We start from the raw sequence: 70,873 nt of genomic DNA, 5'->3' as shown, positions 1-70,873 counted from the left end.
AATTTTTCTTTTTTAAAGATGTACTTAATTTTATTCCATGTGCATGGGTATAATGTACATATATGCACCACATGTATGCCATGCCCACAAAATCTGAAAATGGGGTAGATGCTCTGGCACTGAAGTTACAGAGTGTCGCATGCTGCTGTGTGGTTGCTGGAGCAGACCAGATCCTCTGCAGGAGCAGCCAGTGCTCTTAACTGCTGAGCCATCTCTCTAGTCCCTAATTTCATTTTCTTTTTTCTTTCTTTTTGAGACAGGGTTTCTCTGTGTAGTTTTAATGAAATAAGATCTCATATAGCTCAGGCTAGCCCTGAATTCACTATGTAGCCTACTCAGGTGTAGAATTCAAAATCCTTCAGTCTTTCATTCCTGAGCACTGAGATTATAGATCCACAGCACCAAAACTGGCTAAAAGAGACAAAATTTGTAAGTTGCTATTGATAATCAAAGGTGCATTTTGAAGGTGTATCAAACATTTCTGTTTTTTGGTAAAAATTTCAAATGTTAAGCTTTTGAAATTGTTTAAAAGTTCCTATTTCTATCAACATACTTATATGAAACCAATTTCCTTTGAAAAATTAAATTATATTATATTGTATTATATTGTGTTTATTGTTGTGTGTGTGTGTGTGTGTGTGTGTGGTGCGTGTGCGTACCCCACAAGGTGTTTGTGGAGGTCGGAGGACAACTTGTGAGAGACAGCTCTCTCCTTCACCACACAGACCCCAGGGGTTAAACTTAGTTTGTCAGGCTTGGTGGCAAATGCCTTCAGCACTGAGCCATCCCACTTGTCCTGAGACCAGTTTTCTACTGTGAGCATTGCTTTAAAAAATCAATACATTTTCTTGGTATACTCTCTCCTAAGAGCTGTGATGTCATTAATAGTTCTTATATTAGGTAAATTGACATGTAAGACTAAGGCATTGAAATATGGATATATTATGCATTTGTGAATTCTTTTTTTTTTTTTTTGAGACAAGGTTTCATGTAGCCCAGGCTGGCCTTGAACCCTTATCCTCTGCCTCCACTTTTTGAGTGCTAGGATTACAGACATGTGTTATTACACCTGGTCTCTGCTATTTCTCCCCACTATGAGTGTGTGTGTGTGTGTGTGTGTGTGTGTGTGTGTGTGTGTGTAATGAACCACAATTTGAGGATGAGTAAGCACAGTTGTGAGCCACTAAAATTTAGCCAGTAGGCATTGAAATGTGAATTTCCTACCACAAAAAAATTATTTCACTCTAGGTGTGGTGGCACACACTTTTAATCCCAGTGTGTGAGAGGCAGAGGCAGGCAGATCAAGACCAGCATTGTCTACAAAGGGAGTTGCAGGACAACCAGGGCCACACTGTGGGAGACCCTGTCTCAAAACAATACAAAACAAAACAAAATCCACCCCCTCCCCCCAGGCCAACAAGATGTCTTAGCTGGTATATGCAGTGTTGCCAAGCCTGATGACCTGAGTTCAGTCCCCAAGTTCTGCATGGTGGAAGGGGAGAACTGACTTTTGCAAGCTGTTCTCTGACCTCTACACATGTGCCATGACATGTACTTCTAAACATGTGTGTGCACACACCAATAAATGTGATAAAATATTACTTTCCCTTTGATTTTTTTTCTGATCAGAAGACCCTCCTGACTTTGGGGCTCTAGCTTGCTGACCATCATCTGGACTAGGAGGAGTGGACAGACCCCACCCTCATACCAATAAGCCCATACTACCATGGAATGTTCTAGGTGAGAGTTTCTCAGCCACCTGTGAACACACATTTATGGAAGATCTGTGTGGGATGCACTGAAGAGGTCTGGGCTCCATGGGGCTCACTCAGACTGCTCAGCATAGTGAGCTGGTCTGTCTGAGCATCTGTGAAAAGCCACCGGCTGCAGGCTTATAAGTCATGGACAATTGAGGTGGCTGAGTGTGCACAACTATGTGAGTTCCCTGAGTCTTGTTCCCAGCAGCCTTCCCAGGAGGCCATGACTAGAAAGCATCCAAAAGGAAGCAAAGGGCCTTCCCTGGAGGGTAGGGAAAGAGGCCCACCTGGAGACACCACCAGGTCACATTTGGAGGTCAGGATTCTAGAGCTGCCAGAATCATGCTATGTGGGCACCAGTAGTGCATGGGGTCTTCTTTCACACCATCCATGGTTACAGTAAAGAAGCCAGCACAGAGGTCATCCCAGATTGAGAATCGGGGTGCCAGCATCTGGGGGCTGGAGCTGCTGATTAACTGGATGCATGTAAAAGCTGATCTCTCCTGGCACCAGCTTTTCCTCTTGGTCCTGCTCATGGGTGGGCACTTTAGTTCACAGGGAACATCTGCCCTGCTCATGGGTGGGTATCGGTAGTTCACAGAGAATGTCTGTCCTGTTCATGGGTGGGTATCGGTAGTTCACAGGGAACATTTGCCCTGCTCATGGGTGGGTATTGGTAGTTCACAGAGAATGTCTGCCCTGTTCATGGGTGGGTATTGGTAGTTCACAGGGAACATCTGCCCTGCTCATGGGTGGGTATTGGTAGTTCACAGAGAATGTCTGCCCTGCTCATGGGTGGGTATTGGTAGTTCACAGAGAATGTCTGCCCTGCTCATGGGTGGGTATTGGTAGTTCACAGGGAACATCTGCCCTGCTCATGGGTGGGTATTGGTAGTTCACAGGGAACATCTGCCCTGCTCATGGGTGGGTATTGGTAGTTCACAGGGAACATCTGCCCTGCTCATGGGTGGGTATTGGTAGTTCACAGAGAATGTCTGCCCTGTTCATGGGTGGGTATCGGTAGTTCACAGGGAACATTTGCCCTGCTCATGGGTGGGTATTGGTAGTTCACAGAGAATGTCTGCCCTGCTCATGGGTGGGTATTGGTAGTTCACAGAGAATGTCTGCCCTGCTCATGGGTGGGTATCAGTAGTTCACAGGGAACATCTGCCCTGCTCATGGGTGGGTATCAGTAGTTCACAGGGAACATCTGTCCTGCTCATGGGTGGGTATTGGTAGTTCACAGAGAATGTCTGCTTGCCACCACGTGAACTACCAGCACCTTTGAGCGTGTCCATGAACCTGGAGAACAAGGTCAAGGGTATGCATAGGATTTGCCCCACACCAGACCTCTGGCAGCAGTACCCGCCCCCCCCCCCCCCATACCAGTTCCCTTTCCCTCTCCTTCCCTTGGAACAGCAGCAGTAACAGCAGCAGAGGTGACAGTGGGGACCTCCTGGCCATAAGGCCCTTTCCTACAGCTTCTGAGAGGGACATGGGGGACAGAATTGAAGGAGAGAATTGAAGGCCAGGAGGCTTGCTTCTGGGTGCCTCTTCTGGCACCTCAGTAATAAGAATAAATGAGAAAGGTCCAGGCCTGGGGTGGGGAAGGGAGGGATTGTGGAGGGCAGATTCAATGGGCCAAAGGCCATGGGACCCTCCAACTGTGGGCATGGATCTGTCCAGAAGGACTCCTCCTGTACTGTACAGGTCCCAGGCCTCTGTAGAACAGGCTTGCTCTCTCTTGTGTGCAGCTACCCTCTGCACTGGATTCCCCTAGGGGAGGAGTGCCTAGTCAGAGGAAACTGTGGTCCAGCACCTGGCCTTTCTCATGTCCTCTCTCACTTCTGTATGCTGCCCCCCTTTTTTTGCAGGCCCCGGCCTGCCTGCCTCTTGAACCAAGGAAATAAGATTTGAAATTTGAACTGCATGTCCAGGTGCTTTGAGGTCTGATCGCAGACCCCAAGGCTCACTGGTTCTTGGGGTGATCAGAGGCTCCAAGGCCAGACTGTTTGGTGGGTCAGTGATCCCAAGGGTGGCCAGAGATGCCATGACCAGGCTGTCTGGTGGGTTAACATCATGCTTCCATCCTGGGAAGTTGGTGAGTGTTGGGGAGTGAGAGGAGAGGGGACATCGAGATTTAATCCCAGCAGAGATGTGTAGGCAGGGCTCCTGGAAAAGGTGAGGGCATATGGGGAGAGCCCTGGGGGTGGTTCTCAGATGAGACAGTGATAGGATGGGGCAGGGGGTAGGGGACCCAGGAACCCGGGTTGGGCTCATCCTCCCATGCTTGACTCTGCCACGTGCGCACACTAGAGACATAAACCTAAATGGAAGAAAGACTCCAGTCTTTTTTTTTTTTTTTTTTTTTTTAACAATTCCATTGTTAAAAAGGATGATTCACAGAAGTGGGGGAGGTGTGGTGGGTGAAGTGCCTGCCTAGCATGCATGAGGCTGTAGGTTTAATCTGGCAAGGCGGTCGGTGCAGGTTTATAATCTCAGCACTGGGGAAGTGGAGGCAGAAAGAGCAGCCTTGGATACTCAACTAGTTTGAGACTAGCATGGGCTACATGAGAATCTGTATCAGAGCAACATCAAAACACAACACAAAACAAAAACAACTAGGACAAAAACCAAAGCATTAAAATGGGTGGCGAGGCTGTGTGTAAGTCCTGGTTAAGCCACAAGGGGTGCTGCCAGTCTATCTGTTTGGGAGCCTGAGTTAGTAACTCGACGGGGTGAGAGGTACTTGCCTCTAAGTTCACTGCAGTGCTCCCTCCTTGCAGCAGGGGTGTTTGAGAAAGGCCAAAGGGATGGACAAAAGGAGATCATAACAAGGACATCATTGGTGGGGTGTTCAGGGAGCCCTGTGGGAAAGCAGGGCTAGGCTTTTAGAGCCGGGGCAACTGGAGCACTTGGATTTAGAATTAATGTCAATTATTTCTGGATTGGTTAGGGATATTTTTACTACTCATTTATATGTATGTATGTGTGTGGCTGAGTGTGGGTATGTGCATGTGACTGTAGGTGCCTGTAGAGGCCAGAAGAGGGCGTCAGATTGCCAGAGCTAGGGTTGCAGGTAGTATCGAGAGCTACCTGACCATATCCATCTGTCTAAACGAAACAACTTCTGAAATGTTTGTTTGAAGTATTGATGTGCATAAACCTAGGAATTACTTGTGTAATAAATATAGTATTTAGAATATATTAAACAATGCTTTAAATGGTCATGGAGATAGAAGGAGAAAAATAATTGGTCCAAAAGTGGACCTTTGAGGCCCGGAGGATGTGCGGGTGTGAGAACCACAGGGCAGGATGTAGAGCGTGCTCTTCCTGTGCTTTGAAGAGGTGAGAGACTTCTCTGAAAGATGATGAGGGAGAAAGCTGAGGAAGCGTTGAGAGCAACCGCCCGGGAGCGACGGCTACAGGGGAGATTTGAACACACTTGGCCAGGCCATGAGGTTGGGACTGGAGCTGTGGGTACCCTGTAGGGAATCTGGAAAAGGGACTGTTGAGGGGTCTGCAGACAGTCGGCAGGGAGCAGAAAGAGCCCAGCCAGGCTCAGCCAAGACACCGAGGGCTCCTGACATCAGCCTGAGCCGGCCTAGCAGGCTTCAGCAGTGTCTCACATTTTCAAATACCGACACCCCGTTAATGATGTTTCTAGGACCCTCCAGCCATCCATCTTGAGGACCCCAGGGCAAGCATGCATTGTGGTTTTTATGTGACACATTCCCTTTCCAGTATGCTTGCACACTTGGTCCCCAGCCGGCAGTGCTGTTTGGGTGTGGGTTCCTAAGCAGGATGAGGACGGTAGAGTGTTGCCCCTACCCAGGGCATCACCCAAAGAGCATGGTAGGAGTGGGGCCGCTCCCTACCTAAATCAGGCTTGGGCCTACCCAACTCCATAGAGACAAAGGATAAAGTCAGTCAAGGTCTGCTCTCCTCCATCCCCCACCAGGCTTTTCAGAAATCACATGACCGGCAGTCTGCTAATCTGACTGGTGCACTTGGAGACCTCCCTCCCTCCGCCTCCACTGCAGCCCTTCCTGCCGTGACCTCGCTCCTCGCTTCCCGGTGACTCCAGCTACATAAACTAGCCCTGGCATTTCAGACCTGTCCTCAGAAACAGTCTTCAGGGTCCTTCATACCCGCTGGACTCACACTGTAGCCTGAGACCCCGCTCCCCAGCTCCTCCGCATCCTGGGTGCACAGCGGCCAATGGTGCGGGGACCCACATTTGGGAACGTGGAACCTTTATGAGTTGGAGTTTCTTCAGAGAAATTGGGTTAGAGGTTTTATAGTTGGGTTGCACTTAGTGTTCCTTCTCTGCTTGCTGAGTGCAGATGCAATGTGACAGCCAGCCTCCTGCTCCTGCCAGCGCGTCTTCCCTGCTAAGATGATTGTACCCTTCTAGAACTATAAGCCAAAAGAAACTCTTTCTTCCTTAAAACACTGTCGTTAGCGTCTTTTACCATAGCCACAGGGAAGCAAACCAAGTCAAAACAGAACGCCAAACCCAAGTCGCCACGCTAGTTTGGCTCAAGTCGTTTCCAGCCAGTTCACACAGGCGGATATGGTGAGAGCCACGAGGAGCACACCTGTGAGCAATCAGGCTTGTTGAGGCTCACTCCATCATCTGCAAAACCGCATATAGAGACAGCACCTCCCTTGCAAAGTCACTATGAGGATTTGTGAGATACTGTGCGTAAAAGATCGGTGCTCAATAAATATGAGATATTAATATTAAATGTAAAATCATAATGGAGACATACACCTCGGCATATCTGGGAGTAGGAATCTCCAGTTGTCTCCACTAGAGTGGCCTGTGGACAAGTCTGTGGTGCATTTTCTTGATTAATAATTGATGTGGGATGGCCCATTGTGGGCGCTGTCACTCCTGGACAGGAGGCCAAGCTGGTGGTCTACTAGCTCGCTATAACCGTAGCTCTACAACTTTCTAATTATTAGGGCCGACAACCATGCATCTAGAAGGATCAGCTCAGGCTTTATACAGATTAAAAGTTGAATGCTACCCCAAATAGGATGCATCCATTTTCAAAGCATCACAGTTATGATTAAATGTTTCTCTCCTATTTGGAAGATTAAAGGTTATTAGGCTTCATGTAAAAACAAGGCTTTTAGGCAATACAATAAAATAAACATTTCAGTAGAAATAGGAGATATGACTAGGAAAAGGGAATTTCCCCCAGAAGAAATACAGCTTAGCAATGTTAATAAGATATATTCAAGATGGAAATTATTAAATGCGGAATCATTTTTTCTCAGTGAGATGAAAACAGAATAATGCTAATGGAGGCAGGAGAGGTTTAAAGATAATTTCATGTGCTTCTGAGTAAAAAGAGTTGATTCCATCCTTCCAGAGAGGTAGTGTGAAAAGATGAGTCAGAGTCCACTTTGAGGACGTGGGGAAGGCTGTTTTGGAATATTACTTTAACTATGTAAAGCTGTGTTGCAATTGTTTATGCTGGATTTGTTTAACTATGTAAAAATGTGTTACATTTGCTTTACCTTGCCTACCTAAGGCACCTGATTGGTCTAATAAAAAGTTGACTGGCCAATAGCTGGGCAGTAGAGATAGGAGGGGCTGGTAAGAGAGAATAAGTAGGAGAAGGAATCTAGGCTGGCGGGGAAGAGAAGAGAGGAGAGGATGAGGGAGAAAAAGAGGGAGATGCCTGGGGCCAGAATGAAAGAAAGGTAAAAAGCCCTGAGGCAAAACATAATGAAGAGAAACAGGTTAAATTAAGTTATAAGAAACAAGCATAAGATAAGGCCAAGCATTCATAACTAGTAAGACATCTCTGTGTCATGATTTGGGAGCTGGCTGGTAGCCCAAGAGAAAGCCTGCTATGGAAGGTGGCCTGCCTAGCATGCATACAGTCCTCGGTTTGACCTACCACACTCTTTAACCTGGCTGTGGTGGTCCACCCTCATGATCCCAGCACTCAGGAGGTGGAATCAGGTGGTCAGAAGTTCAAGGTTAGGTTAACAATGTGAATCAACAGGTAAAGCTACTTGCCATCAGGGATGATGACCTTAGTTCAATCCCAGGACCCAACATGGTGGAGAGAACTGACTCCGGAAAGTTGTCCTCTAATCTCCATGCACATGCTAAGGCATGCTCAAGAGCTCTCACACATATACACACTGAAGAGATAAATAAATAAATACACATAAAAAAGTTCAAGGCCACCCCTAGCTGTACAAGAAGTTTATGGCCAGGCCTGGATACAGAAGACTGTCTAAAAACAAAGCCGAAAACGGAACCAGTGAGATGGCTCTTTGGGTAAAGGCCCTTCTTACCAAGAGTGTGAGGACCTGAGTTCAATCCCAGAGACGCACATAGAGTAAGGAGAGAAATGGCTCCCATTCATGCTAGCATGTTGACCGGCTTGGTCTGGTTCAGGTTTTGTACAGGCACCCACAGCTGCTGAGTTCCTGAACGCAAAGGTCCTGTCCTACCCAGAAGACACTGCTTTGCTTCTGACTTAGGGTTCTTGTAAGCTTTTCGCTCGCTCTTCCATGATGTTCCCTGAGCCTTGGGGAAGGGAGTGTAACATAGACGCGCCATTTATGAATGACGTTTGTTCTCTGCAAAGTTTCTCTGATGAGGATGGAGAACTACTCTGGCCTATGGGTACAGAATGCATATTCAAAGGCAGTTTGATACTACATCCCTTTGACAAAGCAATAGTAGCAGATTCATCCTTATGGGCTCCCCAGCCCGATTTACAGTACCAGGCATGAATTTCCTTAGGTGGAGTGGGCCTTAAATCCAGTGAGAACGGCATTCATGCCGTTAATGAACCAACGGGCCTACCTCACCAGGCCAGTTGTTATTGTAGCTTGCAGGGTTCACAGATGAGTAAGACTGTTGGTGAATGCCCCTTCCCCTCCCCCAGCACCTGATGGCACTTTCCAGGACTATGGCAGCTAGCCAGCAGGGAGGAAGCTTCCAGCTAAGTACTAGCTTGATTTCTCCCAGTCCTGTGACCAAGTGTGATATCTTTAGCAGCATTGCCGTCAAGTTCTGGTGGGCACTCCAGAGCAATGGCAATAGTTTGTATTGTTTTTGAGGTCTTCTCATTGTTCTGGGACCCCGCTAACCCACAACTTAAGGGGGTATTCCACACCTGCCACTGAGACTTTTCTTTTGCATCCTATGGCATTGACCCACATGTAGGGTAACTCCATTTAAACTCTTTCATGTGTGTGTGTGTGTGTGTGTGTGTGTGTGTGTGTGTGTGCGTGCATGTGTATGTGTGTGCGTGTGTGTGTGTATGTGTGTGTGTGCGTGCGCCCGTGTGTGTGTGTGTGTGTGTGTGTGTGTGTGTGCGTGTGTGTGTATGTGTGTGTGCGCGTGTGTGCATGTGTGCGCGTGTGTGTGTGCGCGTGTGCGTGTGTATAGCTTTATAAAATAGTAGGTTTCAATACGGCTTTTTCAAACATCCTTAGTGTTAGTTAGGCTTACCCCGCCTTCCCTCACTTAACCTCCCCCATCACCCCCCTTTTCCCTTCATAACCTGTGTCCTACCATCCCCTCCCCCATAACATCTTCCCTCCCTTTCAGGCTGCTTTCTAACTTCCTGGCTTCTACAGATATTCCAAGTTAAACGTTCAGTTTGAAAGATTGACAGTGGTATCCACATATGAGAGAGACCATGCAGTGTTTGTCTCTCTGGGCCTGGCTTACCTCACCTGGTATTATTTTTTCCAGTTCCACCAGCCTAGCGGAAAATTTAATAGTTTAATTTTTCTCTAGAACTGTATAAAATTTCATTGTGTATATGCATCATATTTTATTATGCATCCATTAGTTGATGGACATCTAGGCTGTTTCTGTGTGGCAGCGATTGCTCCCATTCTGCAGGCTCTCTTCACTTGATTAAGTTTCCTTTTCAGTCAAGGAACTCTTGCAGTTCATAAGGTCCCACATGCTGTTATTGGTCCTGTTTCCTGTAGTGGGTCTTTCTTTGGACACCCAGCTCCCAAATAACAACACAGAGACCTTTTATTAGTTATGAAACCTTGGCCTTAGTTTAGACCTGTCCCACTAGCTCTTAAAACTTAAATCAACTCATTGATATTAATCTACATTCTGCCACGTGGCTCTACCTCTCCTCAGTACCTTATGTCTGGTTTCCTCTGTGTCTTACTGGCAAATCCCACACACCCCAGATTCTTCCCAGAGTTCCTATCTCTGCCTGGAAGTCCCGCCTATCCTCTCTTGCCTAGCTCTTGGCTGTTCAGCTCGCTATTGAACCAATCAGAAAATGCCTTAGGCAGGTGAGGCAAAAGAGAGACATCTTCACAGTGTACAAAAAGATTATCCCAACAGTTTCCTGCATGACTAGGGTCCTATCCAGAAAGTTCTTACCTGAGCCTATGTGCTGTAGTGTTCACCCTATGCTTTCCTACAGAAGCTTTGGAGTTTTGGGTTTAATATCAAGATCTTTGGTCTGTTTGGAACTGATTTGCATATATGCAGAGAGAGAAGAATCAAGATTTATTCTTCTACACCTAGATAAGCAGTTTCCCCAACATCATTTGTTAGAGATACTGTCTTTTCTTGAATGTATGTTTTTGGCATTTTTAAAAAAAAGATTTATTTGTTTACTATGTATACAGTGTTCTGTCTACATGTGTCCCTGCAGGCCAGAAGAGGGCACCAGATCTCATTACAGATGGTTGTGAGCCACCATGTGGTTGCTGGGAATTGAACTCAGGACCTCTGGAAGAGCAAACAGTGCTCTTAACCTCTGAGCCATCTCTCCAGCCCTGTTTTTGGCATCTTTGTGATGGGTGTATAGACTTACATGTAGGTCCTTGAGTCCATTCTATTGGTTGGTGAATCTGTTTTTGTGCCCGCACCATGCTGTTTTTACTGTTATGGCTCTGTAGTATAACTTGCTAACAGCAATGGTGATACCTCTGGCAGCATTTTATTGTTCAGGATTGTTTTGGTTTCACAGGGTCATTTGTGCTTCTATATAAATTTTCAGATTGTTTATCAAATATATGTGAAGAATTGCATTGGACTTTTGACAGAGACTGCATTCAATACATGCACTGCTTTTGGTAAATGGCTACGTACACCAAATAAATTTTACCAAACCACATGCACAGGAGATGTCTCCAGTGTCTTCTTCAATTTCTCTCATTGTTTTAAAGAACACCCTGTGCCTCATCAGTACCCCCCCAGGGCGGGATTACACAGAGAGCCCTGTTCACAGGAAACGGCCTTCTGTGGGGGAAGCATGCCTTAAGACTTGAGATCTCTTCACGGGAGTGGGGCAAGTCTCCCTGACAGGAATGTGCTTTCCTGACCTAAGATGAGTGGAGCAGCCACTTCTCAGCCTTCTGCCTGAGATCAAGTGAGTTGGATGCTATGTGGTGAGATGTGTTTACTCTTGGGAACCTTAGGATGAAGTTGGCCCCTGGCATTGCTAACACAGAATGAGCTAATGTACCATCTTTTCCTGACACACAGGGTCCCTTTGACTTTAGAGCCCAAAGAGATGGGAAACAAGAAAATGCCTGTGTCTCAGAAACAGCCTTGGGAACACAGGGCACCTGGGAGGAGACCGAGAAGTGGAAGAAGGTGAGGGGGGAGGTAGAGGCACACTGGGGACAGCCTCCCCAGTCTGGGATGGGCTCCTGTCCCCACCCCCACCCCCTCAGTCCAGGAAGAGGCCATTCAGCTGGCAGCAGAGCCCTGCTCTCCATCTCTCAGCCTTTGGAGTCCTTCAGCAAGGGAACTCTCTAGACTTCATTCCTGCCAGGAGGTGGGGGCCCACTGCTCCTGTAGCCTCATGCTGATCACACACACCTTGGCCTTCATGGGTTGCACTGAGGAGTCAATGATAAACATACACAGCGTGTTGATGCATGATGCTGGTCCAATCCTATGGATGCCATCTCCTCCTCCAAGAGTTTCCCAGACAACAGCATCCAGGTGAGCTTGATTTCTCTCTTCTGGCCACATAATTCTCAAGTTGGGATCTTGTCTTCTTGGTCCATGGTCAGGAGTATTCAGAGGACCACAGATGAAGACAAATCTGAGTGCCTGAGTCCCAGAGAGGAAGGCCCCAGAGGCTGGGAGAGCAGGCTGTTTCCCCAGCAAAGGCCCTGCCCAGGTGGCTAGAAGTGCACCAACCAAGGGAAGGATGGGGGAGGGGCAGGAATAACCTCACAACTCCCATAGAGGTGACAGGGAGAAGCACTGGGCTCTGGCTTTATTTCAGGCCAACTCATCTACTCAGGTGGAATGGCTGGAGGGTGCTGGGCACTGTTTCCCCTCTTCTGAGGGTGCAGAACACATCCCCAAGATGATGGAGGGAATGAGGAGAGTGGGCAGGGCCAGCAGGGGACATCCTGAGCCTTAGATGTCACCCATGATTACAGGCTCAATTCATGTGGTTTCATGGTCTGTCATCCAAATGACCTCCGTGTGACAGCAAACAAGACAGTGAAGACCAGGGTCTTAATGAAGAGTCCACAGACCACGGGAACAACGATGCTGGGTATGGAGACCCTGCAGAGAGAGGAGATTGAGGGTTGATTCAATGACCAACCACACTGCAGAGTCTGGGAAATTCTTCCCCTCCAATCTTTTCAACTCAGGTCCTCCCTGCAGCTTTCCCACAGCCTTTGGGGACAGTTTAGATGATCATTTCCTAAAATAAGCAGTCAGAAATATGTTTGGTGGAGAGTCTAGAGTTCAGGTCCAGGAGATGCATAAAGGAGGAAGTGTTAACCCAGGCATCTTGGACTCCTCTGTGGAATGGAGTGAGGCCCACATCTAGGGAACCTGATCCCCGTTGTCAGCATTCTGACCTGCTTCTGGGGACAGTTGCAGTATTTTTAACCCCATTTTCCCTCTCCAGAAACCAAGAAGAATCCAACCTTACTGAAAACTCCACTGTAGAGTTGTCTTGATTTTAGCAAGATGATTCTTCAAGTTCCAGGTAGACAGCAATAGACAGAAAAAAGACCCATACAGGAGAGAGAGAGAGAGAGAGAGAGAGAGAGAGAGAGAGAGAGAAAGAGAGAGAACAAGAACACTGGGCAGACAGGGAAGCAGGTGAGGACACGATGCTCTACATGATAGGACACAGGGACAAAAGGACTAGGTGACAAGGAATCACACAGAGGCCACATAGAGTACTAGGAAATAAAGGCTGTCCAAACCAGGAGCCCAGAAAACACACCTGGTAACAGTTGTCACATTTGGGAAGGTGACTCCAGGGTCAGGAGAAGAGACAACAGCTGTGGACTTGGGGAAGGGTTGGGTCACAGTCCTGTCTCTCAGCAGGTGTTTTGTGGTAATAAGGATGGGAGCTTTAGTTGAGCTTGTAGTAGCAGTGACGTTTAGACTGGGCAGACCTGGAGAATCTGCAGAATACACAAGTGTTAGATAAATGAATGAATGGACATAGAATGGACAGGTGGATGTATATATGTATGTATATATGGATGGATGAGCAGGTGAAGAGAAATGGAGCTGAGGAGAATGAACATGACCTTTCAAAAAGCAAGGTTTGCCGGGCAGTGGTGGCGCACACCTGCAATCCCAGCACTCGAGAGGCAGAGGCAGGTGGATCTCTGTGAGTTCAAGACCAGCCTGGTCTACAGAGCTAGTCCAGGACAGGCTCCAAAGCTACAGAGAAACCCTGCCTCAAAAAACAAAAACAACAAACAAACAAGCAAGGTTTTCTTTTACTAAATTTAAAAGAAATGGGGTAAAGTCAGCCTGAATCAGAGAGAGAAAAATGAACAGATGGAGAAAGGAGGGAGGCTGGAAAGAGGCGTGAAGAAGACTTCTCGCGCTGTCTGAGTTATGGAAATGTCTCGTCGGCTGTTGTTCACCTCTCCATCGGCTCCATTCCCCGCCTCTCACACCGTTCTCTCTGCCTCCGTAAGTCACGGCCTCTAAAAGTTGTCTGTCCTGGTGATTTCATCTGAGCTTCCTCTTGGACTTGGCTCGGACTCCCCCCCCCCCCCTCCCGTTCTAGGAAGGGAAGTCCGTTTCTCTTTCCTCTGCCATCCTTGATCATCCGCCACTCACTAGGGACGGAGAGCCCAGCAAGGCACCCGCTCTTCCTCAGCGAGTTCAGAGACTCATAGGAGACTTGTGAGTACACTGGTCCCCACTGACGTGAGCCTAGACACTTGTTCCTCCTAAGCAGGTGTCACTGAGCCAGGGTCTGATTTGAAATAAGGACTTCAGGTGGTTCCTGCCCACAGCAAGTGTGAGATACACAGTTTAGAAGGCCATGGCGGCCACCAATGGCATCTGGGGAGGAGGAGAGTAGATTACAAGAGCTTCCTAAGGACAGGACTTCTAAGTAGAGATTTGGGAACGGAACCCATTTGTATTCCAAGCCTACTGCTCCTCTTTCACAGAACCCTGCTACCCAAGGGGTCTCACGTATAGGTGTGACTACTTGCCACTGGCCTTCAATGGACCTCAGATGAAGATTCTGTGAGAAAGTCAGGCTACTAGAACCCCTGGGCTCCAATGCATCCTCACCTGATCCAGCTCTCTCTACCCTCTCAGAGCTCGAGCTCTGTAAGCCTGAGAGCATGGCTGAGCTCTGTAAGAAATGCTTTCCCTGAAACTTAGATGAGCTGTGTCTTTGTTTGTTTTTAACTGCAAGATCCACATGACATGTGGTCCATGGAAGTCAAACTTTGTAAATGATCCTGTGTTTGTGTGTAGACATTGCCATGTGAATATGGATACACACGTGTGTAAGGGTTACATACATGTGGAGACTAGAGGTCAGCCTCACATGTCATTCTTCAGGATACCTTACTTTTTTAAGGCAGAGCTTCTCGCTTTTTACTTGAAATGCACTGCTTTGCCTTGGCTGGTTGGCCAGTGAACCCCAGGGATCCACCAGTCTCCACTTCCATTATTAGTGTAGCCCACCATGATAGGCTTTTTTTCTGTGGGTACTCAGAACAGAACTCAGGATAGAACTCATACATGCATAGTGAGCACTATACCGCTGAGCCATCTGCCCAGCCCTACATGTTCTGCATTTGAACGTGTCACACACTTTTGACATCTGTCTTAGGATTTTCATTGCTGTGAAGAGACACCATGACCCCGACAACTCTTATAAAGGAAAAACATTTAATTGGGGCTGGCTTATAGTTCAGAGGTTTAGTCTATTATTGTTATTGGGGAAGCATGGTAGTGTGCAGGCAGACATGGTACTGGAGAGGTAGCTGAGAGTTCTACATCTGGATCCATAGGCAGTAGGAAGAGAGAATGAGATGGGGTGGAGGAAGGGAGCCATATAAGCCTTGCTTAAGCATTTAAAACCTCAATTCCCACCTTCAGTGACAAACTTCCTCCAACAAGGCCAGACCTACTCCAACAAGGCCACACTTCCTAATAGTACCGCTCCCTATGATCCTACAGGGGCCATTTTCTTTCAAACCACTGTGTTCCACTTCCTGGCCCCCAGTGGCTTGTAGCCATATCATGATGCAGAAATGCATTCAGTCCAGTTTCAAAAGTCCCATAGCCTATCAGTCTCAACTGATCTTTTATCTGTTTACAAGTCCAAAGCCCAAAATTTCTTTAATGATTTATGATAGTCTCTTAACTGTAACTCTTGTAAAATAAAAATAAAAACATATCATATACTTTCAACATACAATGATATAGAACATACATTACTGTTCCAAAAAGGAGAAAAGTGAGCATAGTGAGAAAATACTGGACCAAAGATACACCAAAAACTATCTGGGCAAACTCCAAATTCTTCATCACTATGTCAAAGCTCCCTTCAGATCTGCAACTCCTTTCAGCTTTGTTGACTGCAACACACTTCTTTCTTCTGGGCTGGTTCCACTCCCTGTTAATAAGCTTTCCTTGGCAGGTGTCCCATGACTCTGGTATCTCAAACATCTTGGAGTATTCAACAAAATCTAGGCTTTACTTTCACAACTTTATGTAATGGCCTCTCTAGTCATCCATGCAGGGACACCCCTGACACACATCTGGCCTCAGTGGCTTTCCTTAATTGCAGTGGGAGATTCCATAACCACTTTCTTGTATCTGTTTACATTTCCTGGTGTCTCCTTTTCTCCTCAAACTGTATATTTTGTATTTTTCCCTGTTCTTTTTCATTATTGATCTGCATAAGCATTCATTGGCCACTGATAACGGTGCAACACAGTCAATATGAGGGTGTCTGGAAATCCCCTCTGTCAAAGCCATTAATCCATAACTCTTCATTTTAGCCTCAGGCAGATTTTCAGACAAGGAAAGAAAATAGCCACATTCTTCCCAAAATACCAAAAAAAAAAAAAAAGATCTCTAGGCCACATATTAATATTCTCCTCTTAAAACTCCTGAGCCAGGCCCACACACAGTTCAAATCACCCTCAGCACCATTGTCTTCAACATTCCTAGTAGTATGGCTCATTAAGTCTGGCTTAAAGCATTCAGCTACTTTCCTAATCCAAAGAGTCTGTTGTAGCATATAGTTCAGAGTACAGTCCATCACAGGAGGAACTCAAGACAACAGGAGCAGTTCAGAGTACAGTCCATCACAGCAGGAACTCAAGACAACAGGAACAGTTCACAGCACAGTCCATCACAGCAGGAAGTCAAGACAATAGGAACCAGAAGCAGCTGGTTGCAGTGTATCCAGTCAAGGAGTAGAGAGCAATGAATGTTCTCAGGCCACTTTCCCTTTTATATGCCTAGCTTAGGGAATGGAGCCACCCACTTTTAGAATGGGTCTTCCCACCTCAAACTAAGATAATCCCTCACAGGTGTGGCCAGAGGTGATTCTACGTTCTGCCACATTGACAACTAAAACCATCACACTTGCTAAGCACTTTATTGGCTGAGTGTTTCCCCATCCTGGGTCCACTATGTTTGAACATATGAAGGTCACAACTAATGACTCCCCAACATGGAGTGTGCCTGGGGCAAAGCTTTCATAAAAATAACCTCTAGGCACCCATTGAACCGAAGGGCTGGACACACTCTGCAGCAGGGAAAGCTCTGGGAGGAGCCGTTGAACCTGTGAACTTATGAACATGGAAGACTAACTCAGAAAGCCCTCCACCACTGCAGTCTTCAACATGAGACACACAGGAGACCCAAGTCATTAGGAGCAGCTGTTGGGCTCTTGTGGGCCTCAAGACTATGTTACAGAGATTCAGCTGTATATTAAAGCTATACCTAGAAATTTCAAGGCATTTTTCTAGAGGAAGCCATTTATCAAGGAATATTTAGTGTTAGTCAGTTTTTAATAGTTCAGCTGTCTTCTGCTATGAAATTCTTGTGTGTCCATATACTATTAGGCCATTCTGACAAACCTACTGCTGATCCACTAGATAACTAACATCCCTTCTGGGCCTAGGAGACTGGCAGGCTCTAGATGCATAGCTTTGCTTCCTGTGCAAATGAAGCTCAGACCATCCCTTCCCCAGACAGGAAAATGGCACTCCAGAGCAACTGACTCAGAACAAAGGAGGTTTTTGTATATCTAGGTAGAGTGAAGAGTGAGACAGAATTCCTGGTGGCAGAGAGTCAAATGGTGAGGAGAGGAAGAACAAGGTGTTTTTCTGTAGATGGTGGACAGAGCTGCATACCAAAGAGAAGAGAGAAAGGCAGAGATTCTGTAGATGGTAAGGCAGATCTCTTGTAGAGTTTTCTCAGAGGCAGGAGTAAGAAGCAAGGAAAGAAAGATGAAGGATGAAGGAACAGAGGACAAGGAGAGGTCAAAAGTGTAAGGGCTCAGTTATTACTACGGCTATGAGGGGACAGGAAAAGTCAGTACAGAGAGGAACTGCGAGTCAGGACAGAACTTGTATAGATAGAATTTTGTCCTAGAGAAATAAAGGAAACAGATATAGGCAATAGTTTACATAGATTCTTTTCCCTGACATAACCCCACACTGGATGTAGCATCTTCTTCAAGACTTTGGGAGGAACTTTCTCGGGGCAGGCCCTTAGGAAATTCTGTTAGTGGGCCACCTTCCCAGAGCTCTAAGGTTCTCAGTTGTCAAGGGCAGATGCCAGCCTTACCCACTAAGCCTCTTGTATGTCTCTCTGTCTAGCTGTTTCCTCTCTGTCCATATCTCTCAGTGACCTGTCCATTTGCTCTGAGGTCTCTCTCATATGATGGAGCCCACCACCCCTAGAGAGAAGGTTTCTGATGGGATTACAGTCATGGGATGTTCAGGAAAAAATAGCTGTGACAGCTCGGGGGAGCCATAAGATCCTTTAGTAAACTGATTTCTATTATTATGATTATGATTATGATTATTATTATGATTATTATTATTATTATTATTATTAGCAGCAGCAGCAGCAGCAGCAGCAGCAGCAGTGTTAAGAGTAACCAGTGAGAACTGCCCAGAGGCCAGCAAGCCTGGTTCTAGAGTTGGCTCTGCCCTGAACCAGAAGGTGGCCTTGGGGGAGGGGCCTTTCTTCCCTGTGCTCCAGTTTCCAGGCACTTGGGGAAACAGTTTCTAGAGCCCTGTCCAGCTCTGGAGCCTTGTGATTCAGGAAGGCTGAGAGAGCCATATAGAAGGGGGAGCTCACCTTTTGACACCTTCAGGTGGATGTTTCTGAGAATAGAGACCGTTGTGAGATTTTCAGCGATCCCACAGAAATAAGGACCTGAGTCTCTCACTGTGAGTGCAGTCATGGTGACAGTGAAGAACTGAGAATCAGGATAGTCCCGGAGGGAGAATTTCGGCCTCTGAGTATCTGTGTTGAGGCTGGACACTAAGATTTCACAAGTTTTTCTTGGTTTTTCCTGACACCACACCTTCTTCTTGAAGCGTTGGCTGGGATTATACCGGCAACTCAGAAAAACGGTCTTGCCCTCCACTGTTTGATGTAACACTGTGTCCTGTGACCAGGAGCCTGAGAAAACACCCTTCAGTCAGAGAGCCCCCCAGCCTCCACAGCAGGGCTAGGAGATGGGTTCATTTCTCAGGGAGTGACGCTCTTTGTGTCTTTGCTCGGGACAGAGTTTAGAGCCAGCCGCTGGCTACAACACTCCATGTATCCTGCATTCCCAACCACAGAGCCCATCTGTGCACACCTCCCAATCCCTGCCCTTTCCTCTCCCTGGTTCCTTCCCTCTGTCTTTGTCCCCTATCCTCACCTGAGGCCAGGAGCATCAGCAGGATGGGGGATAGCAGGCATGTGGCTTCCCAGGCCATAGGTCCTCTTCTCAAGGTGGGGTTGGGCAGGAAGGGAAGGACTAGGGATGCTCTGAGGAGAAGAGACCAGGGCAGGGCAGGATCCAGGCAGCCACCATAGCCAGTGTGGGATGAATTGCCGAAGAAGCAGAGACCTCCGTGGACAAGAGGGAAGCTGAGCAAGGCCTGTGTGGCCCTGTGGATCCTCCAGCCACAGGCTTTGTAGCTAGGCTCCTGAACTGCACTAGATAAAGGCTAACAGAGAAATTGTAGTCTCCTGACTCATAAGACGGGGTGGAGAAAGCCCAGGAGGCAACCACAGTGAAGTAAGAGTGTGCTTGTTTCTCCCCAGCAGCACCCACAATTCCCCACTTCCTCTTTAGCCTCAAGTTTCTGTTTTCCACCCAAGTCTGGCTTCACTAAATGCAGGTGTCAGAACCAGAGGCCCTTTGAGATCTGGCTAGAACTCTCAGGCCAGCTTGCCCTCAGGGATCAGAACCTTGCTGACTGGCCCACCTGGGAACTGGAAGGTTCCAAGTAGACTAAAGGAGGTGAGAAGAAGGGGTGGGCATTCATTCTGAGGAATGGAAGAGCAAGGCGGCTCTGATAAGTGTGGGAGACCGCAAGGCTGGGTATGAAGGAAGAGAGCTCAGACGGAGGGAAGTTCTGAGTCTTGTGGGGAGCCACAGGTCTGTCTCCGCAGGAAAGACAGAGAAAGACTTCCAAGCCCTCTTGCAGGCATAGAAAAGACACATTCCTGAGGCCAGTGGTCACAGCGCAGGGAGGCCTGAGCCACTGTTCTCAGCAACAAACTCTGAAAATCAATGTAGGTGAGGGAAAAGATTCAGGAAGAGGCCATCTGATGGCTTAGACCCCCCTTAAGGACACCTCAATAACAGGGGGTACCCTAATGGAGCAAGACCTGGGCATGCCACGAGAGACTCTCAAAGCATTGGCAGGAAAGGCCTCAGGCAGTTGCGTGGCTCCCACACCAGCCGGCTGAGTCACGCCCGTCTCTCGTGCCTTCCCTCATTCCTACTCAGCACATCAGTGCGTGTGTGAGGGAGCATCAATCAACGGACCAAGAGGAAACCATCCCATCTCCAAAGATGAAGCAGCCGGGCAGGAGAGAAGCTGCTTTCCTGCCTCAGTTGCCCTGGGCTACAAGGCCTGGTTGCTGGGGCGGTGTACATACTACTATTAGAGTTAGAATTGGGCTGAGGCTTAAATACTTTTTAAAAAACCTTTTATTTATTTGGGGTGAGCACCTGATATGAGAATGGAGATCAGCAGACAACTTGCAGGAGTCAGCTCTCTACTTCTACTGCCTGGGTCCCAGGAATCGAGCTCAGATCATCAGGTTTGGCATCACGGGTCTTTTCCCACCAAGCCACATGGTCATTGGCAGGGGATTTTTTCTCTCAACAGAAAACATGAGCAAAGTTGAAGCCTCCCATGATTACCCCTCCGAAGCAGAAAATGAAGATCTGGAGGGGCAGCTCAGTCAGTATGCATACCTGCAAACATGAGTTCAGCCCCCAGAACCCAAACATGGTGCACGTGCTTACAATCCAGTGCAGATGAAGCAGAGGCAGGGGAATACTGGCCAGATAGTCTAACCTACTGGGCAAGTTCCAGGTTAGTGGCAGACCCTGTCTCAAAGAAAATAAGAGTGATGGATGGGAATCATACCTGAGATTGTTCACTGGCTTACACACACACACACACACACACACACACACACACACACACACACACACACTATGATTAGAGAGATGAGGACAGAAAAGTAAGTCCATTTCGTGATGGCATTGCTCCAAATGAAGACCCCAGAGTCAGTTTTCCCTGCTTCTCAGTTGACATGGACCAGAGCAAAGAAATGAGACCCGGCCCACAGCTGAGAGGAAAACTTTTCCTGGTTCACACCAGGGAGGATGGAGATGTGCTCAGGTCAGGGGAGAAGGACCTGGCAGGTAGGTGGTGAATTTATCATAACTGGTGGCTTTCCCCTGACACTTGCTGGATTCTCACCCTTTCCTGTCCTATAAATGTGGGGATCCCACATCTCTGCTCAGACTCTTCTGTCTTCTTTCTGTACTTGAGAGGCCAATTTTTGTATCCAGCATGTTCTACAGAGTGAGTTCCAGGACAGTCAGAGATGTTAAAAACAGAAACGCTATCTCAGAAACAAAACACACACACACACACACACACACACACACACACACACACACACATCCCAAAAAAGATGGAAAGGGAAGTGGCTGCCCAAGTGGGCAGCAAATACAAAGGTCAGCCTCATTTCCCCCGCCCTGGTAATAATTGTTTAAGGTAAAAAAGAAAGAAGTTCCCGAATACCACTAGCCTGTCCATGGGAGCATCAGAGGGAAGGGAAGAAAAGCTTCAGTGAAGTGTAAATACCAGCCACTCTACTCAAATGAGGGAAATGGAAGTTACTGTGGTTTGGTGGGGCCCTTTCCTCTTTGTTCTGTTTATTCATGAAGGACAGCCCCACCCAAGAGTCTAAACAGTTCTGCTTTCTCCCTTGATCTCTGTCTCCTTAGCTTGTGACCCTGGTGCATTTCTTGCTGTGGGCTCAGAAGCTCACCACCATACTTCCATGCCTATATGGAACTTTGTAGCAGGCTACCAAACTCTGATGTGAGGTACTTCAGTCTGCCACAGCTCACAACAATACAGGTCACTCTGCATTATGGGTCAAGTTCCTGAGGTCACTCTGCATTATGGGTCAAGTTCCTGAGGTCACTCTGCATTATGGGTCAAGTTCCTGAGGTCATTCTGCATTATGGGTCAAGTTCCTGAAGAGAGAACTTTGAATTCAACAGCCCAGGGAAAATTGGTCCCTTATCTTGAGTTTCACCAAAGCTGTCAGCTCAACATTATCCAAAGGAGAGTTAGTACCCATATTTAATTTAAATAAGAATAACAGCAAACAGTACTTTTTGAAAACAGATCTAAGGACAATTATTTTTATTTCTTATTAAAACAATTTTAAAATTTAAATATATTTTGATCATGTTCTTCCCCTCCTCCAAATCCTTCCAGATACTGTCCCCTTCCATATCCACCTAACTTTTATGTTCTTTCTTAAAAAGCAAACAGAAGCCAAATACAACAACAAAATCCTCCAAAACCAAGAAAACAAAATAAAACTCCAGCAAAAAATAAACAAATAACAACAAAAACAAAACAAAAAGACAACCAACCAATCTACCAACCAACCCACCAAACAAAAAACTGTGGCATCCATTATCTGTTGGCCAACCACTCCTGAACATGGGGCCTGCCTGTGTGGTTTATGCACCCAGGATCACTCCACTGGGGAAAACTCACTCACCCTCTCCCAGCAGGTGTAAATGACAGTCTAGTTGCTAACTTTTGTTACCCTAATGGCTAGGTTTTCATTGATTAATTAATTAGTTAATTAATTAAATCATTTGTTTTTAAAATAATATAAAAAATAAAATGATAAGATAAAGCAAAAACTATCACATGGAAGTTGGACAAGACAACCCAATAGAAGGAAAATTGCCCAAGAGAAGGCACAAGGCACAAGAATTAGAGACCCACTTGTCCACACACTCAGGAGTCCCATATAAATGCTAAGCTGGAAGCTATAATATATATGCAGAGGATCTGTACAGACCTGTGCAGACCTGTGCCTGCTGCTTTAGTCTCTGTGAGTTCATGTGACTTTGCTCACGGTGGTTTAGACCACTTTGTTTTCTTGGTGTCCTCCATCCCCTCTGGCTCCTACACTCTTCCTTCCACCTCTTCTGTGGGGTACCATGAGCTCTGAGATGAGGGATTTGATGGGCATCCCACTTAGAGCTATGTGTTCCAAGGTCTCACTCTTTGTATAATGTCTGCCTGTGGGTCTCTATATTTGTTCCCATTTGCAGCAGGAGGAAGCCTCTCTGATGAGGGCTGAATAAGGCACTGATTTATGACTACAGCAGAATATCCTTAGGAGTCATTTTATCACTACATTTTCCCCCTCTTTTTTAGACCAGCATTATTTGGTTTTGCCCTAGGTCCCTGGCCTACCTAGTTTCAGGTTCTGGGTCATCTGAGCAGTGTCTGGTATGGGTTTCAACTCCTGGAGTGGGCCTTAAGTCAAATCAGTTATTGATTGGTTACTCCCACAACCTTTTTGCCACCATTGCCCTATCTTCTAAATAAAGGCTTTATGGCTGGTTTGATGTTTCCATGTTTTTTGATAGCATGCAGAGTACCTTCCTGTACCAAAGATGCTGAAACACAGGGGTAAAGGCTCTGTGTAAGTACCAGCTCAACAGCTTCATGTTTAATGAGTTGTGTAGATGTTGTCTTCAGCAATGGGGCTCTGCTGGAAGTTTGTCAAGAGCAGCCTATAGTCTTGGTTACAGCCTGGGTTGTTTGTGTATTCCAATGGGACCTCTTTGGCCAACAAAGCAATTAGATGTAACCCAGTACTGGTACTGGAATCTTTGCTGGGTGACAATAGATGGCCAGTGAGGACTCGGTCTCTCCCATTATTTGGCAATTTCATTTAGCTTGTCTTCACATATGTGCATATTTTAGGAAATTTCTACTGTATTAGGTTTCCATGTGACCCCTCAAATGCCCCTTAATTTTAGCTCTCTCCCTGTTTTCCTTCCACAGCCCCCTCTCCCCCCACTTCCTACTTGGTCTCGTTATAGCATCTCCTTCCACCTCTACCTGTCTATTCCATTCCCTTTCTTAAAGATATCTATGGACTTCCTCTAGTCCTTTACTCTGTACCTACCCTCTGTGGTCCTATGCACTGTAGCTTGGTTATCATCGACTAATGGCCACATATAAATAAACACATATATTTGTCTTTATGGGTTTGGGATACCTCACATAGGATGAGTTTTTCTACTCCCATCCATTTTCCTGTAATGGTATCATATTTTTAAACAGCTCAATAATACTCCAATTTGAAAATACATCACATTTTTTAATTCATTCTTTTTTTTGAGGGTCATCTATATTGTTTCCAGTTTATGTCTATTATGAATAGAATAACAATGTACATGGTTGAGCAAGTGTCTCTGTGGTAGGATGGAGCATCCTTTGGGTATATGCCCAAGAGTGGTATAGCTGGATCTTGAGGTAGATTGAGTCCCATTTTCCTTATGAACTGCCACACTGATATCTACAGTGGCTGTGTGAATTTTCACTGCCACCAACAATGGATGAGTGTTCCTCTTACTCCATATCCTTGCCAGAATGAGCTGTCATTTGTCTTGTTAATCTTAGCCATTCTGACAGACGTGAGATGAAATTTCAAAGTAGTTTTGATTTTCATTTCCCTGATGGCTAAGGATGTTGAACATTTCTTTAAATGCATCTCAGCCATTTGGAATTTTCTCTATTAAGAATTCTCAATTTAGATCTGTACCCCATTTTTAAATGGACTTTTTTTGAGATCTACTTTCTTGAGTTCTTTATATATTTTGGATATTGGATGTGTAGCTGGTAAAAAAGATGTTTTCTCATTCTGTAGGCTGCCCAATTGTCATATTGCGGGTGTGCTTTGCCTTACAGAAGTGTTTCAGTTTCCTGAGGTCCCATTTATTGATTGTTGATCTTAGTGCCTGCACTATTGGTATTCTGTTCAGGAAGCTGTCTCCTCTGCCAATGAGTTCAAGGCTATTCCCTATTTCCTCCTCTATCAGGTTCAGTGTATCTGGTCTTATGTTGGGGTCTTTGATCCACTTGGACTTGAGTTTTGTTCAGGGTGACAGATATGGATCTATTTGCTTTCTTCTATATGCAGCCATCCAGTTTGACCAGAAACATTTGTTGAAGACAAGCACCGTCTTTTCTCCAGTGTGTATTTCTGGCTTATCAAAACTCAGGTGTTCATAGGTGTGTGGATTTATGTTGAGGTCTTCAATTCAATTTCATTAATCAATGTGTCTGTTTTTATGCCAGCACCATGCAGTTTTTATTATTATAACTCTATAGAACAACTTGAAATTTGGAATGGTGAGACCTCCAGCAGTTTTTATTCAGAATTGTTTTAGCTATGGGTTTTTTTTTTCTTTCCATATGAAGTTGAGAATTGTCCTTTCAAGGTCTGCAAAGAATTGTGTTGCAATTTTGATGGAGATTGCACTGAATTTGTAGATTGCTTTTGGTAGGTAGATTACTATGTTAATCCTACTGATCCATGAATAAGGGAGATCTTTCCATCTTCTGAGAGAAAGATGGCTTTAATTTCTTTCTTCAAAGACTTGAAGTTTTTATCATACAAATTTTTCACTTGCTTGGTTAGCATTACCCCCAAGACATTTTATAGTGTTTGAGGCTATTGTGAAAGGTGTTGTTTCCCTGATTTCTTTCTTAGTCTGTTTGTCACTTGTGTATAGGAGGGCTACTGTTTTTTTTTTTTAAGTTAATCTTGTATCCAGCTATTTTGCTGAAAGTGTTTATCAGCTGTAAGAATTCCTCAGTGGAATTTTTAGGGTCACTTATATGTATTATCATATCATGTGCAAATAATGATACTTTGACTTCTTCCTTTCCAATTCATATTCCCTAATCTACAGTTGTCTTATTGCTCTAGCTAGAACTTCAAGTACTGTATTGAATAGATACGAGGAGAGTGGATAGGCCTGTCTTGTTCCTGATTTTAGTGGGATTGCTTTGAGTTTCTCTCCATTTAATTTGATATTGGCTATATAGGCTTGCTGTAAACTGCCTTTATTATGTTTAGGTATGTCCCTTGTATCCCTAATCTCTCCAGGACTTTTATACTTTTATCACAAAGGGTGTTTGATTTTGCTGAAGGCTTTTTTTTTTTTTTTTGCATCTAATGAGATGATCTTTTTTTTTTTTTTTTCTATCAGTTTGTTTATATGGTGGATTTCATTTACTGATTTTCATATATTGAACCATCTTTGCAGCTCTGGGATGAAGCCTACTTGATCACAGTGGATCAAGTCTTGATGTGTTTTTGATGATGTGTTCTCAGATTCAGTTTGAAAATATTTTATTCTTTTTTGCACCTAAGTTCATAAAGGAGATTTGTCTGTAATTCTCTTTGTTGCATCTTTATGTGGTTTGGGTATCACACTAATTGTTTCCTCATAAAATGAATTGGGAAAAGTTCCTTCTGTTTCTCTTTTATGGAATGATCTGAGGAGTATTGGTGTTAACTTTTCTTTGAAAGGCTGGTAGAATTTTTCACTAAAACCATCTGGCCTGGGCTTTTCTTTTGGTTGGGACACTTAATGACTGCTTCTATCTCATGAGGGATTACAGGTCTATTTAAATTGGCTGTCTGGTTTTGATTTAACTTTGGTAAATGGTACATATTGAGAAAATTATCCATTTCTTTTAGATTTTCCATTCTGTTGGAGTACACATTTTAAAAGTATGTCTTTATGAGTCTCTGGATTTTCTTGGTGTCTGTTGTTATGTGCCCCTTTTTGTTTTTGACTTTGTTAATTTACATTTTCTCTCTTCACTTTTTAGTTAGTTTTGAAAGGGTTTGTCTATCTTGTCGATTTTTTGTATTTAAATATATTTATTTATTAAAATGTTTTCATTTTACATATCAACCCCAGTTCCCCCTCCCGCCCCTTCTCCTGCCTCCTCACCTCCCTCCCACTCTACCCCCATCCACTCCTCAGAGTGGGTAAGGCCTCCCATGGTAGTCAACAAAGTCTGGCAAACCAAGTTGAAGGAGAGCTTAGCCCCTCCCCATTGTATCAAGGCTGAGCAAGGTATCCCACCACAGGGAATGGGTTCCAAAAAGTCAGTTTATGCACCTGGGATAAGTCCTGGTCCTGCTGCCAGGGACCCCACTAACAGATCAAGCCACACACCTGTCACCCACATTCAGTGGGCCTAGTTCATCCCATGCAGGTTCCCAAGCTGTCAGTCCAGAGTCAGTGAGCTCCAACTAGCACCAGTCAGCTGTCTTTGTGGATTTCCCCATCATGATCTTGATCTCTCCTTCTCCTCCTCCCCCTTCCCCTCCCCCTCTGCCTTCCCCTTCTTCTTTGAATGCCGTTTATTGAAGGAGAGAGGAGGTCTTAAATACAGGCTTACAGCACAATGGGAGAACCCTGGAGGGCAGAAGTTTGCTTATGATATATTTTTTGGAGCTGAGGATCGAACTCCGGGCCTTGCGCTAGCTAGGCAAGCGCTCTACCATTGAGCTAAATCCCCCCCCCCCCCCTGCTCCTGATGTTTTACAATCTTGCATCTAAGCTGTTAATGCCCAATATGCTGGATACACAGACAAGGAGCTTCCCTTAAGCATTCAGGAAGATGGAATCTTGCAGGGAATTAGCATAGGGAGGATATCAAGGTCAAGGTCAGCAAGCAAGGCAACAGTTACCCAAAATGGGGGCCAGGGACCTACAGGTCCCCCCCTTTTACTAAAAATATGAGCTTCTGACTTAGGTTGTATGGGACGTCAGCAGGTCACCTTACCTGTCATGGTGACACCTGTCCAGGCCACACAGTCGTTCTGTCTTAGCTTGGTGATTGCCCCACAGGCATTACCCATCTCTCAATACTCATTAGCATACAGGCTCAGTCTTGTGAGAGCTGCGGAGTTAACTGTTGCCAAAGATCTCTAAGTGGCACTGGGCTTGCATTCTGTGTGTTCAACACAGAAAAGATCAACAGAAGTCTTAACCCACCATAGCCAGTAGGCTAAAGGCAGCTGAGCCATTCCCTTCCTTAACGAGCCTTACTTCCTTAACGAGTCCTTGTAAGATGGTATCCCGGCAGAGGCAGGTGGATCTCTGTGAGTTTGAGGCCAGCCTGGGGTACAGAGTGAGTTTCAGGAAAGGCACAAAGCTACACAGAGAAACCCTGTCTCGAAAAACAAAAACAAAAAACAAAAAACAAAAACAAAAACAAAAACAAACCAAACAAGATGGTATCCCCAGAGCAAATGGAACTTGAGTTTGTAAATTTATAGCTTTAAAAGTCAATCGAAATGTATATAACTATTGATTTAAATTTGTCATGCCCAATAGAATGAAAAATTAGTTAACTGTGATAGCTACTTTTGCTGCCAGGGTCTCCACTGTGCTAGCTGTAGTAACCAATTATGAAATGGCAATCCCAGAAACAGTAGTAGTGGTGGTTGTCACTGTTATAACAGCAACAACAGTAGCAGTGATGTCAAATTCTCTTCTGGAGCGTGTGTGACATGGACACAACTCCAGGAACACGAACTGCTGAGGCCCATTATTCTTTTTTTTTAATTAATTAATTAATTAATTAATTATTTTATTTTATTTTTTTCTTTATTATTATGTGTTTTAAATTTTATACATCAGCCATGGGTTCCCCTGTCCTCCCCCCTTCCGCCCCCACTCCCACCTTCCCCCAGCCCCTCCCCTCCATTCCCATGTCCTCCAGGATCAAGGCACCCCTGGGGATTCATTTAAACCTGGTGGATTCAGTACAGGTAGGTCCTGTCACCTCCTTCTATACTGAGCAAAGTGTCCCTGTGTAAGCCCAAGGTTTCAAACAGCCAGCTCATGCACTAAGGAAAGATCCTGGTCCCACAGACTGGGTGCCTCCCAAATAGATCAAGCTATTCAATTGTCTCACTTATTCAGAGGGCCTGATCCAGCTGGGGGCTCCACAGCCTTTGGTTCATAATTCATGTGCTTCCATTCGTTTGGCTATTTGTCCCTGAGCTTTTTGCAATCTTGGATTCAACAATTCACACTCTTACAGTCCCTCCTCTTTCTCGACAGTTGGACACCTGGAGCTCCATCTGGGGCCTGGCTGAGGATCTCTGCATCCACTTCCATCAGTTATTGGATGAGAGTTCCAAGACGACTGTTAGGGTGTTTAGCCATCTGATCACCGGACTAGGTCAGTTCAGGCTTTCTCTCGACCATTGCCAGCAGACTACAGAGGATATATCATTGTGGATTTCTGGGGACCTCTCGAGCACTCCGCCTATTCCTGTTCACATGTGGTCTTCATTTATCATGGTCTGTTATTCCTCATTCTCCCTTTCTGTTCTTGATCCAGCTGGGATCTCCTGCTCCCCTAAGCTTTATTTCCCTCAAATCTTGCCCTTCATTACTCCCACTGTTGTCCAGGTTGTTCATGTAGATCTCATCCATTTCTCTGTTATTGGGTGATTCTTGGGTCTTTCCTAGGGTCCCATTTTCTAGGTAGCCTCCCTGGAGTTGTGTAGCAGTCTAGTCATCTTTGTTTTACATCTAGTATCCTCCTATGAGTGAGTACATACCATGTTTGTCCTTCTGAGTCTGGGTTACCTCACTCAGGATGATTTTTTCTAGATCCATCCATTTGCCTGCAAACCTCATGATGTCATTGTTTTTCTCTGCTGAGTAGTACTCCATTGTGTATATGCACCATATTTTCTTTATCCATTCTTCAGTTGAAGGGCATCTAGGTTGTTTCCAGGTTCTGGCTATTACAAACAAGCTGATACGAACATAGCGGAGCAAATGCCCTTGTGGTATGATTGAGCATTCCTTGGGTATATACCCAAGAGTGCTACAGCTGGGTCTTGGGGGAGATGGATTCCCAATTTTCTAAGGAAGCGCCATATTGATTTCCAAAGTGGCTGTACAAGTTTGCATTCCCACCAGCAGTGGAGGAGAGTTCCCCTTGTTCCACATCCTCTCCAGCATAAGCTGTCTTCTGTGCTTTTGATCTTAGCCATTCTGACAGGTGTAAGGTGGTATCTCAGAGTTGTTTTGATTTGCATTTCCCGGATAATTAGGGATGTTGAGCAATTCCTTAAATGTCTTTCAGCCATTTGAACTTCCTCTGTGGAGAATTCTCTGTTTAGTTCTATAGCCCATTTCTTAATTGGACTGTTGGGCATTTTGATGTCTAATTTCTTGAGTTCTTTATATATTCTGGATATCAGCCCTCTGTCAGATGTGGGGTTGGTGAAGACCTTTTCCCATTCTGTAGGATGTCGCTTTGTCTTGTTGACTGTATCCTTTGCTCTACAAAAGCTTCTCAGTTTCAAGAGGTCCCATTGATTGTTTCTCTCAGTGTCTGTGCTACTGGTGTTATATTTAGAAAGTGATCTCTGGTGCCAATGCATTCAAGACTACTTCCTACTTTCTCTACTATCAGGTTCAGAGTAGCTGGATTTATGTTGAGATCTTTGATCCACTTGGATTTAAGTTTTGTGCACGGTGACAAATATGGATCTATTTGCAGCCTTCTACCCATTGACATCCAGTTATGCCAGTACCATTTGTTGAAGATGCTTTCTTTTTTCCATTGTACATTTTTGGCTTCTTTGTCAAAAATTATATGTTCATAGGTGTGTGGGTTAATGTCAGGGTCTTCAATTCGATTCCGTTGGTCCACATGTCAGTTTTTATGCCAGTACTAAGCTGTTTTTATTACAGTAGCTCTATAGTAGAGCTTGAGGTCGGGGATTGTGATGCCTCCAGAGGTTGTTTTATTGTACAGGATTCTTTTGGCTATCCTGGGTTTTTTGTTTTTCCATATGAAGTTGAGTATTATTCTTTCCAGATCTGTGAAGAACTGTGTTGGTAATTTGATGGGAATTGTGTTGAATCTGTAGATTGCTTTTGGTAAGATCGCCATTTTTACTATGTTAATCCTGCCTATCCATGAGCATGGGAGATCTTTCCATTTTCTGACATCTTCTTCAATTTCTTTTTTCAGGGACTTAAAGTTCTTGTCATATAGGTCCTTCACATGCTTAGTTAGCATAACCCCAAGGTATTTTATATCATTTGTGGCTATTGTAAAGGGTGATGTATCTCTGATTTCCTTCTCAGCCTATCTGTCTACTGTATATAGAAGGGCTACTGATTTTTTTGAATTAATCTTGTATCCTGCAATGTTGCTGAAGGTTTTTATTAGCTGTATCAGTTCCTTGGTTGAATTTTTGGGGTCACTCATGTATACTATCATGTCATCTGCAAATAGGGAGAGCTTGACTTCTTCCTTTCCAATTTGTATCCCCTTAATCTCTTTATGTTGTCTTATAGCTCTGGCTAGAACTTCAAGTACTATATTGAATAAGCATGGGGAGAGGGGACAGCCTTGCCTTGTTCCTGATTTTAGTGGTATTGCTTTGAGTTTCTCTCCATTTAATTTGATGTTGGCTGTTGGCTTGCTGTAGATTGCCTTTATTATGTTTAGATATGTTCCCTGTATTCCTGATCGCTCCAAGACCTTTATCATGAAGGGGTGTTGGATTTTGTCAAATGCCTTTTCTGCATCTAGTGAGATGATCATGTGGTTTTTTTCTTTGAGTTTGTTTATATGGTGTATTACATTGATGGACTTTCGTATGTTGAACCACCCTTGCATCCCTGGGATGAAGCCTACTTGATCATGGTGGATAATTGTTTTGATGTGTTCTTGGAGTCTGTTTGCCAGAATTTTATTGAGTATTTTTGCATCAATGTTCATGAGGGATTTCGGTCTGTAGTTCTCTTTCTTTGTTGCATCTTTGTTTGGTTTAGGTATCAGGGTAATTGTAGCCTCATAGAAGGAGTTTGGTAATATACCTTCTGCTTCTATTGTGTGGAACAATTTAAAGAGTATTGGTATTAACTTTTCTTTGAAGATCTGGTAGAATTCTGCAGTGAAACCATCAGGCCCAGGGCTTTTTTTGGTTGGGAGACTTTTAATGACTGATTCTATTTCCTTAGGGGTTATTGGACTATTTAAATGGTTTATCTGGTCTTGATTTAACTTAGGTATGTGGTACCTATCCAGAAAATTATCCATTTCTTTTAGATTTTCCAGTTTTGTGGAGTAGAGGTTTTTGAAGTATGACCTGATGATTCTCTGGATTTCCTCATTGTCTGTTGTTATGTCCCCCTTTTCATTTCTGATTTTGTTCATTTGGATGCTCTCTCTCTGTCTTTTGGTTAGTTTGGATAAGGGCTTGTCTATCTTGTTGATCTTCTCAAAGAACCAACTCTTTGTTTCATTAATCCTTTGTATTGTTCTCTTTATTTCTATTTTATTGATTTCAGCTCTCAATTTGATAATTTTCTGGTGTCTGTTTCTCCTGGGAGACTTTGCTTCTTCCTGTTCAAGGGCTTTCAGGTGTGCTGTCAAGTCACTAGCGTGAGATTTCTCCAGCTTCTTTATGTGGGCATTCAGTGCTATGAATTTCCCTCTTAGCACTGCTTTCATAGTATCCCATAAGTTTGGGTATGTGGTGTATTCATTTGCATGGATCTCTAGGAAGTCTTTAATTTCTTTCTTTATTTCTTCCTTAACCCATTGGTGATTCAGTTGAGCATTATTCAGTTTCCATGAGATTGTAGAATTTCTGTAGTTTTTTCTGTTGTTGAAATCTAACTTTAAACCATGGTGGTCTGATAGAACACAGGAGGTTATTCCAATTGTTTTGTATCTGTTGAGATTTGCTTTGTGGCCAAGTATGTGGTTGAGAAGGTTCCATGGGGTGCTGAGAAGAAGGTATATTCTTTTTTGTTTGGGTGGAGTGTTCTGTAGGTATCGATTAAGTCCATTTGAGCCATAACATCAGTAAGTCCATTATGTCTCTGTTAAGTTTCAATTTGGCAGATCTGTCCAGAGGTGAAAGTGGGGTGTTGAAGTCTCCCACTATTAATGTGTGGGGTTTTATATGTGATTTAAGATTTAGTAATGTTTCTTTTACATATGTGGGTGCCCTTGTGTTTGGAGTATAAATGTTCAGAATTGAAACTTCATCTTGGTGGATCTTTCTTTTGATTGATTTTTGTTTGAAGTCTATTTTGCTGGATATTAGGATGGCTACACCAGCTTGCTTCTTAAGACCATTTGATTGGAAAGTCTTTTCCCAGCCTTTTATTCTTAGGAGATGTCTGTCTTTGAATTTTAGGTGTGTTTCTTGTATGCAGCAGAAAGATGGGTCCTGTTTTCCTATCCATTGTGTTAGTCTGTGTCTTTTTATAGGTGAATTAAGTCCATTCATATTAAGGGATATTAATGACCAGTGATTATTCGTTCCTGTTGTTATTTTTAATTTTTGGTGGTAGTGTGTGTGTACTTCTCTTCTTTGGGGTTTACTGCTGTGGTGTTATCTATTGCCTGTGTTTTCATGGGTGTATCTGCCTTCCTTAGGTTGGAATTTTCCTTCTAGTGCTTTCTGTAGGGCTGGGTTTGTGGATAAGTATTGTTTGAATCTGGTTTTGTCTTGGAAGGTCTTGTTCACTCTTGAAAGTTTTGCTGGGTATATTAGTCTAGGCTGGCATCCATGGTCTCTTAGTGTCTGCATTATATCTGTCCAAGTCCTTCTGGCTTTCAAAGTCTCCATCGAGAAATCGGGTGTTATTCTGCTGGGTTTGCCTTTATAAGTCACTTGGCTTTTTTCCTTTGCTGCCCTTAATATTCTTTCTTTATTCTGTACGTTTAGTTGTTTAATTATTATGTGGCGAGGGAACTTTTTTGGGGGGGTCTAATCTGTTTGGTGTTCTATAGGCTTCTTGTATCTTCATAGGCATTTCGTTCTTTAAGTTGGGAACGTTTTCTTCTATGATCTTGTTAAATATATTTTCTGTGCCTTTGAGTTGGTATTCTTCTCCTTCCTCTATCCCTATTATTCATAGGTTTGGTCTTTTCATGGTGTCCCAAATTTCTTGGACATTTTGGGTCATGACTTTGTTGGTTTTAGTGTTTTCTTTGACTGATGAATCTATTTCTTCTACCGTATCTTCAACACCAGAGATCCTCTCTTCCATCTCTTGCATTCTCTTGGTTATACTTGCCTCTGAAGTTCCTGTTTGTTTATTCAGATTTTCTATTTCCAACATTCCTTCTGTTAGTGTCTTCTTCATGTTTTCTATTTCCCTCTTCAGGTCTTGGATTGTCTCCCTTGCTTTTTCATGATTTTCATTCAAGGATTTATTGTTTTCTTCTGCTTTAATTGTCCTTTCCTCTAGTTTTTTTATAGCATTCTTCCCATTTTTTGTTTGTCTGTTCCTCTACTTTATTTTTGATTTCTTCTATATAAGGCTCTAGCCTCTTCATGATGGTACTTATAAGGTTGTTTTCTTCTTCTTCTTCTTCCATTCCGTGATGTTCAGGTCTAGCTGTTGGAGGAGGGCTAGGTTCTGGTGATGCTGTATTGCTCTTTATTTTGTTGTATGTACTTCTGCCTTGACGTCTGCCCATCTCCTCTTGTGTTCGTTCTTGGTCTTACCAGTGTACTTGGTCCAGAGAGAATTGACATATTTAGGGAGCCTCTCTCTGGTCCAGATGGAAGCTCTGGGCCAGATGAGAGTGCTGGTCCAGATGAGAGTGCTGGCCGGATAGGAGCTAGGGGGCTGGACTCTGAGTCTCCGGTAGTCCCTGGGGTCTCCTTATTTTGTCCAGATGGGAGCTCCTCTTGTCCAGATGGGAGTTCCGGGGTGGATGGAAGCTGGGGACTAGTCTCTGAGTCTCAGGAAGTGGCTGGGGTCTCCAGCAGATAGGTGTGGGGGCAGGGTGTGGAGACTGCAGTGTCTGCTTGCAGTCTTGGAAAAGGGGAGCCTTCCTGCAGGGCAACTGGGGCCAAGTTAGTCAGGTCCTCCCAGAGTGAGGCCCATTATTCTTGATCCCAGCACGACTTAAGCTGGCAGCTCTGCAAAAGAACAACTAAGAACCATAAAGGAAAAACAGGCAGCTCACAAGCAGCAGAACTAATGGTCTCATAATGGCTACATTCAGACTCACAAATTTTAAGGTATCTTCAAAGGTATCTTGTCGATTTTTTCAAGGAACCAACTTACTGATTTTTTTTGTATTGTTCTCTTTGTTTCTATTTTATTGATTTCAGCCCTAAGTCTGATTATTTCTTGCTGTCTACCCCTCTTGTGTGTGATTTTTTTTTGTTCTAAAACTTTCAGGTGTGCTGTTAAGTTGCTAGTATGAGATCTCTCCAGTTATTTTTTTAAATGAAGGCACTTAGTGCTATGGAATTTCCTCTTATAATGTCCAATTTCATTGTGTTCCATAGGTTTGGGTATGTTGTGTATTCATTTTCATTGAATTCTAGAAAGTTTTTTATTTCTTTTGAATTTTGCCTTGGTCCATTTGTCTTTCAGTAGAGAGCTGTTCAGTTTCCACGAGTTTGGAAGCTTTCTGGTGTTTCTGCTGTTGAAATCCAGCTTTAATCTATGGTGGTCAGATAGGATTCAGGGAGTTACTTTAATTTTCTTGTACTTGCTTGTCCCGACCAGCGGGATCTTCAGCAGAGACCCTAGAAGGGGAAATGGCAAATGAAAGGGACAAGAGACACAAAGAATTGACAGCAAGACAGTATTCTGATCAAGCTGCAGAAGTTTATTTTTCTCAGGTGGGTTTTATAGTAAGCAGACCAGGAAACTTTGGGAAAAGATCAGGGGACTGTTGAGTTGCCAAGCGACCCAACCAAGCAACCTAACCACAAAACATTGTTACTAATGGTCACTGTAGCAGAAAGATAAGGAAATGTTAAGTTATTTTCTAATAACTCAAGACTTGTCCAGGCATGTCAAAAGTTTCTGGTTAGTGGCTCAATACTGGACAACAGAAACTTAACTCAGGCAGGCAATATGGCATGGCTCTTAAAATTGTCCTTGGCACTTGCTGAGACTTGCTTTGTGTCCAATATGCTGTCATTTTGGAGAAAATTCCATGAGGTGTAGAGAAGATATATTCTTTTGTGTTTGGGTGGAATATTCTGTGAATACCTGTTATTCCATTTGGCTTATAACATGTTAATTCCATAATTTCTCTGTTTAGATTTTGTCTGCATGACCTGTCCATTGGTGAGAGTTGGGTGTTGAAGTCTCCCACTATCAGTGTGTGAGGGTCAATATGTGATTTAAGCAGTGGTAGTGTTTCTTTTTTTCTTTTTCTTTCTTTCTTTTTTTTTTTTTTTCTCTTTTTTTGAGACAAGGTTTCTCTGCATAGTTTTGGTGCCTGTCCTGAAGATCAGGCTGGCCTTGAACTCACAAAGATCTGCCTGGCTCTGCCTCCCAAGCCCTAGGATTGGTGTGCACCACTGCCACCCGGCTTGTTTGTTAGGGTTTTTTTTTTTTTTTTTTTTTTTTTTTTTTAATTTGTCTCAGCTCTCCAATTTCCCCTCCTACAGAAGTACACATGGAAGTCTTGTTTTACTTTATTTTATTTTTAAGATTTATTATGTATACAGTGTTCTGCCTGTATGTGTCTTTGCAGGCCAGACAAGGGCACCAGATCTCATTGCAGGTGGTTATGAGCCACCATGTGGTTGCTGGGAATTGAACTCAGGACCTCTGGAAGAGCAGCCAGTGCTCTTAAACCACTGAGCCATCTCTCCAGCCTGTGGTAGTGTTTCTTTTACAAACTTGGGTGCTATTGTGTTTGGGGCATAGATGTTAAGAACTAAAATGTCATCTTGGTGGGTTTTTCCTTTGATGAGGATGTAGTGTCCTTCCCTATCTCTTCTGATTGGTTTGGTTTGAAATCTATTTTGTCAGATATTAAAATGGCTAAATGAGCTGCTTTCTTCTTCTTCTTCTTCTTCTTCTTCTTCTTCTTCTTCTTCTTCTTCTTCTTCTTCTTCAAGATTTATTTATTTATTATGCATACAGTGTTCTGTCTGCACGTATCCCTGTAGGCCAGAAGAGGGCACCAGATCTCATTACAGACGGTGGTGAGATATCATATGGTTGCTGGAAATTGAACTCAGGACCTTTGGAAGAGCAATCAGTGGTCTTAACCTCTGAGCCATCTCTCCAGCCCATGAGCTTGCTTCTTAGGTTCACTTGCTTGAAATATCTTTTTCCAAACCTTTACCCTAAGGTAAATGTCTGTCCTTGAAGTTGAGGTGTGTTTGTTGGATGAAGCAGAAGGATGAATCTGTTTTTACATCCATTCTGTTAGTGTCATTTTATTGGGGAATTGAGACCACTGATATCAATATCAATGACCAGTAATTGCTGACTGCTGTTATTTTGTTCTCCCCCCCCCCCCTCTCATTTCTTTATTTTGATTGTACTGGACTGAGATTGTTTATTCCCTGTGTTTTCATGGGGGTAGTTAAGTTCCTTAGATTGGAGTTTTTCTTTTAGCTCTTTCTGTAAGTTTGGGGTTGTAGATAGAGATTGTTTAAATTTGGCTTTGTCACAGAATGTCTTATTTTCTCCATCTATGGTGATTGAAGGTTTTGCTGAGTATAGTAGTCTGGGCTGGCATCTGTAGTCTCTCAGAGTCTACAGCTAATCTACCCAGATCCTTCTGGATTTTAGAGTCTTCATTGAGAAGTCAGGTGTAATTCTGATAGGTTTGTCTTTATATGTTACTTGGTCTTTTCCCCTTGCAACTTTTAATATCTTTCTTTGTTCTATATGTTTAATGTTTTGATTATTATGTGACAAGAGCACTTTGTTTTCTGGTCCTCCTTATTTGGTGTTCTGTTTGCTTCTTGTACCTTCTTTAGGTTAGGAAAAATGTTTTTGGAAAGTATTTTCTGAGCTGGGAATCTTCTTCTTCTCCTATTCCCATTATTCTTAGGTTTGATCTTTTCATGGTGTCCCAGATTTCCTAGTTGTTCTGTGATATGAGTTTTTTAGATTTAACATTTACTTTGACTGATGTATCCAATTCTTCTATTGTATCTTCAATACCTGAGATTCTCTCTTCCATCTCTTGTATTCTGTTGGTGAAGCATACCTCTGTAGTTCCTGTCCAGATTCCCAAATTTTTATTCCCAGAATCCCCTCAGTTTGGATTTTCTTTATTCTATTCCCATTTTCAGGTCTTGAACAGTTTTATTAATTTCTTTCTACTGTTTTTTTTTTTTCTGGAGTTTTAAAGAGATTTATTTATTTCCTCTTTAAGGACCTTTATCATCTTCATAAGGAGGGTTTTAGAGTATTTTTCTTGTCCTCAGCTATGTTGGAATATTTTGGGCCTGCTGTGGTAGGACAGCTGGGTTCTAGTGGAGACATAGTTGTTGTTGATTGTGTTTTTATGCTGGCATCTGGGCATCTGAGATTCGGATGAATATAGGTCTAGTGCTGGTTTCTGGGTTTGTCTTCATTGGGTGGATGTTTAGTTCTCAGTTTCTGTTTCCTCTCTGGATTTTGGAGAATGTGATGGCTGTGTGTTGTCTGATAGGGGCACTGGGGGTTCTAGGTGAAATGTGTTACTGGCTATTTAGGGAACTGACACTTATGAATGTGGCTAGGCTAGGGGTCTGAAGGGGTACACAGGAGGGAGGAGAGCAGAGTACTCAGCCAGGATTGCTTATTTGGTCTCATTGGAATTGGGGGAGACAGTGAAGAGAGGTCACCCCTGAGGTTCTGCTATAGTGCTGGGGATGAGACAGGGGATGGGGTTGGATCTAGAACAGTGACTTTTAGGGGGTTGCATATCAGATATTTACATTATGATTCATAATAGTAGCATAACTACAGTTATGAAGTTGCAATGACATAATTTTATGCTTGTGGGTCACCACAACATGAGGAACTGTATTAAAAGGCCACGGCATTAGGAAGGTTGAGAACCACTGATCTGGAGGAGCAGAAGGAGAGGGGAAGATCTACAGACAGCCTACCTGCTTCCCTTGCAGGGGTGCCCTTGGGCCAGCAGCAGTGCCTGCAGGGGTGGGGCTGGGATACAGCAACAAATTGGCAGAGGGAGGTTAGGAGGGGATGTTCTGTGGGATCCACAGGAGATGGGAGCATGGTGGGCAGTGAAAGCTGCCACAGGTGTTCTGCTGTAGTGTTGGGGATGAGACTGGAGGATTGCATTTGGAGAGGAGGAAGGAGTAGTGAAGGTCTTCATTTAGCTTACCTGTTTCCTTGTCCTGCTAAGCTGGTGTGTTCCCAGGGAATGCCCGCTGGTGTCAGAGACTGGGATGCTGGGATGAGTTGGGGGAAGACAGGTTGGAGGAGATGGTCTTTGTGATCCACTGGGGATGGGGTCAGAGAGGAAAGGGAGACAGCAGCAGGTGTTCTCCTACAGAGCTGAGGATGAGACTGGGGGATTGGAACTGGAGGAGCAGAGGGAGAGGTGTGAGTCTGCATTCAGCCTATTTGTTGCTCTTGGAGGAGGGGCTCCTGAGTTAGCAGTGGGTGCCTGCTGGGGCTGGGCTGGGATAAAGCAAGGAGTTGTGGGGAGAGGCTAGAAGAGGAAGAACTGTGAGATCCACAGCGGATGGGAGCAGGGGGCAGGAAAGGCTGTCACGGGTGTTCTGCTGTAGAACTGGAGATGAGACTGAGGGATTGGATCTGGGGGAATGGAGGGAAAAGAGAAGGTCTACAGTCAGCCTACCTCTTAAATACAAAACTATTGAAGACTAGTCTTTAGGAATAGCTGTGGATGTAGACAAACCAGGCTGTAAAGCTTTCATTGGTCACATGGTGGCGTCAACACGTCATAAATCTATCAACAATCTTCATTTGTTGGATTTCTTTTTAATTATAAAAATTGGAGAATTCCAGGGAGAGAAAGAGTTTGTTGATGAAACTGGAGCAAGGCTTTAAGCTGCTAGCTTACAGGGGCTTTGTGGAATAACTTGGCTCCAGACTGCCAGGATACCTTTCCACTGAGCTGCAACACTTTACATTCACTGTCGTGACGTAGACAGGCTCTCTTGGTGCCTGTGCTCTCCCTCATGGTCTGAGCCACACTGGGACCTTGTCCCTCATTTCTGGTCCACCCAAAACAGACTCACCTTCTGACTCACCAATTGCTCAGAACCCCATCTACCTTATTGGCATAAAATAGTGCCAATAAAGATTAATCAAGATTAATCAGGTCTCAGAGAGAGACAGGAAATGTCATGAACTTTCTAAAATTATTTAGAAATGTGGGGAACTACAAACATTGAGCTAAATTAGCTGCTTTAGAAACCTATGCTGTTCAAAGACAGATAGCAAAGTGTTTCAGTTGCAGCCGACCTGACCGCTTAAAGAAATAGTGTAAAGTGCCCTTACAACAAATGAACGCTCAGAATCAGAGGGTTTAAATTCGAAAACAGTAACATTTGTGCCAGCTTCAGATTATAATCAACCTATTCTTTCTTTACAAGCTGCTGCTCAAGGACGTGTTCCTATTGCTAATCCTTGCCCTAAAGATATTACCATTTCTGCTCTCCAATGTCCTTTTAAGTTACACAGTTAGACTTTTATTGGGTGGAAGCAGATTATCCATGAAAGGAATCATAGCTCATACAGGAGTCACTGATGAAGATCATACAGGGGGACTGCAGTCATGATCAGTGTACACTGATTGGAAACTTAAGGCAAGAGAAAAGATGCACCGTTATTATTAGTGCCATAGGCAGTATCTTCACAGAAAAATGTGCTTCAGGAGGGAGGATTTTTCGTACAGATAAAACTGTAGCTTTAAGTACCTTATTGAAGGAGAATGATAAGCCATTATTGGATTTAAAAATAGGAGAAAAAATGTACAGGATTGATTGATTCTGGAGTCACTGTCTCTGCTATGGAAGAATGGCCCCTGAGTGGCCTGTCATGGAGGCAAATTCAGCCAAAATAAGATTGGGAACTCCTAGCTCTAACAAAGCGTAAACGAAGTGCTGCAACATTACAGTGCACGGGTCCAAAAGGCATAGGCAGTCCCGCAGCTGCGCGTTACCTGTGTTCTGATTTATCTTTGAGGAAGAGACTTCCCCAATGCAAGTGTAACAAGGTTTCCCCAGAGAAGCAGTTAGCACTTTGCTCAGGTTCCGCGTGGGTTACAGCTCTGCTCCTCTAGAGAAAGTGTTACAGTTTTGCTTTTCTCTGGTAAAGTTGTTACAGCTGGGCTCCGCTCTGGTGAAAGTGTCACACAAACCTCACTCAGGAGACTTAGGGGAAAGGAAGAATCCAGCAGGGTGTCTGCCTCTGCCAGCGTGAGAAACAGCAGCAAACTGAACAGAGTCCAGAGCTTATATGGGGTCTCTTGGGGAGGGGTATTTTCCAGAGTGGCTTGGGATTGGTGGGTTTTTGTAGCCTGACCCTCGGGCAAGTTCAGGGATTGGTGGGATTTGAAGCCCTGGTCCCAGGGTTGTCAGGCTGCTTTTCCTTGGTTCTGGTCTAGTCAGGGGCAGGATAATTTTTTTTTTCCCTTAGCCCTTTTCACCCTATACTCCCTGTTTCCAGCAAGGATATTTAGGGCTGTGACGTTTCACAGTAAAGGTGGGTGAAGTTGGACGTGGAACTTGTGTTGAGTAAGTCTCTCTGCTCACTGTACCAGCTGACCTCTTAGGTATGTCAATGTATACTACAAGAGTTATAGCACTGGAGGGAAAGGTATCCTGACTTGTTGGGAAGTCAGGCTATACCTGCAAGTGTTAACAGCTCTGGAGGAAAAGGTATTCTGCCAAGAAGTGAGGCTATACCTACAGCTGTAAAGGGAGGTGTCCTGGATACCTACAGCTATGAGGAGAAAGGTATCATGAAGCTGTGATGCAGTGTGTGTGTGTGTGTGTGTGTGTGTGTGTGTGTGTGTGTGGTCTCTTTGCAGGATGTTGATAAGTTTTAGGCCTCTTGAAGGCTTCTCTGCTGTAACAACAAACCGAACCAGACCAAATTGGAAAGGGCAGTGCTCCCAGTGATTCCTTGGGCCCTGCAGAGAGGAGACCAGAAGAACCACAAGTTGTTTTTTTTTTTTTTTTTTTTTTTGTTTTTTTTTTTCTGGGATGCTGCTTATATATTCCCTGTGGGAGTGGTCTTCAGCCTCTCTGGGGGAGGAGCTGTGTTTGGTGGGCTTTGAAGTGGCGGGTTTAGGAAAAGAGATAGGCGAGAGAGGAGTTGAGGTGAATCTTCCATCAGACTCTTTCCAAACCGATGTAGCTAATCCTGTTCCTCTCTGAGAGAGAGAGAGAGAGGAGTCTTTACAGCTGAGCTCTGCTCTGTCCGCTTCAGGGAGCTTCCCAGCAGAGGTATCCATTTCTTCTTTGGCTCTGTTCCCCAGGAGAATGTCCCAGCAGAGGTGTCAATTTCTTATTAGCTCCAGCCCAGATGTTACTTCTGCTTCATTCTGCTAAAGGGGAACCCCCTGCAGGAATGTAGCATTTCCTCCGGCTCTGGCAACCAGTTGTTACTTCTTCTCCTCAGCAACCCCCCCCCCCCCCAAGGGAATGTCCCAGCAAAGATTCTGCTCCATGCTTACAAAAGAAGATCTTCACCCAAAACCGTTTTAAGAAAGAGATTTATTTGGGAAGGAGAAATCCAAGAGAGTGGTTGCCTCTGAGAAGGCGGAAAAGGACAGCTGATAACTGAATGGGTAGAGCAGCTTGTACACAGCTTCTTAGGGGTGGAGTTTTTCCAGGGAGAAGATTTTCTGCTCAGGGATTGGTTGGTTTCATTGGTCAGGGACAGAGTTGGCTCTGATTTCAGGCACAAAGTGTGTTTCTTTACTGACCCTTTTTAGCCTTTGGCTCTGGTTTCAGGGCCAGGGTGTATTTCTTTCACTGGCTCTGGTTCCAGGGCCAAAGTGTGTTTTTTCAGCTCTGGTTTCAGGATCAGGGTGTGTTTCTTTGATTCTGGTTTCAGGGCCAAAGTGTTTCTTTTACTGTCTCTGGGTTCAGGGCCAGGGTGGGTTTCTTTGGTTGGCCCTTTTACCCTACAATAACAACTGACCTGGAAGAGGTTGGTGGCCTGAGTGTCTTTGGTGTTTTCCAGCTTGACTGTGAGCTCTGGAGAACATGTCTACCCACGACCTCACTAGTTCTCTGGTGTCATGTCTTAGTTGCAAAACTTTAAAGAGGTATGATCTTCTACTTAAGGGGCAGTTGTAAGTGTTGCAGCTTGGATGGAAAGGTATCTTGTAGATTGGGAGCCAAGGAGTACCACAAGTCACTACTATAAGTGGAGCTGCTTACCGCTCTGCTCTAGAGAAAGGTTTACCCAATGTGTAACAACTCTGCTCTGCTAGGGGGAGTTTCCCCAGCGAAGGTGTTACAGTTCTGCTCCTCTCTGGCTTTGGCAAAGTTGTCACAACTGGGCTCTACTCTGGCAAAAATGCCACACTGCACACAACAAAACTCACTCAAGAGATTTAATGGGAGGAAAAATCCAGGAGGGTGGCTGCCTCCGCTAGGGTGAGAAACAGCAGCAAACTGAATAGAGTACTATGGTGACATTTTATTTGTACTGAAATGTGATTTTATTTGTATGTTAATAATTAAAGTTGCCTGGGGGTCAGAGCTAATAGCAAGCCATAGCAGATGCTGGGGGTGGGGTGGTGGTGATGGTGGTGGCGCAGGCCTTTAATTCAGATCACATGATGGACATCTCTGTGTGTTCAAGGATACAGCCAGCCTGGAGACACGCGCCTTTAATCTCAGTACCAACCATAGAAGACCTGGAGGTCTGTACAGACAGGCAGTGACGAGGAGGTCATGTGGTTGGGTTTACAACCAATGAGAAGGCAGAACAGAAAGACAATAAAAAGACAGATACACAGGAAGTAGGTCGCTTGCTGAGGGGAAGGATGACAGCGGCAGCTAAGGGTAAGAAAGGGTTTTTAGTATCAGCTCCTACTACTGCTCTGACCTGTTGGGCTTTTAACTCTGCATTTTTTCTTATTTAATAAGATGGTTACATCTACAGAATACAGCGCTTATATGGAGTTTCTTAAGGGTGGTGGTGGAGCTTTTCCAGGATCGCTTGGGGTTGGTGGGGTTTGTAGCCTGTTTCTGGGGCAAGCTCAGGGATTGGTGGGATTTCAAGCCCTGACCCTGGGGTCAAGTCTGAGGCAGGGTGTTTTTTCTTTGGCTCTTTTCACCCTACAAGGATGTCTTAGGGCTAGGACCAGAGATGAAGAGGCCTTACTTAGAAGCTGTTCTCTAGCTGGAGAGGGCAGGAAGGGGTGATGGTCCAGGTACCTGCAAGGGACCTCCGGACGGCCTTGTCAGTGGCAGAATACAGTGGCTGGTTCTGCATGTTCAAGACTTTGGTGGTTGGGAGGGGAGCTGGAGTATGTAGGGAACAAGAAGCTTGCCTTCTTCCATGCACGTGAACTTTTCAGCTGTCTTGTTTTGTGATGCTGTGGGGCTGGGAGTCTGGTGAGTGAGGAGAGGTACTAGCCTCATAGATTCTTCCCCAAATGTGCCCAGCATGTCCTCTTTTCCCTGAAGGTCCCTTCAAACATGAACATGAAGGCTGGACTCACAGAAAGTGGGCATGAATGTGCTGAAAATGGCCCATGATCACTGGGAACAGCAGGAAAGGGCAAAGAGAAGGGAGCCATGATGAGGATAAGTGACCCCCTAGGTCACAGAAACTCCTGAGACCTACACAGGACACCACGTGAGCCTCTGTCTCCTGTGGGGGCGGGAGCTTACATGTTCTGTCCTTCAGTCAGGGTATCTAACTCCAGGCTCAGGACGGGTAGCCATTCTGGTGTTTCTGCTGCCCCAGCTTCTGGATGATTTGGAAGAACTCTTCCATGTACTGCGTTGGGGGTTGGGGGTAGGGGAGGCTTCTTGCTTTGGGCTTAAAATTTGAAGCCAGGGAAGGCTGGCTTCCAGCACCCTCTCTTTGAGCCCAGCCAAGAAGTAGGACATACAGAAAGAAAGAAAGAAAGGTAAAAAGCCCTGAGGCAAATGTAGATGAAAAGAAAGAGTTTAAATTAAGTTATAAGAGCTAGTGGGACAAGCAAACGCTAAGGCCGAGCATTCACAACTAATAGTAAGTCTCTGTGTCGTGATTTGGGAGCTGGTCGGTGGCTTCTCCTAAGAGAAAAGCCCATTGCAGAGTCCCTTGTTAGTGTTTTCAGAGCAAGGTCAAAAGGTCAGAGGCCACGGTGTTAGCAGTCCATACTTCGGCTTTTCTGGGCCCTTGGGGGAGGGAGAAGCTCTTGCATTTTGAGGAATCAGTGTGTAACCAAAAATGGGAGGCAGTGAGGAAAGGGGGGTCCATTGAATTGACAGACTCCAGCACCCTAAGTATCATGGGTGGGACCTGGTAGCTGGGGGTCTGTTAGCCTGGGGCCTGGATGCAGAACCACGGCTGAGGTTGGAAGAAATGCAGTACGATGGCTATGGCCTGATTCTGCTGGGATTCTAGCAGCCACATCGAACGTGGGAACCCATGAAGGTCTTCCTTTAGGGGCACAATTCCCCTTGGCCGGCAAGCCTGACAGGTCTCTTGCTAGTTGCAAAGTCTCCTACCACTCAGGGTAATTTCCAGTGTGAGGAGTTGAAAACTATTACCCCAGGAGGCCAGGCACCCTCCCCCACATTTCACAGATGTGAAAATCAGTGCAGAAAGGCATGAATTCCTAGGCCCACACAATCTAAGACAATTATTTTGTTCTTCAATCTCACACCCTTCTTTCACTGTGTCAAATCCATGCCAGCTGAGTGCAGGCCTGATGACCTAGTGAATTCTATGCAAACGTTTCATGAGCCTGCGGCTAACTGGAATAGTACGTCTCTGATACATCCGAACACTATCGGATGGTGAGAGCAGAGGGCAGTTAAGGGACCAGCTGTCCCCTCTTCCAGTGTGCCCCTCCCACCAAACAAGTCATTCTGGAGCAGATAAACATAAGCTTGGGGGAGGGAGTCAAGGGTGAGCACAGTCGCTGAGACCCCACGGTGTGTCACAGTTGAGGGCTGAGTCTCCCAAGGAGCAGCTCACCAAGGCATGGAGCCTCCTGCGAGGTGGCCCTATTTCTTGGGGATCTCAACCAGGCAGAGGCACTTGTGTTTCTGCAGAAACCCCTTTGGGGCCTGGTTTGCTCTCAGAGGTTCTGTAGCCGCAGCTGTTGCCTGGGCCTCACATGGATGCCACACATGGTGCCTGTGTGCTCCCTCGCCGTCTGGAATTTCATTTTGCTGGCATCCAGGCAGGTCCTGGTGAGCACCAGCGTTATTTTTCTGAATGAATTTAACAATGTAAACCAGTAGTAAAAAGGAAATCTCCTCCTTCATAAAGACAGAGGATGGAGGCCTCAGTGGGGCTGGCACATGGGACATGGCAACCAGCCTTTGCTTGGACTCAGGCAGCTCTCTGGGTAGCAGCAGAACAGTTTTGGCCTGTGGCCCACCCACTACCCCAGGGGAGGCTGTGGTGCCCAGAGCTGAGCAGCAGGACAGAGGAGCCAGCAGCTTGTTCATTTTGAGACAGGCCTGGAAATCTCTTCATCCCCCTCCTGAGTGCTGAGATACCAAACACTGGCTACCACTGTGCTTAGGGTCTCTTGTAGCCCTGGCTTTCCTGGAGCTTGTTTGAGACTGGCCTCACACTTACAGCTTCCCAGCTATCTCTGTCTCTCAATTGCTGGGATTAAAGATGTGTGTCACCAGGCCCAGCTTAAATTTACAACTTAATCAAAAGTCTAGAAAGTATATGGGGCCAGGGAAATGGCTCATCAGGTAAAGGGCCTTGCCACCAAGTCTGTTGACCTGAATTCAATCCCTGGGCTCCACATAGTAGAAGGAGAGAACTTCCACAAGGTATCCTCTGACCCCCACAAGCCTGCAATGGCTTGTATAGGCTAGAGATGTTGCATCCCATAGAGCTGGAGTTACAGGTGATTGTGAGCCACTAGACACTGGGACACTAGGCTCTGGGAACTGAACTCAGGTCCTCTGGAAGAGCAGCTGGTGCTTTTAAACACTAGCCATCTTTTAGCTCCACAGCTCCCCACTTCTTAGGTGAAGAATGGCTTACATTTCTCACTGACTAAAGTTTTCGCCTCCCTCCTGTGGATAGTCACCCTGCTGGCCCCATAATGGTGTCCATGAGTCTCCTGACACCTTTGCTCTTAAATGATTGTTACCTGGAAAGTCTGTGTCTGGCTTTTCTGTGTATTGCCTCCCCTACCCCCACACAGGCAGCCACTTCCCTTTGCAGCCTGTCCTCATCTCCTTTTGAGGAGTCAGGGTTTGCATCCATGCTGTATCAGTTTGTTTATTTCAGGGGTGGGGATGGGATCCAGGGTTTTGTACAATCGAGGCAAGTGCTTGGCCACTGAGCTTCTGCTGTCACCACCAGCACCATCATCATCATCATCATCATCATCATCACCAGCACCATAGTCATCATCACCACCATCACCTTCATCATCATCATCACCATCACCATCATCACCATCATCATCATCATCATCATCACCATCATCACCATCATCATCATCACCATCACCATCATCATCATCATCATCATCACCATCATCATCATCATCATCATCATCATCACCATCACCATCATCATCATCATCATCATCACCATCATCACCATCATCACCATCATCATCATCATCACCATCATCATCATCATCATCACCATCATCATCATCATCACCATCATCACCATCATCATCATCATCACCATCATCATCATCACCATCATCATCACCATCATCATCATCACCATCATCATCATCATCATCATCATCACCATCATCATCATCATCATCATCACCATCATCATCATCATCACCATCATCATCATCATCATCACCATCATCATCATCACCATCATCATCATCACCATCATCATCACCATCATCATCATCACATCATCATCATCACCATCATCATCATCATCATCATCACCATCATCACCATCATCATCATCATCATCACCATCATCACCATCATCATCATCATCATCACCATCATCATCATCACCATCACCATCATCATCATCATCATCATCACCATCATCATCATCACCATCATCATCACATCATCATCATCATTATTATTATCACCATTATCTTCATCACCACCACCACAGTCATCATCACATCACCACCATCACCATTATCACCATCATCATCACCATTATCACCATCATCACCATCATCATCACCATCATCATCATCATCATCATCATCACATCATCATCATCACATCATCATCACCATTATCACCATCATCATCACCATCACCATCATCATCATCACCATCACCATCATCATCACCATCATCATCATCATCATCATCATCATCATCATCACATCATAGTTCCCAAGCCCCATACCCCAGTGCAGAGCTTCACAGGCTGGCACAATCACAGCCACCACACTTAACTTTGTAGCTTCCATGGAAGCCTTGTATTCTTCTAGGAGTCATTTGCACATCTTCTGGTGTCTTTCGGTGGGGCAGGAACCAAGGGTCAGGACGTTGTGTTTACCCATTGCATTAGTCATTTTTCTCACAACTGTGACAAAATACCACAACAGCAACCTAGGGAGGAAGTGTTCTGTGTGGTTCTCAGTTCCAGAGCCCGCCATGGGGGAGAAGGCACGCAGGCATCATTTCCATCAAGCCAAGGTTTAGACCGGAATGACAGAGCAAAGGACTTAGTAACAGGGGTGCACACTCCAGCAAGTGCTGGTGTGGCTACCTCACAGGGACCAGGCAGGAGTTGGTGGCTGTGGTCGGCACTTACAGAGCTGACTGTACGGGCTGCCAGTCTGAAGGGCAGTGCCCCAGTCACGCTTCTCTGTCTGGTTCCCACTCCATCCCTGGAGGACAACCACAGTTGCTTAACTCCAAGGTGTCCACACAGGGTGTGGGGAGAGCCCAGCAGGTGGTGTCTCATTGCCTCCACAAGAGGAAGTTGGATTCTTCATAGTCAGGAAGTAGTGTGTAACGAAGTGCCGGAAACCATGTCAGAGGTGATGAATTCCTGTTTCTGGGATGGGAAAGTTGATCTTGTGTTTGAGATGGATGTTGAGGCAGCACAAACGTTCACTACAGTTATTCTCACTAAAATTTTCTGAGGTTGAGAATGAGCATCTTGGCATGTGCCTGTCACCTCAGCATGGAGGATGACAAGTTAGCGAGTTGCCTGGGCTACACTGTAAAACCTTCTCTGAATAAAAACAGACACTTTTGTGTGGTTGGAAGGGTAATTGTTATGGGATATGGTGGTCTTTTAATCCCAGCACTAGGTGGGCAGAGGCAGGCAGATATCTGTGAGTTCTAGGCCAGCCTAGTCTATCGTGAATCCCAGAACAGCCACAGCCACATAGCAACACTGTGTCTCAAAAAATAAAACAAAAACCTGAAACAATGAAACCAGCCAAACACCCAAACAACCAGAAAACAGAATAGAAAAGAAGAGAATAATTTTCGGAGAAGAGGAAACAGGTTTGGGGAGGTTTAACTGAGGTTTGGTCCCCTGAACTCCCCTGCTTACGTCAGCAGGCAGGGTGGTCAGTGACAGCACTGTACCTCTCAGGAAAGGCCTCATGTCCTGTTGTGAAACTTCCTAGAGAGTCTGGATACAGGGGTGTCTTATAGCTGTCCTCAGCAGCCCACAGAGGCAGCTGGAGCTGAACTTGGAGGATGTGGAAGGCTGGGCTCTGGGGGCTGCTGTGGACATTCCTTGTCTCAGGTAAGGCAGGTGAGGGTTCTGGCCTAGGACTTTAGCAGCCGTGTGTGTGTGTGTGTGTGTGTGTGTGTGTGTGTGTGTGTGTGTGTGTGTGTGTAAGTTACAGGTTGACCTTAGGTGTCTTCTTCTATTGCTTTTTACATTTTTTTTCCTGAGACATGGTTTCATTACGTAACCTGGCTGGCCTGGAACTTGCTATGTAGACCAAGCTGGCCCCCTCTCTGCCCCTGCTTCTGCCTTCTCATTTCTGATGTTAAAATGTGCACTGTACTGCCACACCTGGATCTGCCTTGCTTTTGAGTCTCTCATTGAACCTGGAGTTGGCTTATTTGTTAAGCCCACTGGCCAGTGTGCCCCCAAGGACCCATTTGTCCCTGCCTGCGTGGTGCTGGGACAGAAGTGCATACGCCCTCATTAGACTTTTGACATGGTGCTAGAGTCCAAACTCAGATCCCCACGCCTGTGCACAGCAGATGCTTTATCAGGTAAGCTACCTCACTAACGCCATGAAGCTCTCCCCTTCTGAAGCACTTGGTTCTCAACCTGTGAGTTGGGCCCCCTACGAGGGGTCTATAGTCACTTAAGACTATAAAAAACAGATATTTACATTGTGGTTCCTAACAGTAGTAAAATTACAGTAGCCATGAAAATAATTTCATGGTTGAGGATCTGCACAACATGAGGAACTGTATCAAAGGGTCACCACATTAGGAAGGGTGAGAAGCACTGCTTTAAAGTATACGGCCACCCAAACATGAACATGGGGCCAACCACTGCTCACGCAGGAGAGGCTTCACCTGAGCTCAGAGAATCAGACCCCTGAGGCTGATGAAAAGAAATGTAAGAAAGGGTGAGTTAGAGAGGTGTGCGGTCTTTGCTTTTTTAAAAAATTTATTTTATGTGTGTGTGTGCATGCATGTATGTATGTGTACCATACATCTCTGGTACCTGAGGAGGCCAGAAGAGGACATTAGATTTCCCTGGAACTGGAGTTACTGTTTGTGAGCTGCTGTATAGGTGATAGGGATCAAACCCTGGTCCTCTGCAAGAGCAGCAAATGCTCTGAACTGCTGGTTTTTTTTTTTTTTTTTTTTTTTTTTTTTTGTTTTGTTTTTTTTTTTTTTTTTTTTTTTTTTTTTTTTTTTTTTTTGCAGTCCTGGGGATGGAACCCAGGACCCCCACATGCCAGGCTGCTGCTCTACCACTGAGCTGCAGCCCCAGCCTCTGTGTGCATTTTTATGTCAGAGACATATAGATCCTTCAGTGAAAATAAGGGCGGCATGACCGAGTCTCACCTATAACCGAGTTGGCGTTGAACCCCTCTTGCCTCGGCTTCTTGTGTGTTTGGATTAGAGATGGTCTACCAGGTTAGAAGATCCAGCCAATCCAAGTGTGGCATGATCTGAATAACATATGTGTATCTTTTGAGGCAGTCTCTCATTGTATCCCTGGCTGTCCTGGAACTGTCTATGTAGAATAGGCTGGCCTCGAACTCACCTAGCGATCCTCCTGCCCCTGCCTCTCCAATGCTGAAATAAAGGTGTGAGTGACCATGCCCACCATCTGAATGATACTCTCCAATGCTGAGTTGTTTTCAGACTACCGAGATGTGATTCATTTAACAGGTATTTTTCAGGGTTCCCTCAGGCCAGCAAATCTGTTACTTCAGAGGCCAAAGGTATGAACAGAAGCCTGTGTCTGTCCTCATGGAGGTTATACCAGCTTTTCATCGAATGCTAGAGCTGGAGAGCCCAGCTCCTCCCCTGTGCTGAGCAGGGCTGGACCAGCCCCACCCCTGTGTCTTCATTTGTAACATGTCAATGAGTCAGTGCTTCCATGACAACATACAAGGGTGGAGCCCATGGATGCATCACACAGGGTGGATCAGTCATCCTGTGACAGAGTAATCAAAATGAGTTCAACACAGCCCTGAGCCTCTGCTGGCCTGTCTCTCTGTGTGTGGCTACCCTCCTCCTCTTCCTTTTTTCTTGAGATTTCTTGAGATTCATGTAGTCCAGGGTGTCCCCAAATTTACTGTGTAACTGAGGATTATCTTGAACTTTTTCCTGAGGGCAGAACAGGCCTTCTGGAGCCTGACACATCCTGTGTGGGCAGGCAAGGGCTCTACTAAAGTGGTAAGTCTTCACGTTTGTGTGTGTGTGTGTGTGTGTGTGTGTGTGTGTGTGTGTGTGTGTGTGTGCTGTGGTAAGAACAGCAGTAGTAGTTTTGGGAAGTGAAGGTCTACCTCGCTGACCTGGAATTCTGTTCAGGCCTTTGTTGGGGAATGCTATCCAGGCCTGAGTGGATATAAAAACATTATCCAAGCACAGGATGATGTTCACGTTCTCACGCCTGTTCCTAAGCCAATCTGTGTGGCCAGGGTCTTAGGACCGTGTCGACCCTTAAGCCTCCTCATGGGTATGTCCTTGCGAATAGGGCAACCTCATCAGCAGAGCCCTAGAGGATGGAGAGAGAGTGCTGCTAGGTAGGCAGAGCTCCTACCCATTGTGCCCACGATGCTTTATTTTTATTTCTTTTTCTTGTCTTGACTTAGATGGAGTCACTCAAACTTCCTGGACATTGTCCTGTGCTTGGATAATGTCTTTATATCCACTCTTTTTTGTTTTTTTTCTTTTGAGTCATGGTTTCTCCGTGTAGCTTTGTGCCTTTCCTGGAACTCACTTGGTAGCCCAGCCTGGCCTCAAACTCACAGAGATCCGCCTGGCTCTGCCTCCGGAGTGCTGGGATTAAAGGTGTCCACCACCACCGCCTGGCTATATCCACTCTTTACCCCGGAAGGTACTTTTCTACAGCCTTCCCTCCCATCATGCCTTGGCCATTCATGTCTCCGGGGAGGCAATTTCATCTCTTTTAAAGAATCATTTAGGTGGTTGGGGATTTAGCTCAGTGGCAGAGCGCTTGACTAGCAAGCGCAAGGCCCTGGGTTTGATCCTCAGCTCAAAAAAAAAAAAAAGTATCATTTAGGGCTAGAGAAATAAATGATGCAATCAGTGTAGTGCTTGCCACACAAACATGACAACCTGAGTTTGATCCCTAGAAGCCATGTAAAACAGTCAGATGTGGGGACTTGAACTAGTAATTCCAGCAGTAGGGAGGCAGAGCCTGCTAGATCCCTGGCACTCAATGACCAGACAGTCCAGATGAATATCCCAGTAAAAAGTAAAGAGTATTCTGTGTAAAAAGTGAGAGACCTTAAAAAAAACGAACCAACTAAATGAACAGTGTTCTGAGGCGTGTATGATACCTGAGGTTGGCCTCTGGGCACCATGGCATGCACACATACATACATGCATTAACATGTACTGACAAAAGGGTCATTTACAAAGTTTGGTTTCCATGGACCACATATCATCGGTTCTTATAGTAAAACACCAAACAACTCCTTCCCGGTGCGTAGTTTGGACGGAGACCGTTGCCTGTAGAGCCTGTTTCCCTTCTCCTGTTTATAGAAGCCCGAGCTGCCGTCGATCCAGCCGAAGAAAGGTATGAGCTACTTGAGGGGCAGACCTTGACAGTGAGCTGTCCTTTCAACATCATGAAACATGCCAGCAGCCAGAAGGCTTGGCAGAGGCTGCCGGATGGAAAGGAGCCCTTGACACTGGTGGTTACAGAGAAGTCATCTACAAACCCCAGTGAAGTCCGTGTGGGAAAGTACACACTGAAAGACGACCCTGCTGAGGCCATGTTGCATGTCCAAATGAGGGACCTTCGGGTGACAGACTCTGGATTGTATCGCTGTGTCATTTACTACCCTTCTAAGGAACCTGTTCTGCTCTTCCATCCTGTCCGCCTGGTGGTGACCAAGGGTGAGTGACCAGGACGTGTCTGGGGAGAAGGGAGCGAGAGTTAGGTCAGGCAAAGATGGGGTAGTGACCCAGGACCCTAGATCCTGGCTTCCTGCCAGAATTTCCTTGTCTGCCATCCAAGGCTGTTGGTAGGCACTTGGCCCAATAGTAGTTGGAGGCTCCTGCGTATGGATTCCCCTTGGGGAAGATGAGCGCTAGATTTGGGATATGATTTAGTTTCATAGACTTCTGAGATCTCTACTTAGAAGTCTTGTCCTTAGGAAGCTGCTCTTTTTTCATTAACCATTTAGCTCATTTTAATGTTTCTTCAGAGCAATGTCATGGCCAACATTATAAAGATGGAACTATACACCTAGAACATTTTATGCCTTAAACAATAAATTTGTTCCATTAAAGGTCCAGGAAACCCTTTTGTACCACCTTATTTTCCTCCACACGAATCTCCTTGGCATTGGCACTGGCCACTTTCGAAGCATCCTCTGGACATTCCTCAAAGACCACCAGAGTTTTTAGAACCACATCTTCCTACCCATATGCTACCATTGCCGTCTCAGCCATGATCATCTTTTGGAGGTGGGAAGGGTTGGGGAAGACGTGCTCAGGCTTGCTTTGGTTATGTTCTGTTCTCCAGGCAAAATTCTGGTTTCTACAGTTCAGCTTGGATATTACCATTCTCCAGCTTGGTGCTGGACATTCCCTCCTCCAGAGGGAGATCTCCCTGGAAACTCAGAGCCCTTTTTGGGGGCAAGTTTCCCCTGTTTCCTCCTTTGTAACCTATAGATCCTCCAGGATTTCCTGGGTCATCAGGACCTCTGCAGGTTGGTGGTGGCATCCTTCTGCCCTCTTAGGGTGTCATACTAATTTACATGCTCTTCATTGGAGGCTTCTTTCAGGCAAGAGAGACTTTAAGTTTGCTTGCTTGTAAATCTCCCATCAAGTCACTCCATAGTGACCTGGCAGTTGGCAGATCCTGCTAGGACACTATGGTGTCATTTTCAGGTTTTCCCGTTTCCTTATCTGGGTAGATGAGGATCATGGGTTCTCCTGCTCATTCTAACAACCTCACAATGCTTAAGAAAATCTGCTATATCCAGAGTCACACTGTCATTTAATCCTTGGACATAAATTGCACTGTTCGCCAAGTCTTCGAGATTTATAGGGAGGTCTATAATACACCAAGATCTGCCCCTTTACCCACAGGTCCACCAGGCTTATTGAAGCCACTTAGCTCTCCAGCACCCATTCCATCCTATTCCCCTTCTTACCCACCTCTCCTCATGCCTCCAGGATTAAATCTCCACTCTTTCCTGGCTACCCATGCTCCAGCTTTCTCCTGGTCCAGGAAATTCTCAGGACTCCTGCCCATAAATACTCTCACTTCTAGGGTGTAGAGTGGGCGCCTCAGAATGCTGCTTTATAGGTTATGTTACGTTGGCTATAGGATCCAGTCTGAGCTGGGTAACAGAGAGACTGCTACACATAACTGCTTTGGTGAGCATAACTACTCTGCCTTCCATAGCTGCTGGCCCATAATTCTGCTGAGAGGAACTGCTTAGATCATAACTAGTCAGCTGTGAAGATGAATCGCTAGTGGAGGATGACCCGAGAGGGAGAACCAGGGCTTCAGAAGTGAAAAAAAAAAGACTGGAAAATTGGGGTCAGGAGGTCTTGCACAAGCTGTATCTTATGCCAAACAAATTTATTAGGAAGTAAAGCATCGGTCGGGCATGGTAGCACACACCTTTAATCCCAGCACTTGAGAGACAGAGGCAGATGGATCTCTGTGAGTTCAAGTCTAGCCTGGTCTATGTAGTGAGCTCCAGCACAGAGCTACATAGTGAGATCCTGTCTCAAAGAAAGAAAGAAAGAAAGAAAGAAAGAAAGAAAGAAAGAAAGAAAGGAAGGAAGGAAGGAAGGAAGAAAGGAAAGAAAGAAGAAAGAAAGAAAGAAAGAAAGAAAGAAAGAAAGAAAGAAAGAAAGAAAGAAAGGAAACAGACAGACAGACAAACAGTTCAGCATCTTAATGCACTTTGCAGGGGAAAAGGGACAGAGGCAGCAGAAAGCTATAATACAATGGGACAGAGTCACCAGAGATTTAATCAGGCAATATTACATGAAGGGAACACGGGGAATCTCAAGTCTGAAAGACCAAGTGCTCAGCAGCCATGGGACTGATAACTCCAGGCTCTCTAGTAGGAAAAAGTCTAGTTCCCAGGAAACAAAACCTTAACTCCTTTGAGGCCCAGGCCCAAGCATCAGATAGACCATGCCACGTTTGCTCCTGGGTAAGGACACAGAACTGGTGTCCCTTTGTCTTTTCATCACGGCCTCTGAGAAAGTCTTGGATCAGCCTGACTCCCAACAGAACAAGATAGAGAGGTGTGGTGAGTGGTGATACAGGCTGGCTCCCGGCACCTGGGGATAACTGTAGTCACTCTGTCCATATCCTAGGCAGGGCTTGTTCTACCCCCCTGTACTATACGGAAGTTGACTTTTCGATATCCTGTGGTGGATAGGCATGGTGGTTCATGTCTGCTGCCTGTGGGCTGGATAAGCAGGCTGAGGGCTGTATGCCCACTAAGCTGCCTAGGTGGGTTTAGCAGTGGTGACTGTGGCAGTGGTGGTATCATAAGCACCAGTGTTATACCCCTAGACAAGCTAACTCTATGCCTGGAGGGTAGTTGGAGGCTGTTCATAAGAAGTTGTATATGTAGGGTTGGGGATTTAGCTCAGTGGTAGAGCACTTGCCTAGCAAGCACAAGGCCTTGGGTTCAATCCTCAGGTTAAAAAAAAAAAGTTGTATATGCAGTCTACCTATAGGGCTGGTGTTCGGAGGCCTGGGCCTGAGCTGACACCATTAGGATGCCTACAGGTTCCATAGATTTGTGGAATATAGGAATATGTAGGTTCTCCCATATAATTGGGTGGTGTGTGCCTGTCCTTGAATTGACTTGGCTGTGAACACCGTATCCCTGCTGGGCTGCAGCTCAGCTGTAGGTACTGTAATCCATAGATGCTATGTTCTCTTCTTAGGAAGCTCTTGTAATCTACTCTCCTCCTCCCAAGATGCCATTGGTGGCCGCCATGGCCTTCTAAACTGTGTATCTCACACTTGCTGTGAGCAGGAACCACCTGAAGTCCTTATTTCAAATCAGACCCTGGCTCAGGAGACCTCAAGTGACACCTGCTTAGGAGGAACAAGTGTCTAGGCTCACGTCAGTGGGGACCAGTGTACTCACAAGTCTCCTATGAGTCTCTGAACTCGCTGAGGAAGAGCAGGTGCCTTGCTGGGCTCTACGTCCCTAGTGAGTGGCGGATGATCAAGGATGGCAGAGGAAAGAGAAACGGACCTCCCTTCCTAGAACGGGGCGGGGGGGGGGGGAGAGTCCGTGTCAAGTCCAAGAGGAAGCTCAGATGTAATCACCAGGACAGACAACTTTTAGAGGCCGTGACTTACGGAGGCAGAGAGAATGGTGTGAGGGGGAATGGAGCCAATGGAGAGGTGAACAACAGCCGACAAGACATTTCTGTAACTCAGACAGCACGAGAAGTCTTCTTCACGCCTCTTTCCAGCCTTCCTCCTTTCTCCATCTGTTCATTTTTCTCTCTCTGATTCAGGCTGACTTTACCCCATTTCTTTTAAATTTAGTAAAAGAAAACCTTGCTTTTTGAAGGCCATGTTCATTCTCCTCAGCTCCATTTCTCCTTAACTACTCATCCATCCATCCATCCATCCATCCATCCATCCATGCACCTGTCCATTATATGGTCCATCCATTTATCTATCTAACCTCTGTCTTTTGCAGATTCTTCAGGTCTACCCACCCTAAGTGTCACTGCTACTACAAGATCAACTAAAGCTCCCATTCTTATTACCACAAAACACCCGCGAAGAGACAGGACTGTGACGCAACCCTTCCCCAAGTCCACAGCTGTTGTCTCTTCTCCTGACCCTGGAGTCACCTTCCCAAATGTGATAACTATTACCAGGTATGTTTTCTGGGCTCCTGGTTTGGACAGCCTTTATTTCCTAGTCCATGTGCTGAGAGGATGTAAGGGTGAAGATGGGTGGGCTGGAGCAGGAGCAGACTGCAGTCACCTCAATCTGTGGTAACTGACTGAGGAGGAGGTTCCCATCCTTCCCAGCTCACTTGCTGTGTCTCCTTGCACATCAGAGGAATGGGAGGAGGGAATGGCTTTTTTGATTAGTGTTGTTAGTCCTGCCATCCCAGAAGCAGGTGGAGTCTCATGTCCGATAGACTAGCTATTATGCACGATTGGATGAGCCAGCGACCCCTGTGGCTTTAGTTCCCAGGGTTACTGTTGGGATGCTAGAAGACCAGAGGGCGCTGTCTACCACCTCCCCAGGTCTGTGACTCTCTCTAGTGTTGCTCTTTAGTTCTGTTTGACTGACTTACATGTTTTGTTTGATTTACTATTGGTGTGGATACTCTACTACAGAATGATGGAATGGCACTGGTGGAGATGGTGGCCGATTCAGCATTTTCCTTTGTGCAGTGCTAGGGATCAAACTAGCCCCAGCCCTTGGTCTCAACATTTCAAATAAGATTTTTCAGGAGATTTCTAACCCGGGCTTCTGTTTACCACCTCTGCACCCTTGTAAGCAGTGCCTGAGACAATAGGCTCACAAAAGGATGGGTTTATTTTGGCTCCAAGTTCTAGAGGTTCAGGACATGGCTTTTGGACCTGTGGTGAAGAGTAGTAGATCATGGTGGCAGCATATGAAGAAGCCTTTCCTTCCATGGTCATGACAGTGAGGAAAATGAAGAGGAAGGGGAGCGGGTTACAGTTGCATCATTTCTTGGGATGGATGCAGGGGGGATGATGAGTGGATACATGATGGATGAGTGGGTGAGTGAATGGATGCATGCCTGAGTAAATCTTCATGTGCATGGATGAATAGACGGATGGATGCCAGCTGGAGGATGGCTGGGTTAATGGATGCCCAGTGGACTAAAGCCTCCAAACAACCCCAGCCTTTTAAACTATCCACTACCTTCTAATTGGTCATTCTTGTCACCAACTCAGATCCATACTGCAGCAGCAGGCAAAGTTAAGAGCCACCACCTTAGCATGCCCCTCCTTACAGTTACTGTTGAATGCTGATGTTTCATTTAAATGTTGAATCAACAGTGAAAAAAGTCTTATTCCCCCAGTCCAATAGGTCCGTGCCCACAGTCACGTGGAGTCCAATATGTCCCTGCCCACAGTCACATGGAGTCTAATATGTCCCCACCAACAGTCACATGGAGTTTTTATTCATATATACCTCAGCATGGCACCAGTTCTAATTATATACGTAAAATAATTTTCCCTGCTAAGATTACCTTTCAGCAGGTGTGGTTGTGCACAGGTCTATATAGTGAGCTCCAGGACAGCCAGAGCTACATACAGAGACTATATCTCCAAAAGAAAAATCCTCCAACATTACTGTATTGAATTTTAATTTCAACACATGAATACTTTTCTGTCAGTCAGAAAAACCATAAAGCTCACTATCACTTACCTATTCTTAGCTGTTGATACCATTTTTTAAATTTTGTTTATGCTTTTTGAGACAGGTTTTCTCTGTGTAGCCCTGGCTGTCCTGGATCTCACTCTGTAGACCAGGCTGGCTTCAAACTCACAGAGATCCACCTGCCTCTGCTTCCCAAGTCTGGGATTAAAGGTATGAGCCACCACCACCAAGATGATTTTTAAAATCTTTTATCCCCCAAAAATTTCCATGAGAGAATCTGAGCATTTCTTCACTTCTACATACTACCACATACACAAAATGTCTTATAAATATCAGAATTGTCGGGGCTGGAGGGATGGCTCAGTGGTTAAGAGCACTGACTGCTCTTCCAGAGAATGCGGGTTCCATTCCCAGCAACCACATGGTCTATATTTCCAGTCCCAGGGGATCTGACACTCTCTTCTGGTCTCCACAGGTAGGCACTGTACCTGCACAGTACACAAACATACATTCAGGCAAACACTTACATACACAAATAAATCTCAATATGAAAAGATTTTGCAGATGCTGCACAGTGCAGAAATGAGGCAGCGTTACAGCAGCCTGGCCAGCATGGGCTTAGTATTTTAAAACGTTCCTTCTAGGTCCCGGCAAATGGCTCAGAGCATGGGCTCTGGGCACACAAGGTTCTGGTTCCATCCTCAGCACTGAGAAAAAAGTGGCCATGACATTCATTGCTCTGTGAGTGTGGACTCTTGTTCCAGGCTTGGTGGCAGACACAGTTCTTTCCTCTCTTTGTACATTGTTTCACTGGTACAATCTCAAGTGCCTGCCATGGAGTAGCTGCTCATTCAGCCCTTCATGGGGTAATCAAATTTACAATCTAAAGAGAGTAAGCATTCATCCTTCTTTCTTTTATAAAATGTTTATTTTTAATTATGTGTATGTGCATGTGTGTGTGTGCACATATGTGTACATGTGTGATTTGTACAAGTGAGTCCAGGTGCTCGCATAGGCTGGAAGAAGTGTTGGATCCCTCTGAGATACAGTTACAGGAAGTTGTGAGCTGCCATTGTGGGTCCTGGGAACTTAACTCGGGCCCTCTGGAAGAACAGTATATGCTCTTAATCACTGAGCCATCTTTCCAGAAGTTAGTTTTTCTCTGTTGCCTTTATTTTCCAAGGCACAGGAGGTACGTGTGACTCACATTGTGACTTCTACTGAACCCTTTCACTTGCTAGCTTTATGCTATATGACTGTAGCATGGGATTACTCATCAGTTATTGTTATTGCATGGTATTTGTGATTGTTTTGTTGGTTAGAGTCCAGGCAGGACAGCATCAGCCATCGCAGCTGTTTGAAAGAAAAATGTTTGAATTCAATGTGTTGTTTGCCCAGCTGACAGAAGAGCAGAGACTCTGCCCTGTTGGTGGTCAGGCATGGCAGGGGAGCCCCATCTTCCTGTGGCAAGCTTACTTCCTCAGAAGGCAGGTCATGGGAAAGTAAACCTTGTGAAAATGTTTTAGGAAGTAATCCTTGGCAGAGCCATCAGTGAAGTGAGACTGGGAAGGGAAGTCAATAAAGGGTCACAGACAAGGCCAGTCTCCCAGGTGTGACATCGACCATGTCCTGCAAGAGAGTCTGGCTAACAGCTGAAATTGCTTCTGTCAGGAGCAGAAGGCTTGGAGTATGTGTACTCTTGCATGCAATCATCAGGAAGGGAAGCCCGAAGCAATGCATGGGGACATGGGTTCGAACCACCTCAGGGGCCCTGCAGTTTGTGCAGAACCCAGCAAAGAGACAAGGGAAGAGCTGCTGTAGGGGGATGTGCCCTGGAGCCCAGTGCATGAAAACAGCTCAGGTTCCAAGGAAATACAGTGGAACATTGGCAGGTTGGACCTGGGAAGCAATGGCATTGGCAGAGACCAGAAGCAGGGCCTTTCTAGCAGCGTTTCCCCTGGGGGCTGAGGCTGACACCAGGGTAGATACTGTGGCAACTAAAGGTGAGAGACAGGAGCTGGCTTCCCTGTCCTGGTTGCCTTTCCAGCACAGTCAGCTGCTGAACTTACCACATGGCCTTGGGAATATTGTCCCCCCCCCACACACACAGCAAAAAGGAACAGGACAGGAGGCTGGGGTAGATTCAAAACACATGGACGGGTTGCCCAGTCCATCACCATTCACCATCTGCATGAGTACACATAGTGCCTTCAAGGTTATTGTTCTGATTTATTCCTTAATTGTGCTCACTTCTATTTCCTAGTGGTTTTCCATGACCCCTGGCCCCCATTTATATTCATACCATTAGCCATGGTTGGAGCAAAATTGTAGTCAGGACTCAGGCCAACAGTATTTTAACCTGCTATGGACTATGACTGGACCATGGAGTGATCCACTAACCTGTCCTGGCTTTACTAAGTAGGTCATTGCCCAAGCCATTGTATTCTATTTCTAATTAGACAAGGCCCATGGGCTCATTCTGTGGCCCATGCTGGCTGCATGTGATCTTCCTGCCTTAGCCTACCCAATGCTGGGATGATGGCCATGAGCCAGGATGTCTGGCTTTGTGAGCCATTAAGTTCTTATATATAAAAGGCATGTGGGCCTTATGTTCACATATAAGCACTAGGAAACCAGAATTGTTAAACGTGCAAGGTTGTCTCTTCAAAGAAAGAGATGCATAACCTGTTTTCTGCCCAGAAGCCTGGTAATGGATGGAGTTAATAGCCTGGTGACCCTTGTGCTATCTGTAGACTGCCCTAGACTCTAATGTTTATTCCAGACTCTTCCTCCTAGACCCCATCTCAAGCACTGTTTCTCAAGCCACTAGACCTCATCTTTGCAGAAGAGGTCATTTGTACTTTGAAAAGGGTTGCAGTGTTATCACATTATTTAAGCTATGTTGTACATACAGGATTGAGTTAATAATAATCAGGGAACTTTCCCCTAAGTTGTGCTTAAACATGCCTAAAATGAACTCCCTGAGTCAAATGTTACAAATTTGAACCAATACCATCTACTGAGTTTTGTTGAACCAAATATCCTTCTTGCCTCATGCAGACTGATGACCATGGTATTTGCAGAGACCCCACACTTATATACCATTAATACTGTATGTGGCCTCTGTGTGAGGCCTTGTCATCTAGTCTGTTTGTCCCTGTGTCCTATCATGTAGAGCATTGTGTCCTCACCTGCTTCCCTGTCTGCCCAGTGTTCTCGTTCTCTCTCTGTCTCTGTCTCTCTGTCTCTCTGTTTCTCTCTGCCTCTCTGTCTCTGTCTGTCTCTGTCTCTGTCTCTCTCTCTCTCCTGTGTGGGTCTCTTTTCTGTCTATTGCTGTCTACCTTGAACTTGAAGAATCATTTTGCTAAAATCAAGACAACTCTACAGTGGAGTTTTCAGTAAGGTTGGATTCTTCTTGGTTTCTGGAGAGGGAAAATGGGGTTAAAGATACTGCAACTGTCCCCAGAAGCAGGTCAGAATGCTGACAACGGGGATCAGGTTCCCTAGATATGGGCCTCACTCCATTCCACAGAGGAGGCCAAGATGCCTGGGTTAACACTTCCTCCTTTATGCATCTCCTGGACCTGAACTCTAGACTCTCCACCAAACATATTTCTGACTGCTTATTTTAGGAAATGATCATCTAAACTGCATCTAAACTGTCCCCCAAAGGCTGTGGGAAAGCTGCAGGGAGGACCTGAGTTGAAAAGATTGGAGGGGAAGAATTTCCCAGACTCTGCAGTGTGGTTGGTCATTGAATCAACCCTCAATTTCCTCTCTCTGCAGGGTCTCCATACTCAGCATCGTTGTTCCCATGGTCTGTGGACTCTTCATTAAGACCCTGGTCTTCACTGTCTTGTTTGCTGTCACACGGAGGTCATTTGGATGACAGATCATGAAATCACATGACAGTGACCTCTGACTTTCAGCCATATCTGTCTCACAGGGGGCTAAGGAGGGACTGTGACATGAATGGAGCCTGTAATCATGGGTGTCATCTAAGGCTCAGGATGTCCTCTGCTGGCCCTGCCCACTCTCCTCATTCCCTCCATCATCTTGGGCATGTGTTCTGCACCCTCAGAAGAGGGGAAACAGTGCCCAGCACCCTCCAGCCATTCCACCTGAGTAGATGAGTTGGCCTGAAATAAAGCCAGAGCCCAGTGCTTCTCCCTGTCACCTCTATGGGAGTTGTGAGGTTATTCCGGCCCCTCCCCCATCCTTCCCTTGGTTGGTGCAATTCTAGCCACCTGGGCAGGGCCTTTGCTGGGGAAACAGCCTGCTCTCCCAGCCTCTGGGGCCTTCCTCTCTGGGACTCAGGCACTCAGATTTGTCTTCACCTGTGGTCCTCTGAATACTCCTGACCATGGACCAAGAAGTCAAGATCCCAACTTGAGAATTATGTTGCCAGAAGAGAGAAATCAAGCTCACCTGGATGCTGTTGTCTGGGAAACTCTTGGAGGAGGAGATGGCATCCATAGGATTGGACCAGCATCATGCATCAACACGCTGTGTATGTTTATCATTGACTCCTCAGTGCAACCCATGAAGGCCAAGGTGTGTGTGATCAGCGTAAGGCTACAGGAGCAGTGGGCCCCCACCTCCTGTCAGGAATGAAGTCTAGAGAGTTCCCTTGCTAAAGGACTCCAAAGGCTGAGAGATGGAGAGCAGGGCTCTGCTGCCAGCTGAATGGCCTCTTCCTGGACTGAGGGGGTGGGGGTGGGGGCAGGAGCCCATCCCAGACTGGGGAGGCTGTCCCCAGTGTGCCTCTACCTCCCCCCTCACCTTCTTCCACTTCTCGGTCTCCTCCCAGGTGCCCTGTGTTCCCAAGGCTGTTTCTGAGACACAGGCATTTTCTTGTTTCCCATCTCTTTGGGCTCTAAAGTCAAAGGGACCCTGTGTGTCAGGAAAAGATGGTACATTAGCTCATTCTGTGTTAGCAATGCCAGGGGCCAACTTTATCCTAAGGTTCTCAAGAGTAAACACATCTCACCACACAGCATCCAACTCACTTGATCTCAGGCAGAAGGCTGAGAAGTGGCTGCTCCACTCATCTTAGGTCAGGAAAGCACATTCCTGTCAGGGAGACTTGCCCCACTCCCGTGAAGAGATCTCAAGTCTTAAGGCATGCTTCCCCCACAGAAGGCCGTTTCCTGTGAACAGGGCTCTCTGTGTAATCCCGTCCTGGGGGGGTATTGATGAGGCACAGGGTATTCCCAACCCCACAGTCTCTTCTGTTGGAGAGGCCTCAGTGGAACTCAATTCATCTTGGTGCTCTGGCATGAATCTCTGGAGGACTGATCCAGAAGCTAACCATCTCAGTGTGTTTGTTTTCTGTCTAAAGAACCAAGTGGGAGACCATGGTCTAGTCAAGGCCCAGTTGGTGTAGGGCTTGCCATGGAAGCTTGAGGACCTGAGTGCTACACAGGTCCTCAAGAATCCATGTGGACTAGTTGGTTATGGTGGACTATACCTATAATCTCAGCCCTGGGGAAGCAGAGACAGGCAGTTCTCTGGAGCTTACTAACCAGCTAGAGATCCTGTCCTAATCAGTGAGAGATTGTGTCTTAAAACAAACAAAAAGACAAAACAAAACAAAACAAAAAACCAAGAACCAGGGAGGAAAGCTCTTCTCTCTCTCTCTCTCTCTCTCTCTCTCTCTCTCTCTCTCTCTCTCTCTCTCTCTCTCTCTCTCTCTCTCAGAAGTTATGTGACATCTGTCATAATTCTTAGACTGTCAACTTGCTGTAGCCTACAAGTTAGTTACCTGTGAAGCGAATCTCATTGGGGAATTGTCCCCCATAGGCATGTCTGTGCCACATTGCTTTGATGATGGTTAATTGAGATGGGAGTGTTCACCCTGTATATGGTTAGTAACATTTCCTAGACTTCATAGATGTGCATCCTGCATTGTATCAGAATAAGGCAACAAGCTGGTCAGTAGCAGGCAGACCATGAGAATCCAGTTGTTTATCCTCTCTCTGCTCTGGACTCGGGATGTGATGTGACTAGCTGTTTTGAGTTCCTGCCTTGACTCCCCTGCAGTGATGGACTGGAATTGTAAGCCAAGTCAATCCTTTCCCTGTCAGCTGATTTTTTCCCTCAGCGTGTCTTCTCACAGCATCAGAGTGAATGCCCATCTACAACCCCAGCAGTTGGGAGGATGAAGCTAGAGGGCTGAGGATTTGAAGACAGGCTGGACTCCATAATGAAACCATGTCTCAAAGAGAAAAATAAAAACAAGGGACAATTCAGAGCCTGTGACTGTACTCGTGCCTCATGGTACGAAGTGTCTAAGTTGGAGTCTTGGGCCAGAATCACCTAGGCTGCTCGTTAACATGCAGAGTCCTTGGCCTTTCTACAGGCCTGTGGACTCACAGCCCTTGAGGGTAGAACCCAGATGTGACTATGTATGCCTGGCTTCCCCAGTAATTCAGCCACTTGGCCACACTGAAAACTATAGGTAGAATAAAATTAGAGATGAGTCGATGAGGAGTCAAGGGCTGAGGAGACACCTCAGTTGGTAAAGTGCTTGCCACAGAGACCTGATTTTGATTCCTAGAAGCCACATATAAAACATCGGATGTGGTAGTGTACATACACAATCCAGCCCTGGGGAGACAGAGACAGGCAGCCTAGCCTACTTAGTGAGAGATTCTGTCTTGGAAAGACAAGATGAATAGTGTCTGAATAATGGCATCAGATTGTTCCCTGGCCTTGGAAGGTGGCAAATCTGGATTGCTTGGGGAGAACTCTGTGAGGGGTCCGTAGATGTGACAATGTCTGGGTGCCCAGAGGCAGTGAGTGGAGCGGTGAGGAGACCTCAGGTGTGGTGGAGAATGGCAGCCACAGAGTGTTTCCCAACAGACCATGACAGCAAAGCAGGAAGGAGGCTGTCACAGGGACAGGGGACGCTCCTTTCTTCACCTTCCCTCGGCAGTTTCCTGTTGTCACACTTCCCTCAGAGTTTCTCAATGGGACAAAACAGTGGGACCTCTGGAGAGAGAAGTCAGTCAACACCTTCGTGGGGCAGCAAGCTCCAGCAACTGTAAGAGATGTGGCCGCTTGCCTCTGGCCACTGGCAGATAGCACACCCAGGACGGAGCATCAGATGGAGGAGACAAGGACCTGGGGATGTCACAGCGGCTGCTATGGTTGGGGCTGTTGTTCTGCATCCAGAGGGGAAGGAGAGAGAGCTGAAGAAGGTAGAGGAGAGGGTGCCAACAAGAGGAACGGAGCCTGCTCGGGGGAGGCAGCTGCGGAAAGAAGTTCATTTGCATTTTTCAAGATGGAAGATGGGCTGGGAGGAGACAAAGGATGCATTAGAGATGGGCGAGTTTTGCTGAGGAAGGAATGGAGCTGGACCATCATGATCCACCCTGATCCAACAGGGAATGGGCCATACAACAAGATGGAGGCTCTTCTAGGCCATATTGAAGTTGAAAAAGTTATGTGGTGGTGACCAGGTAACCCTGAGCTGTGCCGATACCCACCTAGACACAAACTGAGGAAGCAAATCGACTTTACAGTCATCCACAGGGAGGCATAAATGGCATGCATATAAGAAAGTGTTCCCGGGCTGGAGAGACGGCTCAGAGGTTAAGAGAACTGAGTTCAATACCCAGCAATCACATGGTGGCTCACAACCATCTTTAATGAGATCTGGTGCCCTCTTCTGGCCTGCAGACATACATGCAGACAGAATATTGTAAACATAAATAAATAAACAAATCTTGAAAGAAAGAAAGAAAGAAAGAAAGAAAGAAAGAAAGAAAGAAAGAAAGAAAGAGTTCCTAGGTGTTTACTAGCAGGTTGATGGACAGCTCATGGCTCAGTATTTCACACATAATAAATACTTAATAAAAGTTATAGGGGTTGATGGTGGTAAAAGTATAACCTGGCAAGGACGACCGTGGGCGTGGATGACCGTGGGCGTGGACGACCGTGGCAGGAAACCCGAGAAGGGAAAGGATGAGTGCGGTTGGCTGTGTTTAGGTGGATGCTCCTCTGGACAGATGGACAGAGGGTGAAGGGAGATTCTACCTGAGGACACCAGGAATGGACAGAAAGGGCCATGTGCCAGGCAGCAACAAACATGTCTGGGCCACCACAGAGAGAAAAGAAAACAATAGAGAGCTGGGTATGGCAGTATATACCTGTAATGCCAGCAGTCAGGAGGCTGAGGTGGGAGGGTTGGGTGAGTCTGAAGCAGCCGAGGCTATCTGTTAAGTTTAAGTCAGCTGGAGCTGCAAAGTGAGACCTTGAAAAGAAAGGAAGGAAGAAAGGAGAGAGAGAGAGAGAGAGAGAGAGAGAGAGAGAGAGAGAGAGAGAGAGAAGACAGAAAAAAGGAAGGCAGACAGGTGGACAGCCGCCTGCATATGTACACACATTTTTAGAAATAGAAATGGCAATGCAATACTGGTAAAAATATTTTGTAATTTTTCAACATGAAAATTTTCCACTCTACAAAATGTAGACAAAATATTTCCTGCAAACACACCACCTGCAATCAGTCAGGGTTAGGGATTTTTGGCCTTGTTTGTCCCATATGTGAATGTGCCTCTCTGACATAGACACACCAAGTAATCAATGGTACAGGAATAGTCACGGCACTCCCAAATTGCCCTTCCATGTTGGCTGCTGCTTCTGACATGTTGCCTCTGGCTGATGGGAGAGGCAAGTTGGCCCCGTGAAGCACGTATCTCCTGTCCCAGGGGTCCAGGCTGGAGGTGAGGCGGAACAGATGAGCCTTCTGGAAGGCAAGAACCTGACCGTGACTTGTCCTTACAACATCATGCTGTACCCATTCTGCCTGAAGGCCTGGCAGCGGCTCAGAAGCCTGGCTTCTCCAGGGACCCAAGTGCTCACAAACACCAGAAATGGAGACTTAGTTTGGTCCAAGCTAGAAGGTACTTTCTGGGGATGATCCCGCCGAAGCTGTTGTCAAAGTCTCATGGTGACTGGGCTGCAGAGGCAGGATGTAGGGCTGTACCAGTGTGTGATCTACCTCTCTCCTGACAATGCTGCTGTCCTGTATCATCGGATTCAGCCAAGGTGAGCTACAGGGGAACCCTGTCAGGCGGTTCTCCTACTCACTAGTGGGCTGGGACCCCATCTGCCAGGTGGAGACACTTTCAGGAGGCAGCCCAGAGTAATGAGGAAACTTCTAGATCTTTCCTTCTCTCGCTGTGACCTTGGGAAAGTCACAGCTCTTCTCCATGCCTTGGTTTTCATGGCTGTAAGACAAGAAATTGGATGTGGTGAAACTCAAAAGTCCTCTACTTCCAAGGCATGGAATCTGCTAGAGAAACTGGTAGCCAGCCATCTGCCAGGAGCCAAGCCCACAGCTGATGACCTGTCCCACTGCCTCTCTGTGCCAGAGAGGGTTCGGGAGGTTGTTACTTACCTTGCAGCTCAGTGAGCTGCTAGGACCCCACAGGCCTGTTCCTCTCAAATGTCCCCGGTGGAACTGTGAAATGGCTTAGCTTGGCCAATACGATGCTACCTGTTCTCAGGCTTTTAATTTTTTTATTAGCCAAATAGGTTATTTTATTTCCTTTTCTTTAAAAGTCTTTTTATTTATAATTTATTTGTTTATATGACAAAATGAGATAATAGGATAAAGGAAAAGCTATCATATTGAAGTTGGACACAGCAGCCCAACAGGAGTCCCAAGAGCAGGCACAAGAGTTAGAGACCCACTCGTTCTCACGGTCAGAGTCCCATAAAAACACTAAGGCAAAAGCTATAGCGTGGACACAGAAGACCTGGTGCAGACCTGTGTAGGCACTGTACTTGCTGTCGCAGTCTCTGTGAGCTCATATGTGCCTTGCTTAGCTGGTTCAGAGGGTCTTGTTCTCCTGGTGTCCTCCATCTCCCTGGCTCTTACGATCTTTCAGGCCCGTCTTCCTTAGGATTCCCTGAGCTCAGAGAGGAGGGATTTGATGAGGCCTCCAATTTAGGCTTTTTCTCCCTCCATAATGTCTGGCTGTGGGTCTCTGCATCTGCTCCCATCTGCTGCCCAAGGAAGCCTCTCTGATGATGACTGGATAAGGCACTGACCTGTGAGTAGAGCAGAATGTCATTAGGGTTCCTTTCTGTGGAGTGAGCCTTAGGTCAAATCAGATACTGGTTGGCTACTTCCACAGGTTCTGACCCATTGTTGCCCTAGCGTCCTTTTCAGGCAGGATGGATTGTAGGTGGAGGTTTGGTGGCTGCATTTAGTGTCCATATTAATCTTTCAGAATCCTGCAGAGCACCTTCTTGTACCAAAGAGACCAGAATGTAGGGGTGAGGGCTCCATGTGGGCACCAGCTTGACTTCTCATGTGCATTGGGTTATGTTGGTGTTGTTCTTGGCAATAGGGCCCGAAGTCAGTTTGAGGAGAGTAACCTTTTGTCTTAGCAACAGCCTGGGTTGTTTGGGGATTTCCATGGGGTCCCATTGGCCAATAACTCAATTGAATGTAATCTAGTCTTGCCCCTGAAAATCTCACCTGGCTAGAAGAAGTAGCCAGTTCATTTAAATTTTTAAAATGTATGTATATATGTATGTATGCATGTATGTATGTGTATGAGTGTTTTGTCTGCATGTGTGTACATGTATCATGTTCATGCAGTACCCCAGGGGCCACAAGAGGGCACCAGATGCCCCAGAACTGGAGTAAGATAGTTGTGGGCTGCAATGTTGGTCCTCTGCAAGAGTCCCAAATGCTATTAATGCCGAGTATCTCTCCAGCCTTTCTGAGGGAGTCTTAAAGAGCAGCAGAGAAGGAACAAATACAGCAGAGCAGAGTGACAGTTCAACGCCCTTCAGCTGTTCCTCACTGGCAAGGTCACAGCTGGCCCCTCTTCCTCTGTTTAAAAGCCTGGATACTTACATGGGGAGGTGGCTTTTGCAAAGTGGGGCCTGATGCCTTGGCTTTGACGTCCTCAATGAACCTCCCTTGTTGAAGCTGTGAGTACAGGAGGTAGGCATGACGGGGTATGGCTCTTTGGTTTACCTGAACACGTGACCATCTCACGAGCACAGGCCCAGGCTTGGATTGAATTGTACAGGATTTGCAGGCAGAGTTGTGAGCGGTAAAGTTGCTCAGTGTTAGAGCATTTGCCTAGAATATATGAGGTCCTAAATTTAATTCATGGCCCTGAAGGAAAAACAAACAAACAAACAAAACTCACCTCTGGGCTGGGGAGATAACGAAGTCTGTAAAGTGCTTACCAGGCAAGTATGAGGACCCGAGTTCAATCCCAGAACCTCTGTAGAAAGCTGGGCACTTGCTTGAGGTCCCAGTGCTGGGAGAAGAGATGGGGGTCCCTCAGGCTCTCTGGCTAAGCAGCCTGGCCTAATTATGAGTCACCAGTCCCAAAGAAAGACTTTGTCTCAAAAGGGGGGTAAAAAGTCAAACTATTAAAAACCCCCAAACAAAGAAGGCAGAGGCTGAGTGTGGTGGTGGTGGCTTCAGTGTGAGAGGTAGAGGCAGGCACATTTCTTGTTTGAGGGCAGCCCATCTATGCAGCAAGTTCCAGGCTAGCCTGGGCTACTTAGTGAGAACCTGTCTCAGAACAAATAACGAAGCAGAGTGCTCAAGGAACACGGAGGTTGACCTCAGCTGTTCTGCCCCCTCATGCCAATGTACACACACAAAAGGAAAGTGAAAAGACCACACTGTGACCTGGTGGCAAGGCCATGCAATAGGAGAATCATGTGACACCTGGAATGGTGGCATTGGCTCAGCTTTGCAGTTAAGCATCTCCTCCGCCCTCAGGTCAGGGACCCACTCATGAACGCTGTGCAAGGACCTAATTCATCAGCCCTTGGCAGAGCACAGCACCACTTCAGGGAACAGCAGAAGACTCTAGATCTTTGCTTTCTGCCCTGAACCTACTCAGTGACCTTGGGCAAGTCCCTTACCTTCTTTGGGTCTCAGTAAACATCTATCAGTCTGGCTTCCCATTACGGCATTTGATAGCTGCCATGTTTTGGGTTCCTCTGATTGTATTGATCACAGAGAGCTAAAAATCCCATTTGTATTTCACACTGGGCCAAGTCTACCTGCTCCAGGCACTGGGAGAGAGTTTGGACCTACTTCCTCTGAATCCACCCCTCTATTTCCACCTAGTCCTTTTTACTGAAGTCTTAATTAAAAAGCTACAAGAAAAGTCATTGAGAATGCCTGATCCCCCCATCATGCACAGGAACTGCGCTGGGTTTAACACAGGATGAACTGAAATACAATGATCGTATCCAAACCAGGAGGGGCAGGAAGCAAGACTGTGACTGTAC

The 70,873-nt window shown here is 45.8% G+C and overlaps 3 protein-coding genes and 1 pseudogene across 3 annotated transcripts; 2 read left to right on the top strand and 2 right to left on the bottom strand.

The window, feature by feature from the left end:
* Positions 1 to 12,209: 12,209 nt before the first annotated feature.
* Positions 12,210 to 19,097, bottom strand: LOC118569817 (triggering receptor expressed on myeloid cells 1-like). The gene is made up of 4 exons (XM_036168069.1): positions 18,929 to 19,097; positions 18,358 to 18,684; positions 12,989 to 13,172; positions 12,210 to 12,312 (listed from the first exon to the last, which is right to left on the bottom strand). Exons 1-4 carry the CDS (start codon positions 18,984 to 18,986, stop codon positions 12,210 to 12,212), a joined length of 672 nt encoding a protein of 223 aa, XP_036023962.1. The 5' UTR covers positions 18,987 to 19,097.
* Positions 19,098 to 49,239: 30,142 nt separating this feature from the next.
* On the top strand, positions 49,240 to 62,702 carry Trem1 (triggering receptor expressed on myeloid cells 1). Its single transcript, XM_036168313.1, has 4 exons — positions 49,240 to 49,288; positions 52,756 to 53,112; positions 56,919 to 57,102; positions 62,378 to 62,702. Exons 1-4 carry the CDS (start codon positions 49,240 to 49,242, stop codon positions 62,478 to 62,480), a joined length of 693 nt encoding a protein of 230 aa, XP_036024206.1. The 3' UTR covers positions 62,481 to 62,702.
* On the bottom strand, positions 53,663 to 56,198 carry LOC118569769 (annotated as a pseudogene).
* Positions 62,703 to 65,722: 3,020 nt separating the features above from the next.
* LOC118569816 (triggering receptor expressed on myeloid cells 3-like) lies at positions 65,723 to 67,646 on the top strand. The gene is given in 2 exon segments (XM_036168068.1): positions 65,723 to 65,761; positions 67,287 to 67,646. Coding segments are annotated over 2 exon segments (399 nt in total).
* The last annotated feature ends 3,227 nt before the right edge of the window (positions 67,647 to 70,873 follow it).

This window comes from Onychomys torridus, chromosome 18 (assembly GCF_903995425.1).
Source record: "Onychomys torridus chromosome 18, mOncTor1.1, whole genome shotgun sequence".
NCBI classification, from domain to species: Eukaryota; Metazoa; Chordata; class Mammalia; order Rodentia; family Cricetidae; genus Onychomys; species Onychomys torridus.
This window is presented reverse-complemented; position numbering and strand designations above follow the sequence as displayed.

What these genes read in the sequence shown, in the direction of transcription:
- Trem1 (XM_036168313.1), top strand. Translation starts at nt 49,240, where the DNA reads ATGTGGAAGGCTGGGCTCTGGGGGCTGCTGTGGACATTCCTTGTCTCA. An exon ending in GTGGACATTCCTTGTCTCAG is followed by an intron (nt 49,289 to 52,755) that starts GTAAGGCAGGTG and finishes TCCTGTTTATAG; the next exon opens with AAGCCCGAGCTGCCGTCGAT. An exon ending in AATGTGATAACTATTACCAG is followed by an intron (nt 57,103 to 62,377) that starts GTATGTTTTCTG and finishes CTCTCTCTGCAG; the next exon opens with GGTCTCCATACTCAGCATCG.
- LOC118569817 (XM_036168069.1), bottom strand. Translation starts at nt 18,986, where the DNA reads ATGGCCTGGGAAGCCACATGCCTGCTATCCCCCATCCTGCTGATGCTC. An exon ending in GCTGATGCTCCTGGCCTCAG is followed by an intron (nt 18,685 to 18,928) that starts GTGAGGATAGGG and finishes GTGTTTTCTCAG; the next exon opens with GCTCCTGGTCACAGGACACA. An exon ending in AATGTGACAACTGTTACCAG is followed by an intron (nt 12,313 to 12,988) that starts GTGTGTTTTCTG and finishes CTCTCTCTGCAG; the next exon opens with GGTCTCCATACCCAGCATCG.